This window comes from Neophocaena asiaeorientalis, unplaced genomic scaffold, assembly GCF_003031525.2.
Source record: "Neophocaena asiaeorientalis asiaeorientalis breed wild unplaced genomic scaffold, Neophocaena_asiaeorientalis_V1.1 scaffold43, whole genome shotgun sequence".
Lineage (NCBI taxonomy): Eukaryota > Metazoa > Chordata > Mammalia > Artiodactyla > Phocoenidae > Neophocaena > Neophocaena asiaeorientalis.
In genome coordinates, this window is record NW_020173674.1 from 9236321 (window position 1) to 9297962 (window position 61642).

The window sequence follows — 61642 nt, forward strand, 5'->3', positions numbered from 1 at the left end:
AAAAAAAAAAAAAAAAAAAATCTCTTGCTTTGGGACTTCCCTGGTGGTCCAGTGGGTAAGACTCTGCGCTCCCAATGCAGGGGGCCCAGATTTGAGCCCTGGTCAGGGAACTAGATCCCACGTGCATGTGGCAACTAAGAAGTCCACATGCCACAACTAAGAAGTCCACATGCCGCAACAAAGACCCAGCGCAGCCTAAATAAATATTTTTTTAAAATCTCTTGCTTTGCTTTATTCCGATGTAGTGCACACTTTTCCCTTGACCTTCCTGACTTTGTAGGTCATTGTGTGAATGAGCGGATGGACCATGTGCCACTCGAGGGACACGACTAGGGAGATTCACACAATTGAAGGGGGCACCAAACATCTCAGGAAGTGGGATAAATAATACTTTTGTGAACTGTTTTTAAAAGTCAAGATCAGTGCCATAAATCAAATTTTAAAATCAAGACAGGATTCACCCTGGCTTTTGCCTGAGTCACCTGTCTCACTGGCTCTGTTCCCAGCCCTGCACACTTGGGGCAGAGACAGAGAGAGCTGAGAAAAGTGCCCGGCTGTGGCCAGCAGAGGTCAGAATGAAGATGAAGACTGTGGCGGATCAGGGAATTGGGGCGGGACCCAACCGCCAGAACCTCCCCTCTGGTTCCTGGGGAGATGGGGGTGGGTGGGGAGGGGAGGAAAACCAGTTTCCAGACAAGGGATTAATTTTTTTTTGTTAACATCTTTACTGGAGTATAATTGCTTTACAATGGTGTGTTAGTTTCTGCTGTATCACGAAGTGAATCAGCTATACGTATACATATATCCCCTCCCTCTTGCGTCTCCCTCCCTCCCACCATCCCTACCCCACCCCTCTAGGTGGTCACAAAGCACCGAGCTGATTTCCCTGTGCTATGTGGCTGCTTCCCACTAGCTATCTCACCCATGAGTGCTTTAATGAATAATTGTGTGTGTGTGTGAGAGAGAGAGATATGAAGCTCTCTGAAGCCTCTATTTTAATCAGACAACAAAAAAGAACTTCAGGTTTGCAGATACTTTGTTGAAATGAAAATGTATTTGAGGTTTCAACAATTGTCTTGCAGTGTGTAGATCAAAAGACAAGAAAGACACACACACACACACACACACACACACACAAAGAAAGACAGCTTGTGGTTTATACTCATCGCCAGTCGACGTCTTCTGAGTCAAAGATCTTATGGAAAGTTAAAACGGTTCACAGAAATTACTATTATATATGATTTCCTGGAAAAAAAAATAAACATCACTTAGATTTTCAACTCTTTCTTGTAAAGTAAAATCTTGCAGAATAAACATTTCTTACTGTTTTCCTGAACCTGTCCACACACATCTGTCATCCAAGAGAATTAGTGCTGGGAGTAAAATCAGAATGACTTCATCATTTATTTGATCATTCAGGAGACATTTATTAATGTCAAAGAAGTTCTGGTATTTCCAGATCTTTTCTCCACCAGGGATCCCTTGAGTAAGTTTTTTTCTGCACATTTCTTGTTCCTTGAAATAACTTATCCGTAACTCTGCTGCATGTATTATCATTTTTCCACACAGAATTGTGAAAATCTCAGCTCCATGACATTTTTGAGTTCCTGTATGGCCTTACTGTCAGAAATATAGAAAGTAGCCTGCTGCCTTTTACCTTTGACTTTGTGGCCTACAAAATCTTGAGGCTGTGCACTAAGAATGATTTGTCTGAGCTACGTTTCTAAACAAAAAAACCCCATCATCCTTAATTGTAAGGATTATTCAGTAAATTAAAAAAAATTTTAGTAAATACATTTAACATCTAATTTACCATTTTAAATATGCCTAACACCATATGCACTCTGCAGTCAGTGCAACCAATCTCCAGACTGTCTTCATCTTGCAAAAAAGAAACTCTATAGCTGTTAAATAACTCCCATTTTCCTCACCATCCAACCCCTGGAAACCGCGATTCTACCTTCTACCGCTATTCTACACCAAAACCTGTACAGGAATGTCCATAGCAGCGTTACTCATAACAGCCCCAAATTGGAAACAACCCAATTGTCCACCAGCTTATGAATAAGATTAAAAATATGGTATGTCCATACAGTGGAATACTGATACAGGCTATCACACGGATGAATCTTGAAGACATTACATAGGTGACAGAAGTTGGACACGAGAGGCCACATATTGTGTGACTGCACTGATGTCCAGAACAGGCAAATTCATAGAGACGGAAAGCGAAGTAGTGGTTGCCAGGGCTTGAGGGCAGAGGGAAGTGGAGAGAGACTGCTTAATGAGGTTTCTTTTGGGGGTGATGAAAATGTTTTGAAACTAGAGAGTGGCGATGGTTGCACAACATTGTAATAAATGTACTAAAAGCGGCCGAACTGCACAATTTTGATGGGTTAATTGTGGAGCGTGTGATTTGTATCTCCCCCCAAATAAGCTGTTTAAAAAGAAAGAAAAAGGGAACTCGTGAAGGGGAGGCAGGACTAGGTTTAACATGCCGGAACAAGCGAGGCCGGGCAGATCTGGGATCCAGCCACAGGAACCATCTTCTTAGAATGTGCCCCTGGGGCTGGCACCTTCAGATGCCAGTGGCCGCACCAGTGGAGTCTGTGGGCACTGGGTTCCCACGTTCACCCTGGCTGCCGTGATTAATCATGATTGCTCTGGAACATTCTTGTCATTCCCTCAAAATTGAAAGTCTTGGATACGAACACGCCTTTGGTCAACCCAGGCCGCCTGCTGCACATCCAAGCTCTCTGTGCCAGAGAGCTGGAAATGTGACTCTGTCCCCTCTCAGCCTCTACAGTGTGAGGTAGGGTCCTGTCTCCCACCTGCCTTCAGATTCCCATCAAATAGGAAGGGTCCAGATGCTGAGCAGCCAAAAGGGGACAATGGTCCATGACACATGGCAGCTCTTCTGAGAACCTGGAGATGCTCCAGTCCCAGCAAGCCCAAGCCTGGGCTCCTCAGATGGAGACAGGCTGGGACCTGGGACACTTTGCCGCAGCGTTTGCACCTGGATAAACGTCTCCTCGAGCAACAAAATACAAAGAAACTATAAGGGACTAAAAATAACTGCATGCAGTTGGGGCAAATTATGGACAAGATACAAAGAGACCAAAAACCCAAATGCCACTTCTGAAGAACCGGGAGCAAAAGCAGGGGGTCGGGAGAAAAGCAGGGTACTGCCCATGCCCCCTGCACACAACACCACCAAAGGGGTGGGCAAAACACCTAAGCCACCCCTCCGGCCCGACCCCTGGACACACCCCTACCCTCTCCCCATAGAAGGAGCCAGCTTGCCCCCGTTGGGAAGCAAGCAGGCAAGCAAGCCCTAACTAGAATCCCCTCGGGAACTCTTAAAGCTCCTGTGATCCAGCGGTGTCCCATGCTGATGACATCAGAATGCCCGGGGTGCCACTGGGCAGCAGAGTTTGGGAGCCTCTAGCACACAGCATCTGGCACGGTGCTCCCATAAGGTTGGCAGGACGGTGTGCTCACAGCAACATAGCAGATGAAGAACCCGGGGTCAAAGAGGGAAATGTCATCTTGCAGGTTGACGGCCAGGCTGAGGCAGGATGGGCCCTCTGACCACTGGCATCTCCACACGCAGTGGACACGTGTCTGCGTGGATGAGCTCTGCTCTGAGCCTCGGATCTGCATCAGGCTTCCTCACCTGACCACGCTCCCCCAGCACAGCCCCTTTCCTCCCAGCCAGATTCCCACACGGAAGGGAGGAGTGACCACCAGCTTCCGGATGTCACAGGCCCAGGGCCCAATGGCCATCGGGAAAATACCTGTGACTTCCGTCTAGAAGGCTTGGAACCCACACAAAAGCCTCAGCTGCCTCAGTACAGGGATCTGGTCCAAGGGAAATAGACTTGCTTCACAAAACACTGTCTCGTTAATGATTTCTTGCTATAATGGCTTTTTGCTACATTGCCACTTTTTGAAAAACTACTTTTTTAATAAATTAATTTGCTTATTTTTGGCTGTGTTGGGTCTTCATTGCTGCCCGCGGGCTTTCTCTAGGTGCGGCGAGCGGGGGCTGCTCTCCCTTGCGGTGCGCGGGCTTCTCATCGCGGTGGCTTCTCTTGTTGCGGAGCACGGGCTCGAGGCGCGGGGGCTTCAATAATTGTGGCGTGTGGGCTCAATCCCACGAGGCACGCGGGATCTTCCCAGGCCAGGGCTCGAACCCATGTCCCCTGCATCGGCAGGCGGATTCTTAACCACTGCGCCACCAGGGAAGCCCCGCAGCACTATTTACAATAGCCAGGACATGGAAGCAACCTAAACGTCCATCAACAGAGGAACGGATAAAGAAGATGTGGTACATATATACAATGGAATATCACTCAGCCATAAAAAGGAATGAAATTGGGTCCTTTGTAGAGACATGGATGGACCTAGAGACTGTCATACAGAGTGAAGTAAGCCAGAAAGAGAAAAACAAGTATTGTATATTAACGCATATATGTGGAATCTGAAAAAATTGGTATAGACGATCTTATTTACAAAGCAGAAATAGAGACACAGAGGACAAACGTATGGATACCAAGGGGGAAAGGGAGGTGGGTGGGATGAACTGGGAGATTGGGATGGACATATATACACTATTGATACTATGTATAAAATAGATAACTAAGAAGAACCTACTGTATAGCACAGGGAACTCTACTCAGTGTTCTGTGGTGACCTAAATGGGAAGGAAATCCAAAAAAGAGGGGATATATGTATACATATGGCTGATTCACTTTGCTGTACAGTAGAAACTAACACAATATTGTAAAACAACTATACTCCAGTGGGTGCACAGGTACATACTGCTCTATTTAGGAAGGAAAACCAACAAGGACCTACTGTACAGCACAGGGAACTCTGCTCAATGCTATGTGGCAGCCTGGATGGGAGGGGAGTTTGGGGGAGAACGGATACATGCATATGTATGGCTGAGACCCTTTGCTGTGCAGCTGAAACCATCACAGCATTGTTAATCAGCTATACTCCAATGTAAAATGAAAAGTAAAAACAAAATCCACCCCAGGAAGTCTTCATGTCCCCGCACTTCCAGGCTATGTCATCTGCCAGCCCTGTGGGTGATACCAGATACCATGCCCTGCTGCCCACGGGCGTCAGGAAGTCTGGGTGAGCCACAGCAGCCTGGGGCCAGGGCTCAACACTGCTGGGCGAGGACTGGGCGGTCGGCAGCGGCATCAGAAAAGTCTGGGTGCCAACTAGAGGCCATGGGGGGGCCTCCCCTTACCTTCCTCCCTCATGTCTGCACAGCGGTGCGGCAGAGCTGACCTAGAGCAACACCTTCTGAGTCAGATTCCGACCTAACTGCACACCCTACGTGACCTTGGGTAATGACTTTGAGGCTCACTTTCCATAAACTTAAAACAAAGATGAAAATAACACCACCACTACCCCCTCCCCTGGCACAGAGAGCCGGTGTGATTGAGAAGCACAGCCAAGGCAGAGACCTTGCACGGTGCCTCGCACACAGTAGGTGATTTGTAATTGACAGTTATTATCCCTGTTTCCAACTAGTTCCCCGGGGAGCAGTTATCTGGGGCTGGATACAAAGCCCACACCCTTGACCCTGACACAGTAAGAGTTTACTGCCCTGTTGTGGTATCTGCCTGAGTCAGTCTTCTTGATCTGTTTCAGCAAAACACAAGACACAACTGCCAGAGGGCCAGCGGCACGTGGTCCTGAGGATGGCAGCGCAAGAGACAGTGCTCTTCCCAGTGCAGCCCGCTGGGCTGGGCCAGAGAGGGGACAGGTTCCTGCTCCCAGGAGTGTAACCAGCTGCATCTGGACCCTCCCCCCTCCTGGCGCTGCCACCTCATCTTGGCCCCTCTCAATAAAATCACTGCAACTGCCTTCATGGTGAGGGTCCTCCCTGCTGGGGTCTCCTGCAGAGCTGGATGCTGCAGAGGCAGACCCAGCAAGGGCTGGGTGCTGGGGGTGGAAGAGGGTGGCATGGCAGCCAGGGGTAAGGGGCACCGGGGTAAGAGGGACAGGTTTGGGGGCCACAAAAGGTGTCCATCCAGGAAGCGTGATGGTCACCTAGATCAAACCAGGGCTTCTCAAGTGGCTACTGTCAGGTCCTTTTCAGCCCTGAAGGGATCTCTGATGAAACGCTGACCACACAGAACTACCGTCTCTGCCCTGAGCTTATACTTTTCCTGCATCGTCTCAAATCTCTGTCTCCCTCTCTCTGCCATTGTGTCTGCTCTCAGTCATTTTAGTCCAGTGGGATCACAAACATTCTAATAACATCATGACCAAGGTACCTGGGGCAGGAATCTTCTAGGCTGGCGTGTTTCCCTGCCATTCCTGCAGTGCTGACTGCACCCTCCCAAGCCCTTCCTGCTGCTCCCAGCACCCCCATGAGGTTTCTGAGTACAAGCAGTCCCTTACAGGAGGTGATCCTGTACTTGTTTTTTGGGGTTTTTTTTTGTGGTACGCGGGCCTCTCACTGCTGTGGCCTCTCCTGTTGCGGAGCACAGGCTCCGGACGCGCAGGCTCAGCGGCCATGGCTGACAGGCCTAGCCGCTCCGTGGCATATGGGATCTTCCCAGACCGGGGCACGAACCCGTGTCCCCTGCATCGGCAGGCGGACTCTCAACCACTGCGCCACCAGGGAAGCCCCTGTACTCGTTTTGTTACAGAATCCCAGGGGCCTCTACCTCTGTTATTCTCAAATCACAATTCAAAGACACAAATATACCCCTCAAATTCTCCTGCTCTGATTCTGTGGGATGGATCCCCATCCCTCACCAATCCCTCCAGGCCAGAGGCAGGGCTGGCAGGGACAACAGAGACCCAAAGAAATGTTACAGCTCTCATGGGTTATTATCTCCTCTCCCTTGACATGTAACCCTAGACTTGTTATCTTGAAATTAATCTGATAGGATCAGCTTTCCTATATCTTAATAGCAGAGGAATGGGGAATGTTTAAAGAGGAAAGTAATGTAGGCAGTTGTGTGTTTGTGTGTGTGTGTCTGTAGGCAAATAAGATTAAAGGCTCGTGGATTTAGGCAACTAAATCTGAATGAAAGTGTTGGACCTTCATGTCCCCTTTTCTAGGCTTGATAAATTGCAATCAAGGCAAGTACCAAACGAAGGTGTGGCGGTTTTCAAAGCTCCCCATTATAAGAAAATGAGTTCACTTCCTCTTTGCAGCATGCAGGACAGATGGCTTTGGTCGAGAAAGTTCAAAGTTATTGGCAGGAGTGGAGCTTTGGCTGGGGTGGGCCATGGAACTTATTTTCTGCTTTGCTGATTGGGGACAACCAAGGTTGCATTCCTCAGTAAGGATACAAAGCAGGTGCCTCAGGCCTCGAGTAACTCAGCTTCTCTAGTTCTGGCTGCTGCTGCCTGCTCTACACGTATCCACGAGAACCTCAGAATTGAGCTCCAAAAGGACAGACAGGACAGTAACCTGAGATCAAGTTTGCAAACCTTTGGAACACAGGCTATGGCCAGTTTCCCTTCTGATGCCTGCTCTTCCTTCTTTCCCGAAGCTTCTGGGGGGAGCCCAGAGGGAGCAGAGGCTGCTGTGGCTCTTCCCCAAGCAGAGCTTACGCAGCGTTCACTGCTGCTCGGCGGACTGAGCTGCAGGGGCACCCGTGGCATCACCATCCTGGATGGAGCCAGAAAGCAGCTGTGCCTTAGTCTACCTGAGGGAGATGGGGAAAGTCTCACAGGGCAGGGAACCACATGGGGCCTGACCAGAGGAAGAGTGTCAGGGAGGTGAGATGGAGGGCTCCAACGAGGGGTGGGATTGGCACGCATGGATGGGTCCTACGGAAGCAAGTGAGAGCCTAGATAAACCTGATCTGTTCATCTTTACTCTGACTAGGTGTTGAGGACCCTTCCCAGCTCTGTTCCTGGGAATATGGTAGGATAGGCTATTTGCACCACCTCACGCATGGGGGCAGGGGAATGGTTAGCAGCAGTGACTTTTAAAAGGCAAAAAGTTTGAAATTTTGACTTTTTTTGTAGTTCATACTTTTTGTGTCGTGTAAGAAATCTGTGCCAAATACAAAGATAATAAGATTTGGACTCTATACAGTTCCACGGATCTATGTGTCTATCTTTACACTAATACAATACTATCCTGATTACTGCAGCTTTGTAATAGTCTCGAAGTTATGCAGTGTAGCCCCCTCAAATGTGTTCTTATTGACATCTTAAGAACATTGAGTTTCCAATTCATGAACATTGTATACACATATCCCTTTTAGGTCTTCATTAGTTTCTTTCAGCAATTTTTTTTTTTTTTACTATACAGGTCTTTCACATCTTTTGTCAAATTTACTAAGATTTTGATAATTTTGGACATTATCCATTGCATTGTTTTTTAATTTCAACTTCTGACTGTGCAAGGCAGGTGTATAGAAATACAATCGGTTTTCATATATTAATCTTGTACCCTGCATCCATGCTAGACTCACTTATTAATCCTTTTGTAGACACTGTGAGATTTTCTACAAGTCATCTCTGAATATAATTTTAATTCTTTCTTTCTCGTACCTTTTTTCCTTACTGCCCTCTTGCACTGGCTAGAACCTCCAGTAAAATGTTCAGAAGTAATGACAGTGGGCATCCTTGCATTGGACCTGTTAGTAGGAGGAATGCATCCAGACATTCACCATGCTTGCTGAAGATTTTTTGGTAGAAGGGCTTTTTCAAACTGGGGAAATTTCCTTAAGATTCTTACTTGCTTAAAGCTTTTATCATGAATCAGTGTTAAACTGTCCAGCTCACTTTCTGTATCTATCAATTTAATCACATGATTTTCCCCCTGTATTGATATGGTGAATTACATTGACTTTCAAATGTTAAACCTACTTTGCAATGCTGGGATAAACCCTATTTGGTTAAGATATATTATGCTCTTTATATGAGTCATTTGTTGGATTTCATTTGCTAAAACTCAAAGAACCTTGATGTTCATGGCAGGTAATCTTCTAGCTTTCCTTTTTTGCAACGTCTTTTGTCTGGTTTGGGGATCAGAGCAATGTTGGCCACATAGATGGAGCAGGAAAATATTTTTTCCTGATTTCTTGGGAGAGGTTGTGTAGAATTGGTGTTATTTCTTCCTTGAACATTTACCGCTAAAATGATCTAAGCCTAGAGGGTTCTTTGTGAAATTTTATTTATTTTTAAAATTTATTTATTTTTGCCTGCATTGGGTCTTTGTTGCTGTGCGTGGGCTTTCTCTAGTTGTGGCGAGTGGGATCTACTCTTCGTTGAGGTGCGAGGGCTCCTCGTTGTGGTGGCGTCTCTTGTTGCAGAGCACGGGCTCTAGGTGCACGGGCTTCAGTAGTTGTGGTGCGTGGGCTCAGGAGTTGTGGTGCGTGGGCTCAGGAGTTGTGGTGCGTGGGCTCAGGAGTTGTGGTGCGTGGGCTCAGGAGTTGTGGTGCGTGGGCTCAGTAGATGTGGTGCACAGGCTTAGTTGCTCCGCGGCATGTGGGATCTTCCCGGGACTGGGGATCGAACCCATGTCCCGTGAGTTGGCAGGTGGATTCTTAACCACTGTACCACCAGGGAAGACCCTTTTTGTGAGATCTTAAACTACAAATTAAACTTCTGTCATAGATAGGGCTGTTTAGATTTTATATTTTTTCTTGAGTGAACTGAGATAATTTTTATCTTCCAAGGAATTTGTGTCCATGTCATTTAAATTGTCAAATTACCATAAGTTGTTCATAATATTCTCTTTTAGTTTTAGTATCTGTAGAATCTGTGGTGGTGTTTCCTCTCATTCCTGACATAGGTCATTTGTTTACTCTTTTTCTTCTTATCAGTCTCAACAGAGGTTTACATTTTTTTTTTTTTTTGAGCTTCTTAAAGAACCAGCTTTGGATTTAATAAAATTTTCTCTATCATTTTTCTCTTTCCAATGTCACTGACTTCTGCTCTACCTTTGTTATTTCCCTTATTCTGCTTATATTTTTGTTTGCTCTTCTTTTTCTAGTTTATTAAAGTGGAAGCTAGGGTCATTGATTTGACACTGTCTTTCTAACATAGGCATTTTAGTGCTATAAATTTCCCTCTAAGTACTGCTTTAGTTGCATCACAAGGTGAATACATCAAAGTATAGAAACTGCATTTCTATATACTAGCAATGAACAAGTAGAAACCAAAATTAGAAGGACAATACCATTTATAACAGTTCCAAGAAAATAAATACTTAGCTTTAAATCTAACAAATCTTATACAGGATCTGCATGCTGAAACTGCAAAATGCTGATAAAAGAAACCAAAGATGTAAATAAATGAAGAGATATGTCATGTTCATGGATTAGTAGACTCACTAGCATAAACATGTGAATTCTCCCCAAACTTATAATATATAGATTTAATGTAATTTCAATCAAAATCCCAGCAGTGTTTTTGTATAGATAAGCTGATTCTAAAATTTATACAGAAAGGCAAAATTGATAGAAAAGCCAAAATAATTTTGCAAAGAATAAAGATGGAGAAATCACACTACCAGATTTTTAAGACTTATAAAAGCTACAGTAATCTTGACCATGTGGTATTGGTAAAAGGACAGACACATAGATCAACGAAACAGAATACAAAGTCTGGAAATAGACCCATACAAATATGGCTGATTGACTCTTGACAAAGATACAAAAGAAATTCAGTGAAAAAGAATAGTCTTTTAAACAAATGGTTCTAGAACAACTGGACATCCATCTATATGCTCCCCAAAACAAAAAACATAAACCTCACATTAAAAAAAAATAACTCAAAACAGACCATAAGCCTAAATGTAATATATAAATCTACAAACTATTTAGAAGAAAATATAGGAGAAAATCTTTGAGAACTGGGGCTAGACAAAGATTTCTTAGACATGAAGCCAAAAAAGCACAATCCATAAAAAGGAAAAAAAGCTGATAAACTGGATTTCATCAAAATTAAAATTTTTGCTCTATGAAAAATACTGTTAAGTGAATGAAAAGACAAGTTGCAGACTAGGAGAAAATACTGCAAAGCACGTATCTGACATCACATTTGTACCCATAATACGTAGAGATTCTAAACACAACAGTAAGAAAACTAACAACTCAATTTAAAAATGAACAAATGAGGGACTTCCCTGGTGGCCCAGTGGTTAAGACTCTGTGCTTCCACTGCAGGGGGGCATGGGTTTGATACCTGGTCCCCTGGTTGAGGAACTAAAATCTCACATGCCACGTGGCATGGCAAAAAAAAAAAAAAAAAAAAATAAGAAGCACTGACAATATCAAGTACTAGTGAAGACGCAGTGCAACCTGTAACTACCTTTTTGCTGAATAACAATTTTTTTCTCAAACACACTATGTAAATGCTTTTATAAGAGGTAATATTTTGACATTGTGGTTTCAGACAAAGACACATTCACCAGTTGACTCACAACAGTTTCTCATCAGAGAACATATGGAACAAATTTAAATTCGCACCGTATTTGAATGAACTGTAAAATGTTTTTCTTTGCGTGGTGGAATCTTCTAGATTTCATTCTGTTGTGTGCATTCACTCTTTACTCATTTTAAAAAGCTCCCTTATATTCAGCCTTGATTTTGTACTAAAGCAGGGTCAGCAAACATCTGTCAAGGTTCATAGTAAATATTCTCAGCTTTGCGAACCATAAGTCCTCTGTTGTAACTACTTAACTCTGCCCTCAGCAGAGCAGCCGGAGACAACAGGCATTCATTTCTACTGGGCGGGTTCCAATGAAACTTTACAAAAATGGACTGCAACTTGATTTGGCCCACAGGCCTAAATTCACCAACCCCCATTCCAGGGGCTGGAGTAGGAGATGATGAAGCTGTGGCACGTTTAGAACATGGTTGGCAGTGATGGGGCAGGGCCAGCTTCCATGGACACTAAGCATTTAATTAGCAGCTGCCTGGATTTGTTGGAGAAACATCTCAACTACTTGCACGTACTGGTCCCGAGGTAGTTTCAAGAGACGGCCCCTTCCTAACCCAGATCTCCTGCTTCAGCAGCACGTCCACGTTCTCAAGTCCTTTCACCATCCGTGCAGCAAGGGTGGGTGGAGCCTGAGGCGGGGAGGGGCTGAGGGCCTCTCTTAAACGGCAGAGCTGTGTCAAGAGCCCAATTCCCCCGACCTCAACTCCAGGTCTTACCCACTGAATGAGCCCCCCTCTACAGGCAGGGCGCTCCCCAGAAAAACAGGAAGTAGCGTCACCTGCCCCAACATGAAAGTAACTGAAGTGTTTCTCAGGGTTGTCCAGGGTGGCATCAGAATCACCCACTCCGTCGGCATCTCTGGGGGTGGGACCCAGGTGGCCTTGACGCACACCCCAGGAGAAAAAGCAGGTCTTATTCCTCCAGCCCATCCAGCGGCCCGAGACGCGGCCAGGATCCGGGGCTTTCTGCAGAGAAGCACAGTCTTCACGATACCCACAGCAGGCTTGAAGGAACAGACTTTATTACTCTAGCTCTCAAACACTAGAGGCTAAAATTCAGTTGAACTCTAACAATCTATTTACAGAGTGCTGTCAGCAGACCAGGCAAGGCTGGCCCTGGGCCTTCCCCGAACACCCAACAAGCTCGGCCTCCCAGCAGGCCTGAGCCGCCTTCCCCCTGTAGCCCACAGAGGACGTCTATATACACTTGACCGAACCCTCAGCGACAGGATACGAGGCAGGACGGCACCAGACCAACAGAGACACAGACATACAGACACAGATGAAGGCTGAGGCTGCCGAGCAGGCCCGAGGGCCTGGCTCAGTGCTTCTTCAGGCTGTAGGCCAGGCTGCCAGGGACCCTGGTGCCCTGCAGGGGCGGCGAGTTCCACACGGCGGAGCTGGTGCGCTTATGGTAGCGGGGCTTGCTCTTCTTGAAGATGTCCTCCAAGTCCAGTGGCAGAATGGTTCCGAAGAGTTCCAGAAGGTTCGGGGGGTGGTAGTACTGGTGGATGATGGCCTGGCTAAGCTGGGTGCCTGCAGGAGGACACCAAGGGCTGGGTCACTACCCTGGGGCTCCCCCTGCCCCCCACAAAGAGCCCTCGGCACCCTCTCCACCTCAGCATTCCTTCACCTCCTGTCAAATCAGCTCCTCTCAGGGCCCTCCTCCAGCCGCCCCCCCCGCCGCCAACCAAACATGGATAACCTCTCACTGCGTGCTCCTACAGCTGCTCTCCAGCGACTCACGTGAGCCAGGCGCTCGGCTGAGGTCACTGCATGACCCCTTCATCCCCACAGCCACCTCGGAGGCAGGCCCTCTACCCGCCCCCGTTTACAAGGGTGAGATCTGCCCAGAGGCACACAGCTAGAGACTGGCAGAGCCGGGATTTGAAGACAAGTCCAGCTCCAGAGCCAAAGCATCTGATGCCATCCTCGACTGCCTTGGTTGGCTACTCATCTCATCAGCACCACAGCCCCACGATGCCTGGTGCAGGCTGACACTGCCGGTGGCTCAGAGCCTGGCCAGCGAGGCTGAGGAGGACCCCGGGGGGGTCAGGAAGCAGAATGTGTGCCCGGCACTTGCCCTGCACCAGGCCTTCCTACGCTAACTCACTTCATCCTCGATAGCCCTTCTCAGCTGGGTGCTCTAAGCACCCCCATTCCACAGATGGGAAAACTGAGTGAGAGTTCAAGTAGGCTGGTAAAGGTCAAGGGCTCCCCGGCCACGCTGACCCCTGCCTGCTGCCGCCTCCGGAATGACTGGACGTTAAGGAGACGAAGTCGGATTCCAGTCACTGTGGGGTTCAGATGAGGTGAAACTCACAAAGCAAGCTCTCTTCTGTACAGCACTGATCCCCTCCAGGGTTCTGGCCCTTCCTCCAGGGAGTGAGACTGCAGCCCGCCCCGACCCCAGCTCGGCCAACTCTGTAAGGCAGCCGCTGCATGCACTGGCCCTGCTCACTCCCCGCAGGCCTTGCACCCAGGCCTGAGGTGGCACCTTCACACTTACCCACACTCCTGTTTAGAGGCCTGTAAACTCAGCGTCCCATCCTGCTGGGCCTCAAGTACCCCCATCCCCATCTCCAACTCCCCCAGCTGGCTGGAACCCCTTGCTCCAGCTCTGTGCGCTGCTGAAACCCCACTACTCTTAGCTCTATTCCCACCCCCAGGCAGCATATTTGGGTCCCTGTGGCCTGCTGGGCGGGACTCCAAAGGGGCAGCCAGATAGAGTCTGAGGTGGAACACCCAGCACCACGCCTGCCAGCAGCCAGCTGAAATCTAATGTATCTGTTGAGAATGGAAGCGCCCAACGTCCAGGTCTGGTCCTCAGACGAGCCCGCTGGCCACAGGGCGCCCACCCTTTCCCAGGCGCATCCCGAGGCCCGATGCAGACTTGTCGGCCAACGACTCAAGCTGCCAGCCCACGGGTACAACGGGCTCCTGACCCCCGCGGCCGCTGAGCCACCCCCTCCAGGGCTCGAAGTCGCAAGTGGGGACCCAGCTCTCCTGGGGAGCTCCGGGCCCTGCACACCTCTGGCCCAGTTGGGGATGGGCTTCCGGGGATGGGCCTCGTCATCGGTGGAGTCATCGCTGTTCAGATCCATCCCGTAGTTATCTGGGTTGATCTTGGGGGGCGCCCTGTGTCCCTGTGGGGTCATTTGATATGAGGTACAAGCTGGAGACTGGAAGAGATGAACAAGACCTTCAGCTGCCTGCCCTGCAGGCTGGCACCTCCCGCCACTGAGGAGCATGGGGCCCTGGCCACCTCCCCTCATTTCACGGGAAAAAAGAAAAAGGTTCAGGGGTCGCTTTTTAATTAAAAAAAAAAAAAAAAAAAAACACACCATATACATGGCTCCATGTCTTCCTTTTTCATGTGAAAGTATGTTGTAAACATCCTTCTAGGTTAGTGTGTCAGTGTGTGTCCTGTGACCCGCAGCAGGGCACTTCACTGGGAACCCCACGATTTGTAATTTAACCATGTGGTTCAGGTAACTTCCAAGTTTTCAACATCTTAAATGGTGTTGCAATGAAAACCTTATGTTACATTTTGCTTGTAACAGCATTAACAGGCTAAATGCTTGTCATTAGGGACTGGTTAAAGACCTTCTGGTACCACTAACTGGAACACAGCGGTCAAAAGTAAGAGATTTACAAGCGGTGAAACAGACAGACGCCTAGGATACATTAAATGAAAGGAAAAAAAATGAGAAAAAAATCAAACTGTCAAATGGTATGTGTTGTGGACTAAATGTATTCCCCCCCAAATTCCCATGTTAAATCCTAACCCACGATGTGATGGTATTTGGAGGTGGGGCCTTCGGGAGGTACTCAGGTCATGAGGGCAGAGCCCTCAAAAATGGGATTAGTTCCCTTAGAAAAGAGAGCTCCCTCTCCCCTTTGGCCATGTGAGGACACAGCGAGAAGATGGCCGTCTGTGAACCAGAGGAGGGCTCTCATCAGACACTGGATCTGCCAGCGCCTTGACCCTGGACTTCCCAGCGTGCCTGTCGTTTAAGCCACCCAGTCTAGGGTAATTTGTTGTAGCAGCACAAACAGACTAAGACAGTATGGATAGTCTGTGCCCATTTAAAACTATGTGTGTGTGTGAGAGAAAGTGTGTGTATAAAATGTATTTACACATAAAATATAGAAAGATATACACCAGACTTAAGACTTTCCCTCTGGGGGTACCTTTCTTTTGCTTTATATTCTTTTATAAAGTTTAGTTTCTTTTCTTTTCTTTTCTTTTTTTTTTTTTTTTTTTTTACAACAAATTCTACTTTCAGAATAAGGAAGAAGATATATTTCAAATATAGTAAAAATACAACTGGGCCAACTGTATCCTTCCACTTTCTTATGGTCTTAATACATACAACAGCCTGTGCCTTCGGCTACCGGGAAGAGAATAATGAGAGCCAGGGGGCCCTCTCCACCCTGATGCCCGGGCCTCACCTGCACGTCCACGGTCACGTTCAGGCTTTTGCTGGCCGCCGCAGCCTCCCTGGCTTTCTTCTCCTGCTCCTCCTGCAGCCGCTGCTCAGCCAGGCGCTGCTGTTCTTCCTGGGACCCCGGCGGAGGGCGGGATGTCACAGACCACGTGTGCGTTCTCCCCTCCCCCCCACCAACGCCGCGCAGCGAGGCAGGCAGGGCGGCTCCTGCACCAGGGCCCCTGGACCAGGCCTCCCAGCCCAAAGCTCAGGGCAGACCCCGTGGGAGCCACAGGCCCGGCTCCCCTTTACCTTTTTCTTCTTCTCCTCCAGCTCCCTCTGCAGCCGCTCCTTCTGTAGCCGCAGGGCCTTCTCCCTCTCCTGCAGCTCCCTGAGGACCGAGCAAGAGCCTGTCTGGGTAGGAAGCCGAGGCCTGGCCCCGTTCCACCCTTGCCAGGGAAGTCAGAGCCCTGGCACACGCCGCAGAAGAGGGAATGGCAGGACGGTCACGCCAGCGAAGAGCCAGCAGCTGTGTTCGCGCCCAAGGGGCTAGGAGCGCTCAGCCGAGGGTCTGGGAGCACTCAGCCCCGAGGCCCGCCAAACTGGGCCCCACGCCTCCACACCACTTAGACCTCCGTGCCTCAGTCTTGCCTGCTGTACAATGGGGAACATAACGCCTTTCCTCCAGAGCTGCCACGAGAACAAAATGAGGTCATCTGAGCTACCGCCACTCGTCCTGACCCACAGGCCAACACACAGCCCCAAGCCTGACACGAAGCAGGGAGGGGCCGTTCACGGCTCAGAGCCACCTGCACTGACTCGCTCATGACCCTGAACGAGTCACGGAACCTCTCTGGACCTGTGTCCCCCTCCGGGAAGTGGAGCAGCTGGCACCCACGCTGCAGGTGCCTTCAGGTGAGGATTAAACAAGGAAATGTGCGGAAAGCGTGTGGCTCGGTACCCGCCCAAGCTGCCAAACGTCATGACCGTCGCCACCCGCTGAAGCCCCTGGCGCTGCCCGACACACATCCAATTCTAAAGCTACATCAGCTGCCGCCCTCTGTCCCCCTCCCAGACTCCTTTCTCTGATTCTGCCCACAGGACCAGGGACCCCTTTGTGCCAAACAACACGATGGCCCTGACGCAGTCAGCCCTCTGGTTGTGACCCACCTCCTTCTGCACTGGGCCTGTAGCCACGCACAAAGACGGACACGGAAAGAAGTGCTGCCTGGTGTTTCCCAGCGGGTGGAAGCAGGAGAGAGGCCAGGCCTGGGCCTGGGCCCACCGAGAGTCTACACGCACACGGGCGGAGTCTGCGTCTGCACCCAGGCATAGGATCCCACATATCTCCTGGCCAGTGGTGACGGAGGCTTATCCTCCTCGGCATCCCCAGGACCCAGCGCAACCTGGCACAGGGACTGGCCTTGGATAAACGCTTGTGGAACTGAACGTGGAATTCTTGCCTATCGCAGAGACCACTGCCTCTGCGAGGATCTGCCACGGTCCCCAGTTGGAGGGAGGCAGGACAGTAGGGAAATGGTGGTGGGGGGGCAGCCCGAGTCATCACCAGCCCCAGAGGGGCACGAGCGGTGGGCACGAGCCAGGGGTGCCGAAGGCCCTGCAATGAGTCACAGCACGTGGTGGCCTGACTCTGCCACCCAAAGGCCCTCAGTGGCTGCTGAGAAATGCTGGCTCGTCCTGCGGCCCCCTTCCCCCTTACGTCAGCTGAGAAAAGAACAAACTCAGCTCATCCGGTTGGAAGCAGAACAGAGACACAACCCCGAGCGACCCTGCCCGTTACTCCTTGAACCTCCAGCAGCCAACACACCACGTTTGGGGGGTTCGCCTTGTCTGGAGCCAGGAAGAAAGCCTGTCCTTCTTTTCCAAACTCCCGAGCGAAGGCGGGAGCTGCCTCTAGGTGACGGCTACATCTGTGTGGCAGCCACACATGTGCACGGGAGGACGGCTGACGTGACGGCAAGGCGCCGCAAGGTCACCTGGGCGCCGGGCCTCCGCGATGCCTCACCTCTCGGCCTGCAGCCGCTCCAGCTCGCGCTGCTCTGCCAGCCTCTTGGCCTCGGCCGCCTTCCGCAGCCGCTCCTGCTCTTCCTCCCTCCTCCTCTGCAGCAGCTCCTGCTCTTCCTCCCTCCTCCTCTGCAGCAGCTCCTGGTGGCGCCTCTCCTCCTCCTCCTGTGACCAGAGAGCAAGGTCAGGGTTCGCAGGCCAGCCCAGGCTGGAGAGGCAAGAGCGGGTCTGGGAGGAAGGGGGGGTGGGGGGAGGAGCGGCTGGCCGGAGGGCCAGTCCTTTCCAGAAGCTCCTCTCGCGTCAGGAACAGCAGGGGCTGACTTCCCTGGTGGCGCAGTGGTTGAGAATCCGTCTGCCAATGCAGGGGACACGGGTTCGAGCCCCGGTCCGGGAAGATCCCACATGCACGGAGCAACTAAAGCCTGTGCAGCAAAACTACTGAGCCTGCGAGCCACAACTACTGAGCCCACACGCCACAACTACTGAGGCTGTGTGCCACAACTACTGAAGCCCGTGCACCTAGACCCCGGGCTCCGCAACAAGAGGAGCCACCGCAATGAGAAGCCCGTGCACTGCAACGAAAAGTAGCCCCCACTCGCCGCAAAAAGAAGACCCAACGCAGCCCAAAATTTAAAGAAATAAATATAAATAAATTAAAAAAAAGAACAGCAGGGGCTGAGCGCAGGGACACCCCATACGAGGCTCCATCCACAAGGACCACCGCAACCGGCTTGAGGAGTGTCTTGCGACAACTTTTGCTGCAGCAGATTTAGTAGTTAAGGGTACAGACTGGACGGAGCCAAACTCACGAGCTGGGTGACACGAGGCGAGTCACAGAAGCCTTCTGGCCTCGGTTTTACCCTCATTGATAAAATGGGGACAACAGTCACGCCCACGCCTCCTAAGACTGCTGAGTTTATACACGTGACGCACTTAGAACAGTGCCTGGCACAATGTAAATACTCCATACATTTTAGCCATTAGTCTTATAACCCCCTCATGCCAGATTTGTGTTCCCTAGAGTCATAAGACCGACAGTTCCCAGGAAGAGGTGGGCCCGTAATCTTAGAGGCAGAACGTTTAATCCTTGCAACAACCCTGTCGAGTAGATACCACTGCTACCTGAAGGAACCAGAGCACAGAGAGGTCAAATAACCCACCCAGGGTCACACAGCTAATAGATGGCAGAACTGAGATTGGAAGTCTGGCTCCAGAGTCCACGCACTTAACCCTCAAATTGCTGCCTCTACGGAAAACACAAGGCGGGTCACCGCCCCCGTCCCCACCTCCATGACCTTTGTTAAACTTCCTCGTGAGCTCAAGGCAGCAAGACCCATCAAGATCAACCCGACACAGGGGGGTGAGCCCAGCGGTCCAGGGGCACGGAGGCAGTGCCGTCCTCCTGCTGCGTGAGCCCGGCGTGCGTACCTGCTGCAGCCACCTGAGCCTCCGCGCCTCGTCCTCCTGCCTCCTGCGCGCCTCCACCTCCCCCATCTTCTTGGCTGCCGCCTTCTTCTTGGCCTTCTCCTCGGCCAGCCGCTCCTCCTTGGCCTGCGGAGCCCATCCACAGACGCCCATTGGAGCAGCCCCCCGCCACTCAGCCGTACAGGGTGGGGCCCAGTACGCAGCAGAGCAGATACTCCATGCCCCTGGGGCCCCGGCTAGCTCCCCACAGCCCGGGGGAGGGGCTACCCGGGAGCCAGACCTGCCAGGAGCGCAGGGCTGTGCTCGGTCCCGGGCAGACCTTCCACCCTCCACGTGGCTCAGAACGGACCCCACGGACGGCCACGAGAGGGATACAGGGCATCAAACCCGTAACTTCCCGACGGGTCCAGTCCTAACCCTCGGGCCACCCAGCGTGACGGGCCTGGGTCCCGCCAGGGCACAGCCCGCGGAAGCTGTTGCCCACAGCCCGAGGCCTGCACCTTCTCCGTCTTCTCGTCGATCTGAGCAAACTTCTGCTCGATCTGCTTCTTCTTCTCCTCCTTCATCTGCTCCACCCGTTCCCGGGCCTGCAGCACCTTACGGAGGCGCTCCTCACGCTTCCTGCGGGCACAGGGTGGTCATGGGGGCCCAGCAAGGCCGGGGGAGCCGGAGGGGGGGCGCGGGCACTTACAGCTTCACCTCCTCCAGCCGGCGCCGCTTGTCCTCCTCCACCTTCTGCCTGCGGAGCTGCTCGGCCTCCTCCTTCCGCCGCAGGTTCTCAAGGCGCTGCCGCTCCTTCGCCTGGGGGGGTGGCGGTGGGGGAGTGAGGGCAGCCCGGCGCTGGGCCAGGACGACCCCAAAGGCCTCCCAAGGGCCTGAGTCACGAGTGCCCTCACCTGAGCCCTGCCAAGGTGTGGGCAACACAAAAGTCAGGCTCAAGACTGGATGATTCAGATTGATCTGCTGAACCAACTAGTACTTTTCTCGTTGTTTTTTTTTTTTGAAAAGAACCCGCGTCCCCTGCATCGGCAGGCGGACTCTCAACCACTGCGCCACCAGGGAAGCCTCCAACTAGTACTTTTAAAAAGTTGTTTTTGAAATTATTATATAGCCACATCACAAGAAGTTTGGAAAATAAAGGAAAAAAATGCCATCCCTAATCTACTTCACCAGCCTATAGTAACCTCTGTTAGCAGAGGTTATAACTATATACAAAGTTATATTTGATAAAAGAGTTAAGAACGAGGGACTTCCCTGGTGGTGCAGTGGCTGAGAATCCGCCTGCCAATGCAGGGGACATGGGTTCAAGCCCTGGTCCGGGAAGATCCCACACGCCGCGGAGCGCCTGGGCCCGCTCACCACAACTACCGAGCCTGCGCTCTAGAGCCCGCAAGCCACAACTACTGACCCCGCGTGCCTAAAGCCTGTGCTCTGCAACAAGAGGAGCCATCGCAATGAGAAGCCCACGCACCGCAAGGAAGAGTAGCCCCTGCTCGCCACAAGTAGAAAATGCCCGCATGCAACAACAAAGACCCAACGCAGCCAAAAGTAATAATAATAAGAAAAAAAGAACCAGATTGGGAAGGGACAGAAAGGCAACTTTGAAAGTTATGGTTAATGTTCTATTTAAGGGGGTGGATGGGTACACATGTGTTAATTTTTTATTATTATGCTTTATAACTTTTACGAGTGTATACACACACACACACACACACACACACACACACACACACACACACACACAGAGTGTATCGACTCTTTCCTAACAGCTGAAAAAAAAAGAAAATACTGTCAAATGCTAACAGAGGTTACTATATAGGCTGGTGACACTGATTAGGGATGGCATTTTTTTCCCTTTCATTTTCCAAACGTCTTGTGATATGGCTACATACAAATCTCAAAAACAACTTTTAAAAAGTCCTAGTTGCTTCAGCAGATCGATGCTGGTACCCTCCTCCTCCACAGGCCCAGAAAGCCCCAGGGGCATGGCCATAGCAGTAGGCAACCAGCAGGACAGGTGGGGCCTCCAAGCCCTCCCTGGCCAAGGATGAGACTGGTGCTTTACCAGTAACGGTCAGGGGATAAGGGTAGAGGCTGGGACCTGGACTAGAGGCCCACCCCTCACCCCAACCTGGCTCCCATTAGACACCACCTCTGGGCTAAGCCACCCATCGGCCTTACTGTCCATTTCTCCTTGGCCACTGACCTTGACTATAGATTTCCCACCTAGAAATCTGGCCCCGAGGTAATACCATCCTAAAGATGGAGAGAAGGGCTCCGGTTCTGGGTGAGATGGAGTAGACACTCCCATCTGTCTCTCCCACTACATGTGGCTGTATAACCTAACAGAATGCACGGAGCAGTTATTTGAGGCCTCTGCAAGGCAAACAGCCGCAGGCAGACTGGGGAAGGAGACCAAACTTTGAAGCATCACCGAACCAGCAATGAGCTGAATGCTTTTTTTTCCCTCCAGCACTAACTCAGTGAAGCCTGAGACCCCAAAGAGATCACCGAGGTGCTGACAGAACTCTGGGAAGAGCCCTCTGGTTCTGACTCAAAACACTATGTTTTTTTCCCTCTTTTCTCCCTTCTCTCATGCTCTGGCCCACAAGCAATCTTGTGGTAATGGGGACAGCAGCAGTTACTGGAACCTGCAGAGTCAAAACTCAAGGAGGAGGACCTTCCATGCCACACTGTGGAGCTGTGATCCCAAAATGCTGGGAAACACTGTTGCCTTTCTTTCTGTCTCCCAGCTGGAGGCCCTCCATGTGGTTAGGGGAGCACACAGCAGAGCAAAACAACTAAGGCCCCAGCTTCCTGGCTGGGGGGCAGAAAGGGGGAGCCCCAGAGAAGAGGAAAGTACTGGATAGATTGAGAAAGTAGTACCATAAGGTTTTTATGAACTCCCGGGCGCAGCACCAAACTGGAGATGTTTGGATTTGACCCGAACTATCACACCTGAAACTTTGAGAACTAAACTCACGGGCCACCTGCCAGATCCCAGACGGACCGCTGACTGGCACACCCACGACAGATCCAAGGAGCACTGTAACGGCTTTGAAATCTGAATGGACATTGGAACCACAGGCCACAGAAAGCAGGTTGGAACCACAGCCAGAACCAGTGGGTTACTGCTAAAGCAAACTATCAACAGTCTCCATAAGATTTAAACAAGACCCAGAGTCTCCTAACATCATATTCAAAATGTGCAGGCTGCAATCCAGAATTACTAAGCATACAAGGACCAGGAAAATCTCAACTCCCACGGGAAAAGGCAATCAACAGACACCAATGCCAAGATGTTGGGTTGGAATTCTCTGACAAAAATGCCCCAACAAATAATCACAGCACTCTTAAGACAACTGGAAAAACAGAAAATCTCAGCAACTAGAAGATCTAAAGAAGAAGCAAATGGCGATTTGGAACTAAAAATACAATAACTGAAAAAAAAAAATTCAGTGGACAGATCCAAGAGCAGAATGGAGAAAACATGAAGATAAATCAAAATTTATCCAATCTAAACACAGAGAGAAAATATACGGAAGAAAAATTAACAGAGCCTGAGGGAACTGTGAGATGACAACAAAAGTTCTATGAGGACTTCCCTGGTGACCTAGTGGTTAGGATTCTGGGCTTTCACTGCGGTGGCCTGGGTTTAATCCCTGGTTGGGGAAGATCCCGCAAGCCGTGTGGTGTGGGAAAAAAAAAAAAAAAAGTCTATGAAGTACTGAAAAAAAACCCAAAACCTTGAAGAAATAATGGCTGAAGATGTCAAGCTTTGCTCAAAGATATAAATCTACAGATTCAAGAAGGTCATCAAAACCCAAACAGGATAAACCCAAGGAAACCCATGTCCAGCCACAAAAGAATCAAACTGCTAAAAACTTAATATTAAAACAAAGGAAAAAAAATTCTGAAAAGCAGGCACCAGAAGAAAAAAGACACATTATCTATCAGGGAGCAATGATTTGAATGACTGGGGATTTCTCATCAGAAAGTTTGGAGGCCAGACGGAAGGAGCACATTTTAAGATTGCTAAAAGGAAAGAACTGTTAATCCGGAACTCTACCTATATTCAGTGAAAATATCCTTCAGAAATGAAGGGAAATAAACTTTCTCAAATAAAGGAAAACTAAAGAATTTGTTGCCAGCAGATTTCTCAAAGAATTGCTAAAGGAAGTTTTTCAGACAGAATAGAAATAATACCAGAAGGAAAGGTGAAGCTTCAAGAATGAAGAACAGAAATGACAAATACCTGGGTAAATATCAAGACTTCTTTTCCTCTTGAGTTTCTTTAAAATGTTTGACAGTTGAAAGCAAAAATTATTCTGCTGGAGTCATCGATGTATGGAGATGGAATATGTAAGACAAGGATCACACACAGTGGGAAGTCAAGGCATCTACAGGTGGTAAGGTTTCTACATTCCAATTCAACTGATAAGATACTGATGCTTGGGCTTCCCTGGTGGCGCAGTGGTTGAGAGTCCGCCTGCCGATGCAGGGGACACGGGTTCGTGCCCCGGTCTGGGAAGATCCCACATGCCGCGGAGCGGCTAGGCCCGTGAGGCACGGCCGCTGAACCTGCGCGTCCGGAGCCTGTGCTCCGCAACGGGAGAGGCCACAACAGTGAGAGGCCCGCGTACCGCAAAAAAAAAAAAGATACTGATGCTAAAGTAATTGTGAAAGTTAAGTATGTAATGCCTCAAAACAACCATTAAAAACCCTAAAAATGATATAGTCCAAATCGCAAGAGACAAATTAAAATGGAATACTAAGAACCGTCAAGGGACCCCAAAAAAGGCAAGAAAGGGGAGACAGAAGAAAAAAACAAAGGTAACAGCCAATAATAATAAAACAGTAGACATAAATTGAAACATACCACTAAATATATCAAATAAGACACTGTTCGATTTTAAAAAGAAACAAAACCACCACCCTGACTCAACTATATGCTGTCTACAAGAAACTGAATTCAAACGTAATGACTGAGTTCAAAGCATTATGCTGAGTAAGCCAATCTCAAGAGGTCACGTGTTGTATGATTACACTCACGTGACATTCTCAAAAAGACAAAACTATAGTGGTGAAGAACACGTGGTAGGGGTGGGGGCGGGAGCCTTGTGGGGTGATGGAACCGCTCTGCATCCCAACTGTTGTAGTGGTTACATAAACCTATGCTTTCACAAAGTGTAGATTTCACTGTATGATAATTTTTAACATAAATAAGATTTTTTTTTTAAAGATGGAAAGAGAAATGGAGAGAGATGATCCTGAGTCATAGGGGCCGAGCTGGGGTAGGAAGCCAGGCTGGAGGAGGATGCTGGCCTTTGGGAGGGCCCCTCAGGGAGGGAGCAGGTGGCTTTGTGCTCTCCAACCACACGGACCCAGGGAAACCCAGCAAGAGGCCACACTGCCCGCTGGCCTATGAGGAAAGCACCTGGGAAACAAAGGCCACGTGGCACCCACAGCGCTCACCACCCTCTCGTCCTGCCCCCCGATTCCTACTCTCAGCAGGGCTCAGCAAAACAGGCTTTTGTCCTGAAGCTTGACTATTAGGATTTCCCAGCCCAGGTCAGAGAATTTATCCTGTTGCACTGTGAATTTTATAGAAGAAAACAAGAGTTTCTTAGGTCGTAGAATCCGTGCTTCCTCTCTGCCCCAACCTTGGAAGGTGGGCTGCTCCCCAGGGGCCACCATCAAGCCCAAAGCAGAGGGTGGGAGGGATCCAAAAGCTTGTGCAGCCCCTTCTGCCTCCAGGGGTCTCAAATGAGCAGCCTCTCTGCCATCCATCAAACAACCACTTCATGCCGATCCACGTGCTGGGTGCTTGACACTCGGTACTACTCCCTGGTTCATCCAATCTCCCTGAATGAACCTCTGTCTCCACACTTTGTAGCCAAGGAAATTTAGGCCCGAAGGTTAGGAAACCAGTCCAATGCCACAGCGACCTACCTAGGTAGGTCCCCTGGCCTCCTGAGGACTGTCCCACCCACGCAGATGTCGCATGCAGGGACCTGGGCTCCCCAAAGCAGGAAAGGGCAGCTTCCTGGACCTCTTGGTCATTCCTGCAAGGCCCCGATCAGTCTGGGTGGGGCACAGGTAGTTCCTTGTAGGAGGAAAAAGTCCAAGGCTGGTTCACTGCTGTGGGACCAGGTGCCTAGTAGGGCCCTGGCACAAAGACAGGTACATAAGAACCACACAGCCTGCTTGCTGGCATGTTGGATGACACGCCATGGCCCTGTCCACCCAGATGGGACCAGCCTTCTTGCAGGAGAGGCCAGTTCAGGACCTGCCTGTCCAGCTGCTGGGCAGCCTCTTGATTTGTCAAGCTCCACGGCAGTGCTCCTGGGGCCCTAAGACCCCTGGTTGGAGGCAGAAGCCCTCCAGGTAGGTGGCCCTTCAAAGTGCCAGTGGACACTGAAGGACTCAGGGGGATGCAACCTTGCAGCTGCTCGGGAGACCCTGGGAGCTGGGACTGTGGGCCGAGCAGGTCCCAGGCCCCCATGGCTCCTTGCACGCAGCCGGTGGTCCAGCTCAGCTCTGGGGTATCTGAGAAGAGAACAGCTTCTGTGGCCTTCTTTCTGGAGGATGGCACTGACAGTTCCACCATTACCCAGCAGACCCAGATCTCCTTTCCCCACTGCCCCACCCCTCAAGGCAGCAGCTTAGGTCTGCGATCCTGTAAATCTCGGTGGCCTGGGATCAGAGATGCCTTGTCTATTCTCTTTGCAGCCCCAGACACTGAGGGCAAGCCCGGCACCGGGGAGGTGGGAGGGACGTGGCTGGGGGGGAACACTGCAAGATGTGGCCCTGGTGACCCATCGCAGGTCACACCCCCTCTGCTTCCTCCTGCCTGGGGACCACACCCCCTCTCATCCTCCTGGGCAGGCTCTGCAGAGGGAGGACATCGGCTCCAGAACTGCAGGGCCGGCAGGCCAGCCAGCAACTCTAGCTCACCTCCCACCTCCCGGCCCCCTTAACGCTCCCACTGATGACGTTAGTGCCTCTACAAGTGCTGTCAGTTTTGCAGGGACAGGGCTACGGCGGGTAAGTGCTGGGTGGAGCTAGGTTACAGGACAGGGAAAGGCTTTACTTACAACAAAGCTGCACTGTGGAGGAGAGGAGACAAGGAAAAAGCCAAGAGTTAATGCCAGGTGGAGGGCATCCTGGAAAGCAGGCCGCCCTCCTGAAGACGCCAGTGAGTCTGCTTGGGGCCTGCGCCCTCTCCCAGCGCCACCACTCCTCTCACGTCACCCAGGCCTCACCCCCAGGTCAGCGTCCACGTGAGTCCCTCACCTTAACTACTCAGGCCGCCGGGAGGGAATGGGGGCGGTGCCTGGGGATGGATGGCCACGGCGGTGGCCAGCCAGGCCAATTCTGCCACTTCCCAGTCCCGGATCCCAGACCCGGCCGAGCCTCTAGGCTGCAGTGCAGAGCCCAAGGAGTCAGGACAGTCCCCAGATGTCGAGGGAGCCCAGGGCCACAGAAGCTCAAGCTGGTTCTTGACCAGTGCCAGGTCACACCGCCTTGGCCCAGGCCCCCGCTGCTCCCAGCAGCCTGGGGACATGCTGCAGCCTTCAGCCAGGCCGCCCTCACCTTGGGGTCCACGCGCAGGGGAGTGTTGCGCTTCATGAAGGATTTCACGCTGCTGTGAGGGGTCGAGGTCGGGGTCATGAGCGTCTGGTTTCTCTGCACGGTGTGCAGGAAGGTCCGGAGGGGCCGCACCACCTGCAGAGGGACCAGGGTCAGAGCCCGTGGGCGGGGTAGGGGGCAGAGGGAGGGCAGACGCACACTCACCTTGCTGGCGGGACAGGGCGGGGAAGGGGTCTTGCTCCTGGGGGGCTGCAGCTCTTCATCCTCCAGCTGCTGCTCTTCATCCAGCTCACTCACGGCCTGCTTGTAGCTGCGCTTCCTCCTGCCGGCGTGCGGGTGCAGCAGTGTCACAGGGCCCGCCCTCGCGTCCCCCCCAGCGCCCCCTGTCACGCCCCAGAAAAGGTCCCCCTTGTGAATGGAACTGGGCCCAGCCCCCGGGACTCCAGATTGAAAGGCACTGCAGAGGTGGGGGCTCCCTGACCAACCCTCTGCCGCCCAGTCAGAGGAAGGGGAGTGACCAGTCCAAGGTCACACGGCCAGGACACAGGAGGATGGGGGTCTGGGATCCCGTGGCCCACCCCCAGGCCAGGCTCCTCCCACAGCCTGAAGCCACCTCTGTTATTAAGTGAGAGCGCCAGTCCCCACCCCTGCTGAGAGGACACGGAGGTCCCTGACCACATGCCCACCCTTCCCAAGGGAGGACTCAAGGTTCGTGCCCCTCTGGGCCCCTCAAAATGGTCGCCTGCACACGCCTTCCCGCATGCGAACCTGACACTCTGAGGCGGCTCCTTGGGGCCATCTGCTTGGTCAGTCTTGGCCTCTGTGGAGAAAGCAGTTTCAGGGGGGCGATCGGGAGAGCACGGAGGGGTCAGGGGAACGCGCCCACCAGCAGTGGCCGTGGCAGGGGCGAGGCTCTCTTCCCGGCAGACCCCAGGGTAGCCAGGAGCAGAAGCATCAGGCTTAGCACTGCCCGGCCGTGACCCCTCTGTGGACGCGCAGAGCTGGCACGCAGCCTGCAGATCCCTCGCCCCCAGGCCTGGCCTCTGGGGCGAGAACAGCAGGACAGTCCCATCAAGGTGGCCCTAACCACATCCCACCCACCTCTGACACTGAGAGCCGGGGGCAGAAACCTACAGAAGCTGCAAGCTCTAACAGGCCCCTTGAGTGGCTTCGAAATCCCACTCCTCCCGGCCCTTTCAGCTGGGGCTGGCACGGGGGCGGGGCCTCCTGAGCAGGTCAACGTGTGCGGTGCGGGTCTGTATGTTTCAATTTGCTGCCAGGAGGAAGCGCCGATCTCTCCCCCGGCTCTCCAACACTTTTTACTCCAAAGGGTCCCGGCAGCCCCTGGGGCCTATGGGGCTGGCATGGCCATTGTGCTAACCCCGTCCAGCAGCTGAGGGAGCCGTGTTCAAGCTCTCATGGCTATGGTGCTCCTCCCACCAGGGAGATGCAGGCCAGGCCCCAGAGCCCACAGCTCTCATGCCCTTTAGCCAGGAGACCCACAGAGGAGAGAAGTGAGCCAGCGACAGAGACAGAACACGAGGCCGGGTGTTCACACCCCAGGACACAGTTCCTCCTGTCCCCCCTGGATTGAGGCTCCAGGCCTTGACCTGGCATGTTCACAGTTAACGCCCCAATTCAGGTCCCACCCCCAGCTTCCTGCACCAACCAGCCATGGCCACCCAGTGGCACTCAGCAGTGGCTCCAGCCAAAAGGTGGGAGATGAAACGTGCAGACTCGAAGGAGATCGCTGCACCCTGGGTCTCACTTTCCCTCAGCCTATCAGCCCAGAAAACCGGGCTTGCCTCTCCTCCAAGAGAAAGTCAGGCCGAGGCTACCACGGCCTGCGTGGCCCTGACGGTCTGTAGGTCAGGAGACTCACCCGGCCGCCCTTCAGAGGGCGTTCCCTGGCCACCGGCTGCAGGCTGCGAGCCGGGCGTGCTAATGGCGATCTTGGTGGCACTGCGGAGCTGCAAGGCGCTGCCACTGTTCTTGGGGACCTAAGGGAAGAGCCATGGCTTTAGGGGTCTGCACATGGGACTCGCAGGCCCACCCCTCCCTGGCCTGCCCATCTCACCTCCGGCTCAGCTGCCTCCTCTAGCTCAGCTTCCTTGCTGGGCTCCTCCGCCGTGGGGCTGGAAGCAGAGCAGGGGGCACTGCGGGAGCCACCCAGCCCAAGCCTCCCCGCAGAAGCCCCTCCCCTACACCCTGGGGTAGCGACCTAGGAGGGACGGGAGGATGGGCAGCCGGAGCCAGTGGCCCCGTGGTTTAATTTGCGGCCTGGGCAGACGAGCGGTGCCAGCTTCTGAATTTGGCTTCGCTTGTATTCCACCAGGGCCTTGATTCGGGAGGTCGGCCCTTTCCCAGCTCCGTCTCGACCCTTTGGGCCTGAATGAGCCACGTCTCTTTTGAGGCCCGTTCTCCATTCACCGCCGGCAAAGTCACCGGTCTCCCTGTCCCAAGCACTGCCCCTCTGCTCCAGAGCAGGGAGTCGTGGTGGTGGTGGAATAGTTTTAGTGACAGCAGGACGTGGCCTCCAGGAAAAGGAGCGCTGGCTCAAAGCAGTGCTGGGGTGTAAGCCTGGAGCAGGAAGCACCCCACCAACCCCCATGCCACCCACCCCAGTCTGAACTGGCTCCTCACGGCTGCACTGGCTCATCCACAGGCCTCTGATTTGACAAAGCAATGAAGCCCAGGCCCCAGGGTAAGGCTTGGAGGGGTCAAGGCGAGGCCAGGACTGACAAGCGATGTTGACAAGCAATTCGGGAAGACCTGACACCCGGGTGGCACTGCCTGGTAAGACTGGGGCAGGGGCAGGGGCTAGCGGGCGGCAGCCCAGGGGCAGTCCCTGTGATGAGGGAAGGCTCGAGCACAGGAAACGCCTCCACCTGTGGGGCTCACCTAGAAAGGGCCCCCCGTGTGCCCTGCCCAGCCCTGGGAAGGTCCCCAAGCCCTGGAACTGAACTCACCTCACTTTCTGAGGCACCTCGACATTCAGGAGCCTCTCCAGGTAACTGTGGCCTGACAGGAAAACAAAGGAACAAGAGATGCCTTCAGAATCAGCCAGGTGCCCCTCCAAGAGGTCCAGGGAACCAGGCTCTGATGGGGGCTCCACCACTTCTCATCTGCAGCCGGACCCTCTCCACCTGCAGACCCCTCCTTTCACTAGACATAGACCCTCTCGACCCCGGAGACCTCTCCCCCTTTCCTGGGTGCAGATCCCTGCCGTCAGCACTCCCTCGACTCCTAACACCCTCAACAGAGCTGCTGGCTTGATGTCTCCTGCTACCCCCTAGAGGGTAGCATGCCCATCTGAGGGCACGTCTTGGCTCCTTCAATGGGTTGGGAGTATCCTGGGAAGAGGGACAATGTCCAGCTCTGAGCCTCCAACTCCCAGCACAGGCCAACACAAAGCAGCTTATTCATTCAACAAACATACATCGAGGGTCTATACCATGCACAGGCCCTGGGGACCCAATGGAGAGCGAACCAGGCTGGGCCACGACCTGGTCTAGATAATCATCAGATAATCCTGTAACCGACATGTGACATGTGCCATGACAGAAACAAGCAGAGGACTTGAAAAGCCTATAATGGGAAGCCGAGCTGGTCTGGAGGCTGGGACGTAAAGGATAAAAAGGTAAGAAGGTCGCAAAGGAGGAAGGGGAGGGAGGAGGATGTCCTGGACAGTGGTTCTCAAAGTGTACTCTGGGGTTCTTGAAGTCGAGTGCCCAAGAGGACCCTTTTGGGGGACCCACGAGGTCCTAACTATTTCCACCATAACACCAAAATGTTATCTTCCCTTTTCATGGTGTTGAGATTTGCCCTGAGAGAGTGAAAGCAATGGAGGTAAAGCACGAAGCCTGGGTACCAAACTGCACCCCACACTCGGGACGGAAACGTCTGGTTTCACTTAAGAATGTCCTTGGTGAAGGAATGAAAACTATTAATTTTATTAAATCTAAACTTAAGTACATGTCTTTCTAATACACTATGTGATAAGGTAGGAAGTATGCAAAAATGCCCTTGGGCTGCATAGCCAAGTCTCTGAAAAGCACAGGGGTCTGAGGTCTCAGCTGAACTGGCCCCTTTTTTAACGGAATGCTGTTTTTAAGTCAAAGAACAACTGACAAACTATGGCTAATCAAGCTTCGGTATTTGGCAGACATTTTCTTAAAAATGAACAAAGGGGGCTTCCCTGGTGGCGCAGTGGTTGAGAGTCCACCTGCCGAGGCAGGGGACACGGGTTCGTGCCCCGGTCCGGGAAGATCCCACATGCCGCGGAGCGGCTGGGCCCGTGAGCCATGGCCGCTGGGCCTGCGCGTCCGGAGCCTGTGCTCCGCAACGGGGGAGGCCACAGCAGTGAGACGCCTGCGTACCGCAAAAAAAAAAAACAAAAAAAAACAAAGGGAGTCTGTCCCTTCAAATAAAACGAACAGTATTTGTTGCCAAGAATAAAAAACTGAGCCCACAAAAAAGCCAAAAATAGAATTTTGGACCTTGTATCCACCACCATGAACTTCATAGCTTCCCAATGCCTAAAGATGTTTCTGATGAGACCAGAAAGCAAATGTGCTCCTTTAAAAACATACATAATGAAGTGTGTCGACATCTGGAAGATGTGCATACCGCCACACATTTGTGAGTATGCACCAATTATCTGAAAAAAAAGGATATGCACCGTTATCTGAAAAGGCTTGTGAAGTACTCTTCCCTCTTCCAGCTACGTAGCTGCGTAAGGCCAGATTTTCTTCATATACTTGAACCCAAACAACACAATGCAACAGAGTGAATGCAGAGCCCAGCTGTCTTCTTTTAAGCCACACATGAAAGGGACCTGCAAACTGCAGAACAACGCCAGCCTCCTCATCACATTTTTGTTTGGAAAACAGTTATTTTTTCTTAAAAAAAACAACCAACAAAAATAAACACAACTAACCTTAACAGGTGATTGGCTTGTTACTTTTATATTAAAGTATTAAATAATACTTTTAATATCAAAACAGAAGGTAGTATTAATATAAAAAATATTAATGAATATTAAGAATTTTTTAATCCTTCAAGTTAATTTCTAATACAGTAACTGTCAATAGATAGCGCCCTCATAATCAAAAGCTCTTTGGGGTCCTCAATAATTTTGAAGTCTGGAAGCAGGGGCTGAGGCCAAAAGTTGAGAGGTGCCAGTCTAGGCAGAAGGAACAGCATCGGCAAAGGCCATGAGGCAGGAAAGAGCAGGCTTTGCTGGGCACAGGAGCCTGGCTCGGCTGGAGCATCTGGGCCACAGGTGCGTGGCCAGAGGTTAAGGCTGAGGGAGCTGAGGCCGGAAGCAGGGACCTTCCTGGGGTGAGGCAGGCAGGCCTGGAGGTGTGGGAGGGCCAGCTCCCACCTGAGGGGTCTGTAGCCAGGAGACAGCTCACATCCCCTGCCTCCCATCCCAGCTCAGGGCTCGCTGATGAGGGGGCAGAAGGGTGAGAAGATGCCCATGTGACCGCACAACTATTCCACCAGCGCAAAGAATGCTCTGGAATGTTAAGTGCCACCTGCATGCCATTCAGGCTTCAGAACAGGTCTGGGGGCAGGGAGGAGGCCTGGAAGGGGGTCGAGGGGCACCACACTGGCTCCAGAGGCTCCCCCGAGGCCCCAGGCCTGTTATGGGCGTCACTGGCGGTCCTCTCTCCCCGGCTCACCTCCCCGCTCCCCTGCTGCAGGTGCTTCCTTCCCCTCCCACAGTAACAAGTTACACTCAAATCCTGATATCAAGGGCTGCTTCTGGGGTAACCCAAAGTAAAATCCAACCTCTGAGTTGCCCACCCAGCCAAGCCCCAGGGCCTGGGTGTCAGGAAGGCCTCCAGGAAGCCCCCTCTCCCCTCCCTGCTCCACACCCTTGAGCGCCCCTGAGGGTCACCCAGGCCACACCTCCACTGAGCTTCAGGGACCCAGGCCGTCTGCAGTTTTATCATCCAGTTTTGTTTTGATTTAGATGGACTGAGCTGTACCATAGCCAAGCACTAAGATGGGTCCTCTACCCACATTCAAGGCAGGTGTTCTTACCATTTAACACATGGGGAAACTGAGGTTCGGAGAAGGGTGTGCCCCAGGACCCCCAGGCTCTGTGTGACTCCAAGGCTTAACCACTGTGTTTGACTGTCTTCCTTCCACAGGACTGGGTCAAAGGCGAATCAAATCAGAAGCCCACCCGTGTGCAGGGCAGGGGGCCGAGCAAACGGACTGGCTTAAGAAGAGCTTCTGGATGTCTGACCAGAAGCATGGGGAGGGCCTCTAGGATCTCTCCCCAAACCTCCCTCTAGAGTTCCAGGCTTGCCCGCCCTCTTGGGCCCCTGCCCAGGATCAGATTCACACCTGAGGAAATCTCCAAGGCAGGTCAGAATCACTGGGGCCCTTCTGAGAATCCAAAAATGAACAGTGTGCCAGATCGCATGACTGCACAGGCCCCCCCGATTGTGTGTCCTTGAGCCCCAGGCCCTGGAGCAAACCCTTCCCCAGGCGGGGAAGAAACCGGGCCCAGGGAGGTGCCCTCACCTGCCTGACAAGCCCGCCCTGTGGCTTTCCACCTGGCCTCCTCAGCAAGCAGCCACCATCCCAGAAGGGACGAAACATGTGGGGCTCCTCCCAATTTACAGACTTGGTAGCCTCCTTAAGCCTCAATTTAAATGTACAGCTGGGGCCAGACCAAACAGTTACGTTAACAGGAGGTGGCCCACAAACATGGTGAATCTAAGTGAGCCTCCACAGGAAGGAAGGGGAACACGCGGGCCCTGGGGAAGAGGCCCAGGTTCAAGCTCAGCATGGCATTAACCACAGGGACACTGCGGCCAACGGCCCCGGACCTCAGTTTCCTCATTTGTAAAACAAGAGCGTCGGACCAGATCTGCCCTGTCCAACGTGGTAGCCACTAGGTACGTGTGGCAACTTAAATCTGAACTATGTAAAATGTAATAAAACTAAAAATTCAGTTCCTCGATCAAACGAGCCACATTTTGAGGGCTCAATAGCCATTCGTGGCTCGCTAGTGGCTACAGTATAGGACGGCACAGATCTGGAACACTTCCACCACTGCAGAAAGTTCTGTGGACAGCTCCTTGCTAAATGGTCCCCAGAGCCCCTTTGGCTGAGCCAGGCATGAAGGACCACCCTCCACAGCCTTGCCCAGAGCTGAGCCCCAGACTCACAGATGATGCGGGCGGAGGCGGCCGGCTCTTTGGTGGCCTTCCTGGCAATCCTTCTGCTTGATCTTCGGACGGTGCTCTCCTCTTTGGAAACCAGGGAGTAATTCTGGGCCAGCGAGACCTGGGGACCCGGGGCGGACGGGGCGATCAGGCTGCGCCGCACTGACCTGCGGTCCACACGGGAGCCCGTGGGTGTGGAGAAGTTATCCGGCAGGATGGGAGCCAGCACCCGCTCCCGCCACGGGGAGGCCGGAGAGCTGGGCGAGTCCTGCGGGCCTGGGGAGGTCGCGGCAATTCTGAGCTTGGAGGCGGATCTTCCTGCTCCGACTCCTCGGCCCTTGGGGTCCTGGGGTGTAGTTATCAGGGAGCTCACGGTGACAGACTCCAGTCTCCCGGCCTCTGGCTTCTGGGGTGTAGAGTCCTCCTCTGAGGTCAAGGTGGTCTGGGAGGCCAGAGCAGCGGCCGGCGCCAGGGCGGGGGGTGGAGCCTGGGCAGACTGGAGCTGGCTGAGGTGCTGCTCAGCGCTCCGGCGCTCGCTGATGCCAATCTCCACCATGGGTACCAGCTGGCACTGGGCCAGGCTCTCCTTGGGCTTCTCGGTCAGCACCGTGGGAGACTCAGGGGTGGGCGAAGGCGTGGCTGCCGTGGAGGTGGCTGCAGCTGCGGCCGCAGCACGGGTCACCCGCCGCAGGACGGAGCCGTTCTCCCCCACCACTGTGGCCAGCCTCTCCACCTTGTCCTTGCTGCGGAGGTGCCGGGAGCTCTGATGGCTGCTGCGCATCTTTCTGCGGGACAACCTGCTGGAGGAGGTGGAGCGGAAGCTGAGCTGACCCAGCGGGGCGGGGAGGCTCCCCAGAATTCCAGCTGCAGGCACCGGCCTCCCCAGGAGCCGCCAGCTCAAGTGGAGTCTGAAGCGGAGGGCTAGGAGGCAGAAGACCGGGGTTCTGGTCCAGGCTCTGCTGCCTCTAGCCGTGACACCCCGGCTGCCCCTCTCTGGGCCTCAGTCTCCCTACCTGTAAATTGGGATAATGCCTGTCCTCTCAGAACCACTGGGAAGATTAAATTCCCCTAAACCTCCCACTGACCGGGGTCACGCTGGGCCAAACACCTTGCTGGAGGCATTACTCATGCTGTCGCCTAAACCACCAGACAGCCCTGAGAGGCAGGGACAATTATCCTTACTTTAGACTCCAGAAACTTGAGGCTTAGAGACGTGGAAAATTAACCCAAGGACATACAGTTGCTAAGGGGCAGAGCTGGGGTGTGCACCCAAGACCACCTGACCCCCAAGACCCAGCCTCTTTCCCCTGGTACTCGCAGCCCATGGTCGTTACCAGGGTAGTTATAACCAGCACAGCAACAGGGGGTTAGGGAACAGCACCCGGTCTACACCTCTGGTCACTCTCCCCCAAGCAGAAGGTCAGGTTCTCTTGCTTCTCCTACCTCTGGAAGGAGAGGCCCAGATCAAACACCATCCCCACCTCCAACACACACAAGCTCTGGACTCCACGGCCTCGGGTCACGCTTCATTTCCCCTGGGCGGCTCCTCATGTCAGTTAATACCTGCGAATCAAGCTCTCCACGTGGGCCCCAAGCCTCCGCCCCTCCTACCTTCTCCGGACAGGGTCTCTGTTTTCATCCTGAACATAAGAAATCCGTCTCTTTTTCCGTCGGTTCTTCTGAGAAGGTGTTTTGGGCATCAGCTCGGGCTCCCTGCTGAATTCTCTGCTTGGTACAAAGAGGGTGATGTTCGAGGCTGCCTGGAAACCATGGGTCCCCCTTCTCCACCCAGCCCGACCCCTGCCCCCTTCCTGGCAGTGCCTGGTCAAGCTGGGGTGACCAGCACCAAGCGAGCTCTCCAAGGCTGCAAGTGAGTCACCGCAGGCACTCAGGGCTCCGCAACCCCCCCCCCCCCCCCCCCCCGCCCCCGACACATGGCAGGGGAGCAAGGTTGCCAGGCAGCCCCACCCTCTGAGGTGCAGCCCAACACTTCTCCCCCTGCTTCCCATCACCCTAGTCCTGAGCGTCCTGTGCACTCAGCAGGGACTGCTGGCAGCCTGTCTGTTCTGCCTGTCAGGAGGGGAAGCGGCCCCCGCTGGGGCCTCAGGCAGCCCCGGGTCCGTCCCTCCCGCACCTGGTGAACATGCGCTCGGCCTCCTCCTCGATCTCCTCCAGCCACACCATGTCCTTATTGTCCACGTTGCAGACAAACTCCATGAGCTTCTGGTCACAGAGCTCCAGCAGGTGAATGGGCCCTGGGGCTGTCGTCCCCATGATGGCTCTGTCGGGAGAAAGCAGAGATAAGAGGCATGAGGGCTCAGGGCTGGAATCTTCACACTCTTCAATGCCGCCCCATCCCCACCCCACACAGCACGTTGCCCCCAGAAGCCCACAATGACCAGCCAATTGTGGTGTCAATGGACCTCCTTACAAATGGCTGTCTCTGGGGCTTAAAATGACAGGGCACGGCCAACTGCCTTCCTGGATCAGCAGAAACTGTGGTCCCACCAGGTAGGACCCCTTGACCTGCCCAAAGGCCTGCTCTTACCCTCCTAAGGGCTCCTCTCCTACTGTCGGAGGGTGAGTTACCCACGAGCTGACCCCAGGCATCAGGCCAGAGAACATCAAATCCAACTGCCTCTTCGGGAGGCCAGTGGCTGGAAGGGGTTCTGCGTCCCAAAGTAGTGGGTAAGAAAGCGGGGTCTACAGACAGGCTCTTCTCTAAGGGGCCCCTACAACCCTCTCCCTTGAGCTGAAATGCCCTTGAGACGCATGAGGGAGCACGAGGGGAGCGGATAAGCAATGTCTTGTTTTTAGGAAAACTTGTCTAGAAATATCAGGCAGTGGAAAATACAAAATTAGTTTTCTCTTAATTTCCTTTAAAAAAAATTTTATTGAAGTATAGTTGGTTTTCCATGCTGTGTTAGTTTCAGGTGTATGGCAAAGTGATTCAGTTATACATATATATTTATTGTTTTTAAGATTCTTTTTTATTACAGGTTATCACAAGATATTGAGCACAATTCCCTGTGCTATACAGTAGGTTATCTATTTTATATATAGCAGTGTGTATATCTTAATCCCAAACTCCTAATTTATCCCTTCCCCCTCTTCCCCCTTGGTAACTAGATTTGTTCTATGACTTCACTTAATTTCTTAAAAAACTAGGAACTCAAAAAAGCAAACAAATAAACAAACAAAAACAACTGGCAACTCAGATATTCTCCTCAAAACTCAGTTATAAAATCATCACCAAAGCCCCAGGCAAGGAAGAAGTGTTCTATTCTGGTCATAGCAGGGGCTCAATAAATATCCCGACTGGTAGAATGAATGAAAGAACAAATGAATGGGTGACAGTCGTTAGCCACAATAACAGACTGCATGTCTCATGCCATGGCAGTAACCCACCACCCTGATCTACACCTTCAAAACCAAGAACCACGCATAGCTCAGCCTCCCACCTAGGATGGGAACTCCTGGAAGGAGGGGCTAAGTCACCCCTTACAGAGCTTAATGCCAGGTCCTGTTGCAGCCTCATAGGACTTCCTGGGGGCTGATTTCCAGGGCACACGAGCCTTTGTTCCTTGAGCAAGCTCTGCCCTCTGTCTGGAACCTTCTGTCTCCTATTTTGTGCAGCTCATTCCTCAGCACTTGGCTCTCAGCAACTCAGGGAGGACCTGACCACCAGCTACCATCCTATCCATCAATTTCAATTCTCCGCATGGCACTTGGGTGACTGTATCTGTTTGCTTGCTGCCTGTCTCTGACCACTAAGCGTTTGTTCCCTGAGGACAAGCCTTTGTCTGTCTTGCTCGCAGCTTTGAAAGCCCAGAGTATGGCACAGTGCCTGGCACAAAAGGGATACTTGTTAAATGAATTCATCCATCTATCAACTCTATACCTAGAAATAAACATTCTACAGGTACTCCCACCCCAACACATACACACGTACAGGGACACCAAATGAACTCATTCTACACAGGTTAGGGCATGCCTTACTCATCCAAAGGCCTACTCCTAGATGCCAAAGGCAGCACTCATCGGGGCAGGGCCAATCGGGCAGGACTGCAGAGGCTTTGGGCAGAGACAGCTCTGCAGCCAGCCAGTCACCGACACAGCCTCTCGGCTGCCATCCTTCTGGATCCCCCCAGTCCCTCTGTCCCAGAGCTCAGCCCTGGCTAAGGGCAGGAACACAGTTTGAGGCTAGGAAAGAGAAAAATGTTAAAGGAAGACAAAACACTTTGTTGCTATGGAAATCAACAACTTGCTCTTTTTTTTTAAAGTATTTGTTCAAAATGGCAAAATGGGCGAAAGCTTCTTTCACAAAGGGCAAAAAGGTGTTTGGGCTTCTTCCATGAGGAAGTTTGTTTTCAGCAGCCTCAGCCTGGGTATTTAAAAAGGGTCATTGTCATTAGATCAGAGGTGACCCTGTGAAAGGAGGGATCAGTGTAAGAATGAGGGTCCTGGGAAAAGCAGCAAAAATCTCTTCAGCCCCTGCAAGAACCTGGGCACAAACCCAGAGCACCCTACATCCCACCAAGGGTGAAGGGTGCTTGTTCATTTTCGTCTCCCAATACTTCTCTCACATCATACACCAGACTAGGGCCCCACGGCCCTCCTTCACAATACCTGTTCTTTTGAGGGTGCAGGAAGTCGGGCACCTAACTGTGACCTCGCCTCAGCAAAGAAGGGTCACAACAGTTGCTTTCTTTAAAGAGTCCTACTCCGTGCTTGGATGGAGCATCATCTCATTTAATTCTCACCACAACCTCAAGGAGACCCTTGTACAGATGAGCAAATTGAGGCAAAGAGAAGTTAAGTCAAGGGCAAGGCCTGGATGTAAATTGTGCTCTTAACCACAAGCTTTGCCGCCTCCTCCATTTCAACCTCGGGAAGGCAGGGGCCAAGTTCTGGCTCTGGGCGCCCCAGAGAAGGCCACTGTCAGTGAACGTGCTTGGGAAATGACAAGATCAGGGGTAGCAGTGGACTCCAGAAATGGTCACTTTAAAATGTTGCTCAGCCGATGGGGGAGGTGTTGAGCGAGAGTTAACTGTACAGAAATGCCATCTGGCATAATTCCGTCACACAACCCGGTCGGTGTGCGCTTCCTGCGCGTCCAGATCAACAAAGGGCCTCCTGGGCACAAAAGAAGGTGCTAGGCACCGGGAGGGGGAAGGGACGGGGTTATTCTCTAGGATGGAGGGTGGGGGTCATCTCTGGCCCCAGGACCAAGGCAGGTCACCTCGTCACTTGGAAGAGGTGGTCCATCCACTGCCAGGCCGCAACGAGGGGTAGAGGGTCACGCCCCCGGTCCGGGGCTGGAGGAAGGGGTAACAAATCGCTAACTACCCCCCCACCCCCGCCGGCCGCCCGCGCGCACTCACTCGACTGCACCGCGTCTCCTAAGTGCTGCTCCGATCCAAGTCCGACGACCTTCCCAGCACAAATCTCAGCCCGCCCAAGTCCCACCGCTCCCGGCCTCCAAAGCTCGCGGCTGCAAGGAAGCAACGGGGCGGTGCAGCGCGGGCCAAACCTACGATTTTCAAAACTGAAGGCTCGGCCAATCCCCGGCAAGTTTGTCTGTGCGGCTGCAGAAACCTAAGCCAATCAAGTAAAAGGAAGCACCAGTCCGGCCATCTATTGGCTACTTGGATTGGCAATCTGCGGGACTAAGAGGCGGGGAAAGGAAGCTTTGAAACTTTAACCCGAACAGCTTCCGGGAACGGCGGCGCGCGGCCTAGAGAGTAAGTCGCCCGCGGTGGGGGTTGCGCGCGCAGGACCTCGCACGCCGGAACTACACGTCCCAGCGTGCACTGCGAGTGCCCTAGGGGACGTGGGAAGTGCGTGGGGCCTTAAGTCGTGGACCTGGAGGTCGTGCTCTTTCTGGGAGTCTTATGCTTTGCCATTGCCATGACTTCACCCAATTTGTCCTCTATACGAGACTCTGACACTTTTGAGAAATAATACTTGCTATAGACTTGATAATGTTTCTTAATGATTTCAACTTAAAATTACAAACTGAAACAGCACTTACATGCAAAATTTATGATACAGTGAAATCATTTCGATGACAATTAACAATGTTCGAGTCACAGGTAAAGCCAAGTTGCTTATATGCTTCCCACGCTGTCAGATGTTAAAACAAGAATCCAGATCTCTGTTCCCACGCAAATTTGCAGCAGGTATATTTTCCAAGCTCAAACTGCAGTTCCAGCATAGTTTTTCAGACTTTGATGCAAATGCAAAGGAAATTTCCATTATTTCAAAATCCATTTAACTGTGCGATCCAGGAGTTTCCACCTAATCTCCAGTTGGGAGTGATTAATCTGCAATGTGATGACCTGCTAAAACACAAATATCAAGAGAAGAATATAACAGATTCTACAAATGTCTTCCTGCTGGTGAATATGATAGATTGAAAGCATCTGCTCAGGGGCGGATATCAGCATCTGGCAGTACATATCTGTGTGAAAAGACATTTCAAAAGGGAAGTGGGTAAAAATCTCACTGTAGATCTGCATTAACAGATGAACATCACAATCGAGTTTTAATGATAGGGAACACTAACTGAGCCACAATTAAGAAAATATTATCCTCCACGCCTCACCCTTATCCCCCAAATAGAATTCTATTGTTATTAGTAGGCATATACCTTTAAAAATTATATTCAATTATTATTACTATATTTTGAATTACATCAAATTTTAAAACTGTAGATATTTTTTTCCTCTCTTGTTAGGTAAGTACCTACGTAATATCCGAGATTTTGCCTCTTGGCCCACAAAAGCTGAAAGTATTTACTGTCTAGACTTTATAGAAGTTTGCTTATCCCTACGCAAGGACAACATTTCTGGAACTAAACACGGGTACCCCCTTAGGAACGTGCAACTCAGTCCAGGGGACACGTGACCGCAGCTCCTAGCCACGTAATGATACTTTGCCCACCGGGCAGCTGCCAACGAGGTGCTGCTGGACTGGAGTTAAAGCCCAGCGGGGCAGACAGCGCACGCGCAGCCGAGTCTCCCGCAGGCACGTCAGCGCAGGCGCAGGTGGTGAGAAGCCGCTGACTGGGAGCCTGACTGCTGAGCTGCCAAGAGCACGTTCCAGGCACTCTAGTTTCCAGGCAGTTTAGTTTCCAGGCTGTTTGTGCCGGAGGATCTGGCGACCAGCGAAGGACGGGCTACCCTTGATGGGTCTTCATGCTGCGGGTGGTGGATGGACCTGGGGGCAGGCGCTGGCTTCTTGGACACCTCAGATTATTCTGAATGAGGGTTTCTTTTTCTTTTCTCTCCCTCCCAACCTCCCTCCCTCCCTCCCTTCCTTCTTTCCAACATTTTAATTGTGAAATATAGCACACATCTAGAAAAAGGCACAAAACTGAGACATACAGCTTATTAGTTTGTCAAAATCATTCCTTAAAAACCACCTCCCACGTCAAGAAATAGAGCTTGGCCAGCTTCCCAGAAACCCCCCTGCTCCCTCCCCCAAAGTAAAACCTTTAAAAAAGTATGGTGATCATTGTATTGTATTGCCTGTACAGTAGTCTCCCCTTATCCATGGTTTCACTTTCCGTGTTTCAATTACTGGGGTCAAATGCAGTCTAAAAATATTACATGGAAAATTCCAGAAGTAAATAATTCATAAGTTTTAAACTGTGCTGTGTTCAGAGTGGGGTGTTGAAATCTCACACCACCTGCTCTATCCAGCTGGTGACAAGAATCAACCCTTGTCCTGTGTATCCCACCCATTAGTCACTGTCTTGGTTAGAGGATCAACTGTCGAGGTATCGCAGGGCTTGTGTTCAAGTGACCCTTATTTTACTTAATAATGGCCCCCAAGAGTAGTGATGCAAGCAATTCGGATATGACAAAGAGAAGCCATAAAGTGCTTCCTTTAAGTGAAAGGTGAAAGTTCTCAATTTAATAAGGAAAAAAAATCGTATACTAAGATTACTAAGATCTATGGTAAGAATGAATCTTCTATCTGAAGTTGTGAAGAAGGAAAAAGGAACTCGTGCTAGTCTTGCTGTCACACCTCAAAGTGCAAATGTTACAGCCACAGTGCCCAATAGCTGCTTAGTTAGGTTGGAAAAAGCATTAAGTTTGTACAATAAGATGTCTTGAGAGACCACATTCACATAGCTTTTATTACAGTATGCTGTTATAATTGTTCTCTTTTATTATTGTCAGTCTCTTGCGGTGCCTAAGTTATAAATTAAACTTTATCATAGGTATGTACGTATAGGAAGAAACTTGGTATATATAGAGTTTGGTACTGTCTGAGGTTTCAGGCATCCACTGGGGATCTTGGAAGGTATCCCCCATGGATAAGGGGGACTACCGTATAGATTTACCACCCAGAAACATGCATCTCTCAACATTATAGTTTTGTTTGTGTTTAAAAAAAAAAATAAAGTGTTACACAGTTTGCTCTTGGGTCTGACATCTTTTGCTCAATATTACGTGAGATTCATCCATGCTGTTGTTCGTGGCTCTAGTTCGTTCATTCTTATTGCTGCTGTATAAAAGTACAATTTATGAGTATTTTGCAATTTTGATTCATTCTACTGATGATGGATATTTGGGATACGGATTTTCCCCCCCACATTTCTGCTATTATGAATAGCGCTGCTATAAATCTTTTAATATTCTCAACAGCTCTTGGGGGAAAAAAATAGCATTATCCCTTTTTAGGGTTGAGGAAAGCCATCTCAGAAAGGTTAAGTCACTTCCTCAAGACTATGACACTAGTGAGTGGGGGAGTCAGATTTTAACTGCAGACTCTGCCTCCTGAGAAGTTTTCAGAATCTTTCTGTGTAGAAGTTACTAGAGGAGTGTGGAAGTTAGCAGCACCTCTCAGGGCGGACCCCTGATCAGCTACCAATGCCAGGGGCTAGCCCTCCTTGTTCTTTTGTTTTAACCAACTTTATTGAGGTATAATTATATATGACTATATTTTATTTTTTAATTTTATTATTTATTGAGGTATAGTTGATTTACAATGTTGTGTTAGTTTCTGGTGTACAGCAAAGTGATTCAGTTATACATATACATTGTTTTTTGTACTCTTTTCCATTATTGTTTATTACAGAATACTGAATATAGTTCCCTCTGCTATACAGTAGGACCTTGTTTATATGACTATATTTTAAAAGTCCAGCTCAGTGAATTTGGGCAAATGTAGGCACCTGTGATCAAACTAAGCACACTTCCAGCCCTTCAGAAATGTCCCCCCTGCCGCTTTGTACTGCAAAATGGGCTTTGTGTCTCACTCCTTCCATTCAGCTCTATATTTTGGGGAATCACCCATATTGTGGGTCTCAGTATTTGGTTCCCTTTTTATTGCTGAATAATATTAAGTTGTGTAAATATACCACAATGTGTCTATTCATTCATCATTTTGGCTGTTTCCAGTGTGGGGCTGTTATGAAGACAGCTGCTACGAACATTCATAGAGAACTCTTTGTGGATTTATGTTTACGTTTGTCTTGTGTAAATATGTAGGAGTCGAATTGCTGAGGCGTATAGCTAACGTATGTGTAACTTTATAAGATACAGTTTTCCAAAGTTGTTGCGCCATTTCACACTTCCACAAGCAGTCGATGCATATTCCACTTGCTCCCCATCTTCCCTACTTCGTAGAAGACCCCACAGTTTTCTGACCCTGCTCTGAAATTCCAGTTGCTCCAGCTGCCCCTAGGTCTGATACCTGCCTGTTCAGCTCAGCGGGGCTCCAGCTGGCTGCACCCCAAGGAGACAGAGGCTGAGTGGTCCTGGGGCTCAACCCCAGGTGTGCCCCTTCTCTCCAGGACTACAGTCTGCCTTCTCCTGTGGTCTAACACCTCAAAAGAGTTGCTTATATTTTTGACTCCAGCTTTACTGCTGTTTACCATAGCAGGGCTTATTCTGTACTAGTCCCTCCGTCATAGCTGGACGCCGAAGTCCTCCATGCTGTGTTTTTTTTCGGGGGGTGGGGGGCTATATATTAAAGTCTCAAAGAATCAGTCTTTTTTGTTGTTGCTCTGATCCTGATGGCTGAGAAACTCATTTATATGAAATAAGAAATGTGCAGACCAAAACTTATTGAAAGAGTACCTCTCAATCAACGTGCAGTGAAGAATAAATATCACCAAACAAAATCCTTGTGTAAGTGTTATCTGTGCAGTCCCCCTCCTAGCAGGGCACTGAGTGAAATCACAATCAGAAGCTCTTTTATTGAGGATTTAGTATGAGGAATCGGGGTCTTGGGTAGCCAGTTTTAGTCTGGAGGTAATCGAGTGCGTTCTCTCTCTAAGGTACAGCAGAAGCCACGTTGTAACCTGAAGGTTGTCCTGCTAATGCAATCAGCACGGGAAATTAGACGAATGGTTAATGGCAGCCAGCTACGGCAGCCTGAGGCATCCAGCTTATAACAGGGAGAGCCTTGCTGGCGGGTTCAGAAATACAGAAGGTCCGCCATACTCCCTGAATACATACCTCAATTAAATAGAGTTGGGAGACCAGCAGGGGGAGCTCTCACACCCTGCAGCAACAGCGGAGCCCAACAGAAAGAAGGAAAGACTCCTCTTTCCTGGCAAGGACTCAGCCAATGAAAAGCCACGGACCCTTTGTTTACACTAGCCCTCCCAACTTCCTTTCCTTCCCTATAAAAATGATCTCTTTTCCCTTGCTGTGTGGGGACTTGCACAGAGCTCACCATCGAGGCCGACCCTAAATTGCAATTCTCTGCTATCCCGGATAAACCCATCCTAGCTGGAAAAATATCTGGCAGTCTATTTGTTTCAGGTCAACAGAGAGAACCTTTCCTTTGGAACAGGAAATGCTTAAAGTTGGTGACTAAAACTCATCCTTCCTTGGATAGGAAGCGTACAGCCCTGGAATAGGAAGCATTGGCCACTTAATGTTCCTTTTGCTTTGCTTGGGGGACTTTGCTTGTCTCCGCTCTGATCCCTTATGAGTGGTCTTAGAGTTGAGCTCACAGACGGCAGCCCCATTTTCCTCATTTAAGGTCTGTAAGGCCCTCCTCTCTGTAGCTTCAAGCATGGAAGGTGGTCGAGCACACTAATCCTTTGTCGTGTTCTAAGGTGACACCTCTATTCTATTACAGAATATTCTATTACAGAATATCTCATCTGGGCTGTCCTGCCTTGTGTGTGCCCTACCCCAACCCCCGGGCCATGGACTGGTACTGGTCCTTGGCCTGTTGGGAACCAGGCTGCACAGCAGGAGGTGAGCAGAGGGTGAGCAGGCGAAGCTTCATCTGTATTTACGGCCGCTCCCCATCGCTTGCATTACCGTCTGAGCTCCGCCTCCTGTCAGCATTATGGTGAGTTGTATAATTATTTCATTATATATTACAATGTAATAATAATAGAAATAAAGCACACAATAAATGTAATGTGCTTGAAATATCCTGAAACAATCCCCCCCCCCCGCCCCCTGTCTGTGGAAGAATTGTCTTCCACAAAACCGGTACCTGGTGCCAAAAAGGTTGGGGACCGCTCCCCTAGGGGTATAGCACCCTTTTCTGCCCCTGGCTGAAGGAGGTACTGTATAAGGAATTCGTATTCAGAATGAGTGGTTGAACTGTGTTGCTTCCAATGAATGATTCTGAAATTCTAAATACACGCACCCTTTTCACGTTTTGAAATTTCACAGTCATTGGCTACTTTGGAGAAAAGGCAACTTCGTTTGGCTCTGCAAAAATCAAAGTCTGTTTGACAACTGGAAGGTGTTTGACAGAGAAAGTTTGCAAAGTCTGTTATGCTAGTGATGCCATAACAAAGTACCACAAACTGAGTGGCTTAAATGACAGACATTTATTGTCTCACCATTCTGGAGGCCAGAAGTTCAAGATGGTGTCCACAAGGTTGGTTCCTTCCGAGGGCTTTGAGGGACAATCTGTTCCCTGCTGCTCTCCTAGTGCCGGGTGGTTTGCCGGGTATCCTGGCACACCCCACCTCTGTCTTCATGTCCCATGACCTCCTCGCTCTGTGCTAGCCTTATTAGGTCACGTGGCTGTGTCTGAGGCATCCTCCTGCTGTCGATGTCCCAGTGGGAGGCCGACTGACACGGGGTGGGATCTTTCTTTTCCTGCCACAGGTAATGAATAGTAGTTCCCCTGCTCTCAGGACATCGACAGAAATAGGTGGAGTCCATGCAGCCTAATGAAGCGGCTGTGTGTTGTAGGGGCATGGGCCCTGGACTTGGGACAAAACGCCCTGGGCCCCACTGTGTGACTTCAAGTGTCAACATCCCCATCTGCAAAGTAAAGGAAGTAAAACAGGCAGCTTTTTAAGGTCCCTCCAGTATTAATGATTCTTGCAGCTGCTGGGGAATCAAGTGGTAGTCTCTGAATCTAGAGACGAGCCCCATGCTGTGTGTCTGCTAGGAGGCCGGGGGACTGTCTGCGTTGGATCCACTGCCCTTTGAGCAGGATGCCTCATTTACAGAAGTCAGTTAATGAAAAAAAAAAAAAAAAAAAAAAAGTGGGCTTCCCTGGTGGCACAGTGGTTGAGAACCTGCCTGCCAATGCAGGGGACATGGGTTCGAATCCTGATCTGGGAGGATCCCACATGCGGCGGAGCAACTGGGCCCGAGCCACAACTACTGAGCCCGTGCGTCTGGAGCCTGTGCTCCGCAACAAGAGAGGCCGCGACAGTGAGAGGCCCGCGCACCGCGATGAAGAGTGGCCCCCGCTTGCTGCAACTAGAGAGAGCCCACGCACAGAAACGAAGACCCAACACAGCCAAAAATAAATAAATAATTTTTTTTTAAAAAAAGAGAGGGGATGGGGTAGGAATCTCTTCTTAGTTTCCCCCTCACTATCAAACCACTCTAGAATAACAACTTATAAGTCATGGCCATTGAAGGCAATAAGAAAAACTGAGTGTTTCTCAGTTTTTTGTTTCACTGAGTGTTTTGCTGCTTTCTGCAATCAGTCTGAATTTCCCCAGACTTGACCCTTTACCCACGAGGAACCCTCTGTTTTTCTTAACATGTTGAACTTGGAGATCACAAACTTGTTAAGTCACAGAATTTCAGACCCAGAAGGGGCTCTTTACAGTCGAGGAAACTGACCAGAGTGATAAGTGGCCAGTTAAAGGTCATATCACAATTTAGTGGTAGGGCCAGGACTAGAACCCACCAAAATCAGTTTTCTCAGCTATATGAGAGGTGATCTTGAAGTTCTAAAGCTTTAGGCTTAAGAGACTGATGTTTTGGTCTTCATTATCTGACCACTGATCTTTGCTCCTGCATGATGGTTCTAACTAATCATTAATTTTGCTTGGTAGGTTGACTTTTTTTAAAAATAACTTTATTTTTAAGTGCATTTTTAGGTTCACAGCAGAATTGAGTGGAAGATACAGAGATTTCCCATATACCTCCTGCCCCACACATGCACAGCCTTCCCAGTTATCAACATCCCCTGCCAGATGGCACATTTGTTACAACTGATGAACCTATATTGACACATCATTACCACCCAAAGTCTGTACCTTACATTAGGGCTCATTCCAGTTGTTGTACCTTCTATGGATTTAGATAAAATTATAATGATATGTATCTGCCATTATAGAATCAAACAGAGTCGTAAGAATCCTCTGTCTTTCCCTATTCATTCCTCCCTGCCAGCAACTGGTATCTTTTACCATCTTCAAAGTTTTGCCTTTACCAGAATGTCATATAGTTGGAATCCCAGAATACGTAGCCTTTTCAGATTGGCCTCTTATACTTAGTAATATGCATTTACGTTTCCCCATGTCTTTCCGTGCCCTGATAGCTCATTTCTTTTTACTGCTGAATAATATTCCATTGTCTGATGGACCACAGTTTATTTATCTATTCACCTACTGAAGGGCACCTTGGTTGCTTTCAAGTTGGTTGACTTTTTGAGTGTCCGGAGGTAGATTATTCAAAACTTTCCTCATCAGAATGAAATTCAATTAAGTCTCATTAAGTCCATTATCTCAAGTTAAATCTCTGATTAAATCTATTAAAGTGATGGTTTTCTGGACTTTTGGATTTCACAAAGGTGTAAAATTAACAGAAATGTTTGCGCATCTACATTGTGTTAATTTTACTGAGTAAATATGCATGTTTTTATCTGAAACCTACAATTTATTATTATCCTACTACTCTAAAAGACATTTTAACTCAAAAAATAAAAGAGTACACAATTTCAGAATACATCACTGCCGGATAAATAAGTTCCTCTTTGAAAAACTCTTGCATTGTCCTTATTTTTCTCATTTTGCACAAATCAGTAGAATCCTTGTCACCCACCAAACCCAGCCTACACATCAGCCTTGGAAACCACTGCTTTAAGGAACTAGCCAACGTGACCAAAATTCCTCTACAAAAGAGTTCTTCTGCCTCTGAATGGCTCCCTTCAAGAGATCTTGGAGGCTGAAGACATCTCCAAGCTGCAAGAGAAAACAGTGAGGGTGGGAAAGTAGGTCTTCTAAAGCTGAACTTGCAAGGAACTTCCTGGGAGAAGATTTGTAACTTCGGTTTCTATATGATAAAACATTCCTGAGACTTAAACTGCACTAGAAGTTGAATGGGGGTGGGGGGTGGGAAAAAGAGAAAATGTTTCCTTCTGTGAATGTAAACTTGCTGGACCAGTTAGAGGTAGGTTAAATCCTAGTCCGATGGTATAGACAGCTGCTGTGTGGGCCCCTCACACTCAGAGTCAGCAGATGCAGAGAAGGTGGTTAAGGGACAGGTAATCATCCCAAAGAGAAATCAGAATTCCTGCTTTTGTTTATTCAGTGGCTCTTTGGCAAACGATCTAATCCCAGTCCACAGTTTTAAAGGACAGGGACTTCCCTGGTGGTCCAGTTGTTGGGACTCTGCACTTCCACTGCATGGGGTGCGGGTTCAGTCCCTGGTCAGGGAACTGGGATCCCTCTTGCAGCACAGCACGGCCAAAAAAAAAAAAAAAAAAAGGACATCATACAATTATTAGCAATATTCGCTCAGATAATGCTGGCTCTTCTTTTTTTTTTTTTTTTTTTTAAATATTTATTTATTTATTTATTTTGGCTGCACCGGGTCTTAGTTGCGGCACACGGGATCTTTTAGTTAAGGCATGCGTGCGGGATCTAGTTCCCCGATCAGGGATCGAACCCAAGCCCCCTGCATTGGGAGCGTGGAGTCTTAGCCACTGCACCACGAGGGAGGTCCTGGCTCTTCTTTGTAAACAGTGTTCCGTGGTTAACAAACCGTGTTCTTCACAGCAATTGGTGCCCTTCACTTTTTCTGTCTCTTAAATTATATTGTCTGAGAAAAGATATACTTTAAAAAACAAAACACAACAACAAAAAACAACCTTCATCCTTTTGTGGGATTTCCTGGGTATATACAAGTCAGAATATAATCCCCAACATTCCTTTAGGTCGTAAGACTGTACCTATGTTCTGCTTTACCGATAATGCCCCATTTTGCTCTCTCTCATATACTCTGCCTCTCTTTTTCAAAGAGCCAGGTAAAAATCAATCTAAGATTCTTCCCAGATAGTAGGGGCATTCAGCATGCTCCCTAGGCACTGTGTGCTCCTGGAAAAAGTAGGAGCCCAGGGGATTTCTCCCCACAGGAAAATAGGAAACCATAACCACTGGAATGGAGAGGGGTTCTTGCCATGACATCTCTCCAGAACTTGAAGTTGTGCCTGAAGATCTCATTTCCTCGGAAAAACTGAGCAAGGGGGAGAAGGTGAAATAAGAAGACAAATTATTGAGGATTATAAAGTCTCTGCTACACGGTGAAGCTCTGGTGGGTCAGTGCATTTTTCCCCAAAGATAAGTACAAATTACTAGTAAAGACTTTTTCACCAGGTAGGCTCTGAGGCTCTTAGGAATGTTCTAGAATCCTTCAGGAGAATGGTATGGATAGTTCTACCGTCCCCGCAACCTGGCCTTTTGTCACCTTGAGAGCTGTGATGTTTTGTTTGCTTGTTTTTTTTTTTAACTGGATATGAACCGGGGACTGAGAGCTGTGGTGTTTCACCACTAGATTATGTTTGACCACTAGATTTTTTAAATAATTAAAATAAATTTTAAGATAGACTGTAAAGTAAACGAAAATATTTAAAAATAACATATCCTCATTATAAGAACTTTGAGACAAACAGAAATAGAAAGTGATCACTGTAATCTCCCCGTCTGATCGCACCATGGCTGTATTTCATCCTATGACTCCTGGGTATTTTTTAGGTGCAGCTGTAATGGCATCCTAACGATCTCGTATTCTTCTGTTACTTGGTGTGTGTGTGTGTGTGTGTGTGTGTTACCATGTCACCACTTCATGAGTCTCACTGGCTGTGAAATTCCTTCTTGTGGGTGGCACGTTTTAGTTAAATATCTCCTTGTTGAGCTTGTGGACAGTATGGCTTTTGTTTTTGTTGTTGATCACCAGAAATCTATGAAAGTGTTCATTCTGCCAGGCCCTTGCCTATGTTAGCCACTGTTTTGTTCAAAATCTTTATTAATTGAATGAAAATAGCAGCTCATGTTTAATACATATTTCTTTGATTACCGGTGAAGTTGAACACTTTCCCATATTCTTTTGTTTGCACCTTGTGTCTTTTTAAAAATTTTATTTATTTAATTAATTAATTTGTTTATTTTTGGTTGTGTTGGGTCTTCGTTGCTGTGCACAGGCTTTCTCTGGTTGCGGTGAGCGGGGGCTACTCTTCCTTGAGGTGCATGGGCTTCTCATTGTGGTGGCTTTTCTTGTTGCGGAGCACGGGCTCTAGCTGCGTGGGCTTCAGTAGTTGTGGCACGCAGGCTCAGTAGTTGTGGCTCATAGGCTTAGTTGCTCCGTGGCATGTGGGATCTTCCCGGAGCAGGGCTTGAACCCGTGTCCCCTGCATTGACAGGCGGATTCTTAACCACTGTGCCGCCAGGGAAGCCCACACCTTGTGTTTTGGTGACATCCTGGTTAAGTCCTTCAGGCAGGACCAATTAGAAGGATGATTCCCATTGATAATCTTTTAGACATTAGCAGTAAACGTTCAAAGGGGGAGCATTCCATAGAGAGTGAGAGTGAGAGGGCTAAAATACATGATAGTAATTATCAAATATTCTACTTTAAATACAATTATAAATAGATGAAATGTTATTTTAAAATGAAAGACTAGTAAGTCAGAGAAAGACAAATATCATAGGATATCACTCACATGTGGAATATAAAAAAATGATACAAATGAACTTATTTACAAAACAAAAACAGACTCACAGACTTAGAAAACAAACTTATGGTTACCAAAGGGGAAAGGTGGGAGTAGGGATAAATTAGGAGTTTGGGATTAACATATACACACGACTATATATAAAATAGATAATCAACAAGGACCTGCTGGATAGCACAGGGAACTCTACTCAATATTCTGTAATAACCTAAATGGGAAAAGAATCTGAAAAAGAATGGATATATGTATATGTATAGCTGAATCACTTTGCAGTACACCTGAAACTAACACAACATTGTAAATCAACTATACTCTAATATAAAATAAAAATTAGGGACTTCCCTGGTGGCACAGTGGTTAAAACTCTGTGCTCCCAATGCAGGGGGCCTGGTCAGGGAACTAGATCCCACGTGCCTGCCGCAACTAAGAGTGTTCATGCCACAACTAAGGAGCCCACATGCCGCAATAATGGAGCCCGCCTGCCGCAACTAAGACCCGGTGCAACCAAATAAATAAATGAATATTTAAAAAAATAAATAAATAAAATAAAATAAAAATTAGATTAAAAAATAAAACAAAATGAAAGACAGAAACACCTCCCCCTCTTTGTCTCAGAGTAGTTTTAATTTGGTTCAGCACATATACTTGACATTCAATGCATCTCCATGTGAATTGAACTAGTTAGTTTTTTGTCTACTTCCTCTCATGGTCAGTGAAGACCAGAAAGCAGTTACATACAATGCTATTAACTGAGGGCCCCTCTGAATAAAAGAGTCACATATTCAAAGATTCCAAAAGGGGACTTCCCTGGTGGCACAGTGGTTAAGAATCCACCTGCCAATGCAGGGGACACGGGTTCGATCCCTGGTCCGGGAAGATCCCACATATGCACCACATGAGCACCACAACTACTGAGCCTGCGCACCTAGAGCCCATGCTCCGCAACAAGAGAAGCCACTGCAATGAGAAGCCCATGCACCGCAACGAAGAGTAGCCCCCGCTCGCAGCAATTAGAGAAAGCCCGCGTGTAGCAACAAAGACCCAAAACAGCCAAAAATAGATAAATTAATTTAAAAAAAAAGATTCCAAAGGTATAATCCTAGGTCCTTTTCTGCTGCTGTTGAATGTCCTTCATCTGGTTTGAAGGCTGTCTGACTGGCCTTACCCTCAGATTTCTGACATCACTCTTCTGCCACATTGTCACCTTTGTTTGCACCTTTTCAGTTTATCAGCACCATAAATTCTTTCTCAGATAATGGATATTTGTTTTATATTACTAACTGACATCTACTGGTACTGCCTGTGTCAGGCATGGGGCTGAGTACTTTTCAGGCATCACTCATTTAATCTTTACAACACCCTATATGGTAGTTACTAGTATTATTCCCAGTTCACAAATGTGGGCAGAGTCTCAAAGAGATGAGCCAACTTGCTCTGGACCCAGAGGAGGTGCCTGGGGAGTGGCCGGGATTTGAACTCAGGTCCTGACTCTAGAGCTACTAAAACATGTCACCTCAAACCTGCAGTTTAACCCCAAAGTTCCTGAAAAAGTACTGTACTCTGAAATCTCACGCCATATGGCCGAACACTTGCACATAGTAGGTGCTCATTAAAATCCTTGCTGAGGGGCTTCTCTGGTGGCGCAGTGGTTAGGAATCCGCCTGCCAATGCAGGGGACACGGGTTTGAGCCCTGGTCCAGGAAGATCACACATGCTGCGGAACAACTAAGCCCGTGCGCCGCAACTACTGAGCCTGCACTCTAGAGCCCGTGAGCCACAACTGCTGAAGCCCACGTGCCTAGAGCCCTTGCAACAAGAGAAGCCACCGCAGTGAGAAGCCCGCACACCGCAATGAAGAGTAGTCCCTGCTCTCAGCAACTAGAGAAAACCCGCGTGCAGCAGCGAAGACCCAATACAGCCAAAAATTAAATAAATAAATTTATTTTTTTAAAAAATCCTTGCTGAGTAAAAAGAGGATCTACCTGTTTAAAAGATTTTATGTCTCCAAACGAGGTAGTTTCTCTGCCTCTCTACAAACTGTAAACTCATCGTTGAGGATTCATAGGAACATTCCTTGGGGCTGCAGCGGACTACAGCGTCTGAGTCTTTGGAATGACCTGAATGAGAATAGAACAGAATTTTTGACCTGAGAAACTCTTTACTACAGAAAAACCAATCCGTTGTGGATAAACTGTGTAGTGGGGATATAGCAAAGGGTAGGATACGTAACATCCCTCAACTTTCAAAGACAAAATTTTGTCCTGTTTTCTAGGTGAAATGATGTTCATGTTGTAGACTCCGAATTGCTTCCCTGTTTGGACCTGACACATCTGGGTCTGTCTGTGGGTAATGTGGCCTCTCAGGACATTTTTATACACTTGGCAAAGGGACCACCTTTTCAAGCTTGGACCTTAAAATCCCAGTGAGATCTTCCTAACAAATGGGCTCCAAGGTAAGGACATACCCCTTTTCCCTAACAAAGTCCAGATTGCAGTGTTGGTAATCTCCTGCCAAACTCAAACAGGACCTCAGCATCCTGGGATCCCCTGGAACCACTTCATTTATCTCTTTGGGCAAACTAAACATGCTCAGTTTAAAATGCAGTGAAGCTCACCACTGTCCTTTGTTTTGGAGAGTCTTATTTTTGCATAAGTAGTCCATCCTATACGGGCTGCTAACTACTGTGTATTCCCCTTGCCCCTATGACTGCTGGTGTAAATAAACTGCATCTCCCCATTGGTAAACAATGATAATAAACAAAATTTAAAAAAAATGAAAACCAAAAACTAAACATGCTCAGTTTAAAGTCTTTGTCAGATTATTTTATTAGACTAATTTCATCTGAAATAAACTCATATTCTAATTACTGATTTTATTGACTGCCTTAGTATTACATCTTTTCAGTGTTTCTTGTTTGTTTGTTTGTTTTTGCGGTACGCGGGCCTCTCACTGCTGTGGCCTCTCCCGTTGCGGAGCACAGGCTCCGGACGCGCAGGCTCAGCGGCCATGGCTCACGGGCCCAGCCGCTCCGCGGCATGTGGGATCTTCCCGGACCGGGTCACGAACCCGCGTCCACCTGCATCGGCAGGCGGACTCCCAACCACTGCGTCACCAGGGAAGCCCCTCCGTGTTTTATAATATTGGTTTATGGACCGTGTTCAGAGTTTGTGTGTTTCTCTTTGTCTCTCTCCTTCTGTGCTCACCCCTCCCAGTTTTATGCTTTTGCATTTGCCTCCCTCCCATCCTCAAGGCTCTAGTCCAGAACTGGCTCTTATTCTGACAATTGGGCTGCCCCACTGAGCGATTAAGGATGACACAGATCCAGGCACTGAGCCAGCAGGCAGCCTGGCTCACTCCCTGGACTGCAGGCTGAATCCTGGTCGACCCACGTCCCTGGACTTGCAGCTTGTTATACACCTTAGCCCCGGCAGGTTTCAGGAACAATTTAGTTCAGCCCCTAGCCTAGCCTGGCCCAGCCCACAACTTTAAGCAGGGATCCAGCTCCATCCCCCATCTAATCTGAGACTTTTAGTTCCCATGACCTCCCCCCAGGAATGAAACTTGGGGCTCCCACTGAATGTCTGGGCCTGGAGCTCTTCAGCCCACTTACCGCAGTGCATTTTCATCCTGCTTCTCATCCGTGGTTCTGAGCCCCCCGTATGCAGAATAATGGCCCGTAGAGGTGTCCACATTCTAATTCCAGGAACCTGTGAGTGTATTACCTTACATGGCAAAGGGGAGTTTGCAGATGGGATTGAGTTCAGCATCTTGACATGGGGAGATTGTCTTGAATTCTGCCAGTGGGTTGATGTGATCACAGGGGTTCCTTATAACGAAAAGGGGGAGACAGGAGAGTCAGAGAAGATGTGACGATGGAAACAGCAGAGGTCAGAGAAAGAGATTTGAAAATGCTACACTGCTGGCTTTGAAGATGAAGGATGGGGCCAGAGCCAAGGGATGCAGGCAACCTCTAGAGGCTGCAAGGGAACAGATTTTCCCCGCGAGTCTTCAGAGTGAACGCAGGGCTGATGACACCTTGATTTTGAGCTCAGTGAGACCTAATGTGCACTTGTGACCTCCAGAACTGTAAGATGAATTTGTGTTGTTTTACGCCACAAAGTTTTCAGTAATTTGTTGCAGCAGTAATAGGAAACTATCTTTGATTTTCTGATGTTGCTGCTCTATTTTCTTTTTGATTATTTTAAACCTCCCCCTCCTTTTCTGTGTGTGGAGCTGAGAAAGACTGTCAACTGTGCATTTGCCCACGAGGGGACCCTTTCTCTAGAAATAAGTGGTGACCATTTATTAAAGTGGGAAGACAGACTGGTAGTGACAGGAGTGTGTAGAATGCTAGCTAGTGTACTTTCAGCGTTTTTTTTAAAGTACTTTAAAAAAAGTTTTTTCTAAATTACACATATACCATGTATGCACCTATAAACCTAACATTGCACGGCCATAAATGAATTGCCGGACTGTTTTTGAAATAGCTGTAACCTGGTAGTGCAAGTACTGGACAAAAAATAATTGAAATCTGAGATATCTTTTTATCCCTGTCATCTAGTCCCTGTGAATTAAAGAAATAACTCACCTTCTCTAAGACTTCCCTTTTCTCTGTCTGCCTCTTTCAGAGTTTGTGGGAGTAATAACAATATTTAAAGGCTTTTAAGCAATTAGAATTGTTTTCTTGTTATCAGATTGGTGATGCTTCTATAAGAAAACCATTGTATAAGTTATCTATCGCTGCAAAACAAACTACCCCAAAGCTTAGTGACTTCAAACAAAATAAAACAAATATTTGTTATCTCACATCATCTCACATCATTTTTGTGGGTCAGGATTTCAAGAGCAGCTTGTCTGGGTAGATCTGGCCCCAAGTCTCTCATGAGGTTGTGGTCATGGTGTCGGATATGGTGCAGTTGATCTGAAGTTTGATTAAGGCCGAGGATCTACTCCCAAAGTGACTCGCTCACATGGGTGACAAGTTAGTGCTAACTATTGGCAGGAAGTCATGGCTCATCTCAAGGATCTCCCCATAGGGCTGCTGAGTGTGTTAACCACCTGGCAGCTGGCTTCCCACAGGGCAAGCAGTTCAAGAGAGAGCAATGCAGAAACCACAGGGCCTTTTATAACCTAGTTCAGAAGTCACGTGGTATCGTGTCCACACAGCCAACTGGCTACACAGATCAGCCCTGCTCAGCATGGAGTGGACTATAGAAGGGCATGGATACAGGACCACTGGGGGCTATCTTAGAGGCTGCCTACCAGGACCAAGGAGAAGGTTCTATCTAGTCTTCAGCCTTAAAGCCTTCCTTATCTCATAAATCCCTAGAGAGGCAGCGTAGGAAGGAAATTCCAAGGTTAGTCCAAACAACTAGCTCACAGGAATCACATCTTTAAAATCATATCACCTAAAACTCTCTACTGATAATTTAAAACTGAGTTGCCTAAGCCTTGTCTCATTTGCATTAGAGCCTCCCAGGAGCAGAAACCCCGCCTTGTGCTTCTGAAGCTCTTAGGACATCTCGCCTGCTCCTTGGCACAGAGTAAGGAATACATACATTTTTGTAAACTTGACAAATTGTCAACGGGCATTCAAAGAGTAACACATTGGTTAATATCCAGCCCCCCTCCGCCCCCCACCCCACCCTCTTAATTTGATGTTTCTGTGTGTTTTGAAAGCCTGGGCTTATGGGAGTGGCTGACTCCATAAGAATTTTAGGAGAAGTCAGTTGTGGGGTGAATCTCTCCACGCTGAGGTTGAATTTGGAGTCCAAATAGGAGCCAAATGGGGGTATATACAGAACCATAAATACTGCCAGCGTCCTTGTCCAGGGATGCTAGTGAATGAAGCACATTGGACAGAAGCAATGTGTGTAAACAGAGGAACAGGATGCCAAAGGTGGTGGAGACACTGCTGTGTGATTTTTAGGCAAGTCCCCAAATCACCTAAACTTTCTGGGTGTGGCTTCCTTATTATTTAATTGGGATAATAATGCCCACGTGTTTTCAAAGATGTGAAGCAACTGGACCTCTCTACTGGAAGGACCGTAAATAGTTACAATCACTTTACAGAGCACTGGCAATATCCACTGTAGCTAACGATGTAATACCCACCCCGTGATAGACACCCCAGCAATTCTATTCTTGGTCTGACCTTGGAGCAGAAGTTCTCAGACCTGATTGCGTGTTAGAACCACCTGGGGGAGCTGGGGTTTTTTTAAGTGCTAATGTCTCAGCTCTACCCTCAGGGATTAAGATTTCATCATTTCTGGGATGAGGCCCAGAAAAATGGTTTTTTACAAAGCTCCCAAGGCTATTCTAATGTGCACTCTGGCAGAGAGAAACTCACACTGACAAAGACACATCCACCTGGTACCAAATATACACGTAAAACCAAGGGGGATGAAGCATCTAAATGTAAAAAGTCAATCTTTAAAATTCTTTTAAAAAGGTAAAAACTACCACATGACCTTGGGATATGGAAGGATCTCATGAGATTCGAAATGCATACACCATAAAAGGTAATACATTTGCCTTTGATGTGTAAAAATCTTGTGTTTGAAAAGATGCCATAAACAAAGAGAACAGATAAGCCACAGGCTGAAAGAAGTAATTTGAGAACCAGATAACCAAACAAAAGATTAGTATTCAGACTATAAAAGAATTCAATCGTGTTAGTAAGAAAAAGGTGAATTATCTATAAATGCTCCAACCAAAAGACACAGGCTCCATGAATGGATACAAAAACAAGCCCCATATATGTGCTGTCTACAAGAGACCCACTTCAGACCTAGGGACACATACAGACTGAAAGTGAGGGGATGGAAAAAGATATTCCATGCAAATGGAATCAAAAGAAAGCTGGAGTAGCAATACTCATATCAGATAAAATAGACTTTAAAATAAAGAATGTTACAAGAGACAAGGAAGGAAACTACATAATGATCAAGGGATCAATCCAAGAAGAAGATATAACAATTATAAATATATATGCACCCAACATAGGAGCACCTCAATACATAAGGCAACTGCTAACAGCTGTAAAAGAGGAAATTGACAGTAACACAATAATAGTGGGGGACTTTAACACCTCACTTACACCAATGGACAGATCATCCAAAATGAAAATAAATAAGGAAACAAGAGCTTTAAATGACACAATAGACCAGATAGATTTAATTGATATTTATAGGACATTCCATCCAAAAACAGCAGATTACACTTTCTCCTCAAGTGCACATGGAACATTCTCCAGGACAGATCACATCTTGGGTTGCAAAGCAAGCCTCAGTAAGTTTAAGAAAATTGAAATCATATCAAGCATCTTTTCTGACCACAACACTATGAGATTAGAAATCAATTACAGGGAAAAAAAACACAAATACTTCGAGGCTAAACAATACGTTACTAAATAACAAAAAAGAAAAAGATGAATTATCTAATTACCATTACTTTTTGTAAGGAGATTAGGTAAATAAAATGGGCAGAGTTATATAGGGAAATTTTCAGCAGTAAAAAAAATGAATCAACTATGTATTAACATATATACACATTTACATATGTTCATACATACATATGTATTAACATAAATAACTCTTAAGACAATGTTGATCAATAAAATCAAGACCTTTAGAATGATACCATATGACGCCAATTTCCTGAAAAAAATTGAAACACACAAGTCAACGCTATATGTGTTCATTAATAAAGACTGTGCAAGTATAAATACACACATGGGTCTGAAAAACACTATCCTGAGTTTTATTTTTACCTCTAAGAAGAAAGGGAAATAGGATTGGGATTTCAAATAAATCTATAATATTTTAGGTGTTCAACTGAATCATAAATGCATGAATGTCTATTGTATCATTATCTATGCTTTTTTGTGTGCTTAAAAATATTATAGGGACTTCCTTTGTGGCGCAGTGGTTACGAATCCGCCTGCTAATGCAGGGGACACGGGTTTGTTCCCACATGCCGCAGAGCAACTAAGCCCGTGTGCCATAACTACTGAGCCCGCGTGCTGCAACTACTGAAGCCCACGCACCTAGAGCCCGTGCTCCACAAGAGAAGCCACCACAACAAAGAGTAGCCCCCCCACTCGCCACAACTAGAGAAAGCCCACGTGCAGCAACAAAGACCCAACGCAGCCAAAAATAAATAAATTAATTAATTAAAATATTATAAAAATTATTGAAAAATCTAAAATTAGTTATAGCATCTTTGGGGGCTAATCCTCTAGAACCACAACAGTCTTTTTGGTGTGAAATCTTGATCCGATTATCCTGGTTTTGTAAACTGTCACTTTAAAGAGAAAGCTCGTTACCCTGTAAGAGAAACGAAGGCAGAAAGTCTTTAGTTCAGAGTAAATATTGGGGTTTTAGCTTCCTATATGAGGCGCCGTTTGGGGGCGCCAGAGGACAGCACAAGCCAGCCAATCCCAGGTTCTCCCAGGGGAACAGAACGCCGGGTTCACCTGTTCCACACTGGTTAATAATCAAACATCTGGTGGGTTCTTACCTCTTGAAGTGTCTTGTGATGACGGTAGCACGTGCTGTCTTTAACGCCCTGGACTTGATATAGTAAGGGTTTGCGGAGCCCCTGAAATGCAGCTTATTTTTGACCTGAGTACTTAGAACTTTGCAAGCTGAGTCAGGTGGCAATGGTTCTTCCATTGCATGGGGTTATGGAAAATTAATTTGGCTGAAACTCTGTACTTTCTGACACCCCCAGGATCCTCTTGAGCAGGAAATAAGGCTGCTTGATGAACGTGCTTTTTTCACCTCTTGAGGAATTGCCATATATTAAAAATAATTTAAAAGAAAAAATGGATGATCGAGGTTGTTATCCAATATTACAAAGAAAATTGCATGTAGATAGGTTGATGCCTGGTGAAAATGGAGTGTGAACGGCTTTCCTTACCTAATCGGAGGGTCTTCTGAGAGGTCCTGTTAAAATCATCCAGCCAAGTTAGCAGGAATTCTTCCCATTTTATAGCAAAGGAAGAGAAAAGATCACCAAGAAGTCCCCTCCCCCGGGTCCCCCAGACCAGTGCTGTCCATTAGAACGTTCATGATGGTGGAAATGTTCACATTTATGATGTACAATGAAGCAGCCACTAGCCATGTGTGGCCGCAGCGTGCTGAACTATGGCTAGAATGAAGAATAAAATTTTACATTTTATTTAATTTTAGTTCTTTTCAATTTAAGTGACCACATGTGGCTGGTGGCTACTGAATTGGACAGTGCAAGTCTAGATATGTTTAAATGTTTATTTTTGTGTTGTACCACTAATATATGCACTAAAGAAAATGAGAAGCATGTTAAATTCAAATTTGGGTGTATATACTTCTAAAGTTTTCCCTACTGATGTCAAATGTACTTATAGATACACACGTTTTTCTTTTCAAAAGTGGGATCATACTTAACATATTGCTTTTAATGTTTTAAAACAGTAATATACAGGGAACATCTCCCCATACCAGAACTTTATATAATTTTTAATACTTGGAGTATCCTGTGTTGAGTGATAATAATGGACCGTTGTTATTCTAAGCACATTGCCCGCATTATCTCATGTGATCCTCACAACCCCATGAGGTAGATATCGTTCCAGTTTACAGATGAATTCTCTGAAATACATAAAGATTAACGTGTGCTTTGCAAAACTCAAGCAGAGGCAGTGGGAGAGTCAGGATTTCAAGGCTCCCAACCAGGTGGGCCGACTTCAGAGCCTGCTGTTGAATCTCTCTGCTTTAAATAAAGTTTTTTATTTAATTAATTAATTTATTTATTATGTATAGGATGGATAAACAACAAGGTCCTACTGTATAGCACAGAGAACTATATTCAATATCCTCGGATAAACCATAATAGAAAAGAATATAAAAAAAGAATGTGTGCGTGTGTATATATATATATATATATATATCTGAATCACTTTGCTGTACAGCAGAAATTAACATAACATTGTAAATCAACTATAGTTCAGTTTTCAAAAGAAAACCCATTTCAGCTCCTTACACTAGTAAGATGGTAGAGGTAATTAGTTAACTTCCTGCTGGGCCAGTCTCTTAACTAGTTTGCTAATTTACCTATAGGATTTCTCCTCTACAGGAGTATCTAGAGGACTCCCTTAAGCTTCTCCCCAGAGGGTTATAAAAACGCAACCATTTAGAAAATAGAGACGCAGTGTCCTGATCCTCTGTAAATCCTTAAGCTACAGAAGCAGCTATGACTGATTCACACACGTAACTCAGGGCAGCCCCATCTTGCGGATGCGGAAACATGAGCTCACCATAGGTGGCCTTCGTTTGTTTGTTTTTATCGTAGAGACTTCTCTTAAGTC

The 61642-nt window shown here is 48.8% G+C and overlaps 1 protein-coding gene across 2 annotated transcripts; it reads right to left on the reverse strand.

Annotated features, from left to right (window-relative positions):
* Nucleotides 1-12446: 12446 nt before the first annotated feature.
* On the reverse strand, nucleotides 12447-39622 carry INCENP (inner centromere protein). Of its 2 annotated transcripts, none has more exons than XM_024749385.1 (18): nucleotides 39486-39622; nucleotides 36236-36382; nucleotides 35713-35826; nucleotides 34105-34898; nucleotides 29884-29935; nucleotides 28992-29049; nucleotides 28797-28914; nucleotides 27683-27734; nucleotides 27119-27236; nucleotides 26918-27049; nucleotides 20013-20122; nucleotides 19822-19942; nucleotides 19325-19447; nucleotides 17898-18061; nucleotides 16184-16262; nucleotides 15897-16004; nucleotides 14473-14623; nucleotides 12447-12977 (listed from the first exon to the last, which is right to left on the reverse strand). In XM_024749385.1, exons 2-18 carry the CDS (start codon nucleotides 36373-36375, stop codon nucleotides 12763-12765), a joined length of 2649 nt encoding a protein of 882 aa, XP_024605153.1. In that variant the 5' UTR covers nucleotides 36376-36382; nucleotides 39486-39622; the 3' UTR covers nucleotides 12447-12762. The 2 variants fall into 2 exon arrangements, with proteins under 2 accessions (XP_024605153.1, XP_024605152.1); XM_024749384.1 differs by having other exon boundaries at nucleotides 34105-34901.
* Nucleotides 39623-61642: the final 22020 nt, after the last annotated feature.

Coding starts and splice junctions, on each gene's coding strand:
- INCENP (XM_024749384.1), bottom strand. CDS start 36,375: ATGGGGACGACAGCCCCAGGGCCCATTCACCTGCTGGAGCTCTGTGAC. Junction 27,237..27,682: donor GAGCCGCCTCAGAGTGTCAG/GTTCGCATGCGG, acceptor GCACGCCGGCAG/GAGGAAGCGCAGCTACAAGC. Junction 18,062..19,324: donor GGCTCAGGTGGCTGCAGCAG/GTACGCACGCCG, acceptor CTCTGGTCACAG/GAGGAGGAGGAGAGGCGCCA.